This window comes from Akebia trifoliata, chromosome 15, assembly GCF_017979445.1.
Source record: "Akebia trifoliata isolate Shusen 1 chromosome 15, ASM1797944v1, whole genome shotgun sequence".
In the NCBI taxonomy this organism is placed as follows: Eukaryota; Viridiplantae; Streptophyta; class Magnoliopsida; order Ranunculales; family Lardizabalaceae; genus Akebia; species Akebia trifoliata.
Genome location: NC_141389.1, coordinates 8,438,961 through 8,498,911, shown reverse-complemented (window position 1 = coordinate 8,498,911; position 59,951 = coordinate 8,438,961). Strand labels below are relative to the sequence as shown.

General features: G+C 35.0%; 3 protein-coding genes, 1 long non-coding RNA gene and 1 pseudogene across 16 annotated transcripts; 4 read left to right on the top strand and 1 right to left on the bottom strand.

Moving 5' to 3' along the window:
- Window positions 1–9,290: 9,290 nt before the first annotated feature.
- Window positions 9,291–11,356, bottom strand: LOC147384220 (uncharacterized). Of its 2 annotated transcripts, none has more exons than XR_015173000.1 (4): window positions 11,183–11,356; window positions 10,975–11,059; window positions 9,984–10,083; window positions 9,291–9,800 (listed from the first exon to the last, which is right to left on the bottom strand). It is a non-coding gene; the product is annotated as an uncharacterized LOC147384220 (long non-coding RNA). The 2 variants fall into 2 exon arrangements; XR_015173001.1 differs by having other exon boundaries at window positions 9,292–9,795.
- Window positions 11,357–14,151: 2,795 nt separating this feature from the next.
- LOC147384219 (putative receptor-like protein kinase At3g47110 pseudogene) lies at window positions 14,152–15,263 on the top strand (annotated as a pseudogene).
- Window positions 15,264–20,522: 5,259 nt separating this feature from the next.
- On the top strand, window positions 20,523–24,451 carry LOC147384218 (putative copper-transporting ATPase HMA5). Of its 8 annotated transcripts, XM_086426684.1 has the most exons (6): window positions 21,037–22,327; window positions 22,419–22,459; window positions 22,630–22,923; window positions 23,016–23,270; window positions 23,611–23,865; window positions 23,976–24,119. In XM_086426684.1, the coding sequence occupies exons 3-6, from the start codon at window positions 22,864–22,866 to the stop codon at window positions 24,024–24,026; spliced, it is 621 nt and encodes a 206-aa protein (XP_086282810.1). In that variant the 5' UTR covers window positions 21,037–22,327; window positions 22,419–22,459; window positions 22,630–22,863; the 3' UTR covers window positions 24,027–24,119. The 8 variants fall into 8 exon arrangements, with proteins under 8 accessions (XP_086282805.1, XP_086282807.1, XP_086282813.1 ...); XM_086426679.1 differs by lacking the exons at window positions 21,037–22,327; window positions 22,419–22,459 and adding an exon at window positions 20,523–21,030 and having other exon boundaries at window positions 22,718–22,923; window positions 23,976–24,121; XM_086426681.1 differs by lacking the exons at window positions 21,037–22,327; window positions 22,419–22,459; window positions 23,976–24,119 and adding exons at window positions 20,524–21,030; window positions 24,156–24,451 and having other exon boundaries at window positions 22,718–22,923.
- Window positions 24,452–43,267: 18,816 nt separating this feature from the next.
- Window positions 43,268–50,592, top strand: LOC147384217 (uncharacterized). The gene is given in 4 exon segments (XM_086424891.1): window positions 43,268–44,753; window positions 47,500–49,830; window positions 49,833–50,105; window positions 50,231–50,592. Coding segments are annotated over 4 exon segments (4,452 nt in total).
- Window positions 50,593–55,383: 4,791 nt separating this feature from the next.
- On the top strand, window positions 55,384–59,074 carry LOC147384216 (putative copper-transporting ATPase HMA5). 5 transcript variants are annotated; one of them, XM_086426839.1, is made up of 6 exons: window positions 55,391–56,034; window positions 57,193–57,462; window positions 57,634–57,927; window positions 58,019–58,273; window positions 58,614–58,868; window positions 58,977–59,072. In XM_086426839.1, the coding sequence occupies exons 3-6, from the start codon at window positions 57,868–57,870 to the stop codon at window positions 59,025–59,027; spliced, it is 621 nt and encodes a 206-aa protein (XP_086282965.1). In that variant the 5' UTR covers window positions 55,391–56,034; window positions 57,193–57,462; window positions 57,634–57,867; the 3' UTR covers window positions 59,028–59,072. The 5 variants fall into 5 exon arrangements, with proteins under 5 accessions (XP_086282964.1, XP_086282965.1, XP_086282967.1 ...); XM_086426838.1 differs by lacking the exon at window positions 57,193–57,462 and having other exon boundaries at window positions 55,384–56,034; window positions 57,722–57,927; window positions 58,977–59,074; XM_086426841.1 differs by lacking the exon at window positions 57,193–57,462 and having other exon boundaries at window positions 57,711–57,927.
- Window positions 59,075–59,951: the final 877 nt, after the last annotated feature.

Here is a 59,951-nt window from a genome sequence, read left to right as displayed (position 1 = left end):
TGTCAATTTGAATCTTTCATTATTTAGGGTCATCCCCAAAATGACCCTAGATTGAACCAAAAAGAAAATTGTATACCAAATCCGAAATATCCAAAATTGTACCAAAGGGTATTAATAAAGGATAATACAAACAAAAAATAATCCAAATAAAAATGAATCAACTCCCCTATTTTAGACCATTACCTTCTAGAAATCCTGCATGATTTTAAGGTCATTCCGAATGACCCTTGATGATCCATAAAAAAATGCCAAAACAACATATTCAACATCCAAACCAGTGCTCAATAATTGATCCAAAAAGAATGATAAAAAATAAATAAATAAAATAAAATAATCAAATGAATAAATAACTAAAAATAAAATAAAATAATTAAAAAAACTAGGTCCTACTGGCAATGCTTCCCATACTTAGGGCTTTTCAAGTCTGATCCTCAAATGTCCCCAGTGGAGTCGCCACTGAAAGCGCCCTCGATCCGCGGGGTGCTTGGATTTGCTTTTGACCCTTGAGGTTTGGGAGTCGCTACCTAGTTATTACGGTCTAGGAACCATATACTGACTCTCAACAGATAAAAAACTAATCTACTAAAAAAAAATTGAATTCGGGGATCATATTACGGGGTTGGAAGGTGTCAGGCACCAACCCCGCCAGGCCAAAGCCAGTCTCTACTAATTTTTCAAATAAGTTACATTGCTAATAAAAACCTAGATAATGAAAAAAAAAGTAAGAAGTTATACCTTTCCGATAGCAAAGACCTTGTTCCCTCAGATCTGACAAAAATTGTTCCTTGTACCGTACTCCTTGCTTCGTTCTATCTTCGAATTTGATTTTTGATCTCCGAGGCAAGGTATCTATTTTTTTATCTGGATTCTTCGAGTTTGCTATGGATTTTGGGATGTTTTTGAAGGACTTTTAGATGTTTTTCAAGTTAAAATTGAAGTATGGGTGTTTGGTAAGGAGTTGGGACTTCAAAATTAGGGTTTGTGGGAGGCTAGGGGGGCTTTTAGACATATTTCTCTTAGGGTTTATGATTTGATACGAAAATAGGGTGTGGGGACCTCTATTTATAGATTTTTTTAGGGGTTGATTTAGATAGAGTTAGTGTTTGATTATAATTTTTTTAGTTAGAGTTGTATTTCAGTTAGAATTATTTTAGGTGGAATTGTATTTTAATTAGAACTGTTTTAGGTAGAGTTGTGTTTTAATTAGAACTCTCTTAGATAGAATTATTATTTAATTAGAACTCTATTATGATTTTGACTTTTGGTCTTATTTGATTGACTTTTAATATTTTGACTTTAGTTTTAATTGATTGACTTTTAATATCTTGACTTCAGTCTTACTTAATTGACTTTAATTTTGACTTCAGTCTTGCTTGATTGACTTTAATACCTTGACTTTAGTCTTGCTTGGTTGACTTTAAATTTTTGGAGAACCCCCCTCTATTATATCTTTAATTTTTTGGACCCCCAAATGGAGGGGTCCTTAAAGAAATATCTCACGAACCCTCAACAATTTTGCCTGAGAACCCGATTGATCGATTTCTTTGGTTCAAAATTTTAAATTAATTTCATTAATGTTTCACTTTAATTATTTAATATTTTATTTAATAATTTCAAAAAATTTAATTATGAAAATTGTGAAATTATCGTTTTACCCCCGAAGAGCACTTTTCACGTTTTAAGTCGGTTTTAATGTTTTAGGATGTTTTAGAATCAATTTTTCGTAAGGAATTCAATGGAAATATTAGTTTGTGTCATTTATGAAATTTTTTGTGTGAAATGGTCATAAACTTTATGAAGGGCATTTTCGTAATTTTGTCAAATTCTATGAAAATTGGCGAAATGATTTATTTGATTTTGATTTGTTGTTTTATGTGTTTGGGAGAGTTTTCCTAAGCATAACGTAGGCTCTAGGGTTGTTTTGAGGTTAGGGTATTTTGGTAATTTTTTAGTGATTTTTATCGTGAAACTTCTTTTTGGGTCTGCAAGATGATGATTTCTATGTTTCTGGAGTCGTATTTTCCTAGCGTAGCGTGGTTTCTAAGGTTTTGTCAGTTCGAGATACCTCATTCAGATTTCTGAAACACATTTGGTAACAAAATAAAGTAATGGAATACACATTCATCATTGGGAATTATTGCGATCGAGTTGATGAGTTGATTAATCAGGCGGATGTAAAAATGGGGTGTCTACATAAACAAATTCGAAGAATCCAGATCTAAGGAAGGGATACCTCATCTCGAAGATCAGAAATCAGATCCGGAGACAGACCGAAGCAAGGAATTCTATACAAGGAGTTACTCTGTCAAATCTGAGGGAAAGAGAACATTGTTTTCGGAAAGGTATAGATTTCTTAATTTTTTATTATTATTAATTAGGTCTTTTAGCGATGTAGGATATTTGGGAATTAGTAGAGACCGACGTTTGCCGGGAGGGGTTGGTGCCTGACACCGTCCAACCTCGTAACGTGATCCCCGGACCTTTTTTTTTTTCTTTCGTAGATTAGTAATGTTTACCTTTTTTATAGTCAGTTTGGTTCCTAGACCTCAATAACTAGGTGGCGACTCCCAAATCTTAAGGGTCAAAAGTGGATCCGCGCACCCCGTGGATCGAGGGCGTTTTCAATGGCGACTCCGCTGGGGACTATTGAAGATCAGACTTGCAAAATCCCAAGTATGGGAGCATTGCCAGGATGACCTAGTTTTTTTTATTTAATTCGATTTATTTTATTTATTTATTTGTTTATTTATTTATTTATTTTTGTGGCTTGATTGTGGATGATTTTGGGTATTGTATTTTTATCCAATTAAGGGTCACTTTTTGATGACCCCTAAATAATGAGAGATTCAAATTGACATATGAAAATGATGAAATGATGAAGGTTGAGATAACAATGTTAAAATATTTTTACAGAATATTCTAGTGAGAATTACGTTTAGGCACCTGTTAATAAAACGTAGATCCCATCGAGTAGATTAATTTAGAGCCTGAGTTCACTCGATTTCGTTATCGGGAGCCTTGGATATCATCGATGCAAGTTCAATATGTAAATCTGGAATTGTTGCTGAATGAAGATTGGGACAGCAATGTTAGAACATTTTTATAGAATATTATAATAAGAATTAAGTCTGGGCACCTTTAATAAAACGTAGATCTCATCGAGTAGACTAATTTAGAACTTGAATTCACTCAATTTCGTTATCGAGAGCCTTAGATATCATCAACGCAAGTTTAATCTGTAAATCTGAAATTTTTGCTAAATGAAAATTGGGACAGTAATGTTAAAACATTTTTACAGAATATTCTAGTAAGAATTAAGTCTAGGAACCTTTAATAAAACGTAGATCTCATCGAGTAGATTAATTTAGAATCTGAATTCACTCGATTTCGTTACCAGGAGCCTTGGATATCATCCATGCAAGTTCAATATGTAAATCTGAAATTGTTGCTGAATGTAGGCTGGGAAAGCAATGTTAAAACGTTTTTATAGAACATTTTAGTCAGAATTAGGTTTGATCACCTTTAATAAAACGTAGATCTCATCGAGTAGATTAATTTAGAACTTGAATTCACTCAATTTCGTTATCGAGAGCCTTAGATATCATCGACGCAAGTTCAATCTTTAAATCTGGAATTTTTGCTGAATGAAAATTGGGACAGTAATGTTAAAATATTTTTACAGAACATTCTAGTAAGAATTAAGTCTGGGAACCAATTAATAAAACGTAGATCTCATCGAGTAGATTAATTTAGAATCTGAATTCACTCTATTTCATTATCAGGAGCCTTGGATATCATCGATGCAAGTTCGATATGTAAATCTGAAATTGTTGCTGAATGAAGGTTGGGAAAGGAATGTTAAAACGTTTTTACGGAACATTCTAATCAGAATTAGGTCTGATCACCTTTAATAAAACGTAGATCTCATCGAGTAGATTAATTTAGAACTGGAATTCACTCAATTTCGTTATCGAGAGCCTTAGATATCATCGACGCAAGTTCAATCTGTAAATCTGAAATTTTTGCTGAATGAAAATTGGGACAGTAATGTTAAACCATTTTTATAGAACATTCTAGTAAGAATTAAGTCTGGGAACCTCTTAATAAAACGTAGATCTCATCGAGTAGATTAATTTAGAATTTTAATTCACTCGATTTCATTATCAGGAGCCTTGGATATCATCCATGCAAGTTCAATATGTAAATCTGAAATTGTTGCTGGATAAAGGTTGGGAAAACAATGTTAAAACGTTTTTACAGAATATTCTAGTCAGAATTAGGTCTGATCACCTTTAATAAAACATAGATCCCATCAAGTAGATTAATTTAGAATCTAAATTCACTCAATTTCGTTATCGAAAACCTTAGATATCATCGATGCAAGTTCAGATTGTATTTTCCTAATTTACAGAAAATCCAAATTTATCTAATGTTAGCATAGTTAATGTTCCTGAGAGCAAGCTCATCTCAACAATTATCATCTTATCATCAGTGTAACATCTATTGGAATCTCGATTTATTTTGGATCACCCAAAAGTGATCATTGGTTGGACCTTAAAAATTATAAAAATCATGCCTATTGCAATGTTTGTTTGATCAATTATTATATGCCATGCTCATTAATTGTTTCGCTATTAATCTTGATCAGATATATAGTTGATGTGCTTATTGGTGATCTTAATGATTTTATTGGACTGATATTTATTTTGGCTAATATTTATATGGTATCAATGTGTGATGGTATGATCAGGCCCATGGGCCCATTTGTTTGGAAAAGGCCCCGGGCACACCCCACCCTATTTTGCACACACCACTAGCACATTTATGTTATTGCTTTGCGCACTTACACGTCCCATATAGCCAACGTGGCACTAGTGCGTGGTTCGGTCTCTTCGGAGATGCGACGTCATTCATGAAAACCACAACTCCAGTCACGTACCTTAGGGTATATCAAATTGGGGCATCAATACCGTCTGATCAGGTGATTCTAAGAAGTATATTGATGCACCCAGGCTGGAGTGACCTGAGCCTTTGACCTATTGTGAGCCACACAGTCACATCTCCCGATTGCCAACGTAGTACTAGTACGTGGTCGGTCCCCTCGTGAGATGCCAAACCATTTATGAAAGCTACAACTCTTGACTCGTACCCATAGGTATGTAAAAGATAATCTAAGGATATCAATTGCATTTCTTGGTCAAAACTGGTGCCTAAGCAACATCTTGCCCTAGTGTACCTTACTATACGAGGGGGATAGACTACGTCTATTCTAGACGAGAGGTATTTAAGTAGGCCCCTTGCTCAGCATCGTGCGCCACCTCTCAACTGGAGATCAAACTGGCTGTTTTTGGTTTTAGAGAAGTGAGTTGAGGTTTTAGATTATCACCTATACGGTATATCAAACCAAGTCACTACGTATCGAAAGGTATATAGGTGTATTTAGGCAAAGGTGGCCAGATAAAATGTATAGCACGTAGTAAGCTTAGAGTTTAGAAACCTTCCTTGTAGGTCACGACTCGAACTTATTGTGGGTGTTCCCGGGTTGTTTATTGAATGAAACCTTGTGAATTATGAATGTATGTGAATGATGATATCAGAATGCATGTGAATGATGAGATGAATGTATGTGAATGATAAGATCAGAATGCATGTGAATGATGAGATGAATATATATGAATGATGAGATCAGGAATATGCGGGTTTGTCCTCAAGGATAAATTTTTTGTTATTTAACCTGATTTGAAATTATAGTATCACTGGGTACACCAACCTAATAAAAAATCCATTTTAAACTTGACCCAGCCCATCTCGATCCAACGATCATTATGGGTCGGGCCATTTAAATCGAAATAGAAATCAAATTTTCAAAGAGGAAAAATGATTTATGAAGGGAAAGTATTTTCTAGAAAAAGTGTTTTCCAAAAGAAGTGTTCTTTAAAAAAAATGTTTTCCAGAAAAAATATTTTCTAAGAAAAAATGTTTTCTAGAAAATGTTTTCAATAAGAACAAGATTTTCGAAGATAAAATGCTTTCTAAATAAAAAACTATTTTTTAGAGAAAAAATATTTTCCAGAAGAAAATGTTTTCCAAAAGAAAAGAAAATGAAGGAAAAATGATTTACAAAATATCTATTTTTGCATAGAAAATTTTTGAAATATGTTTTTTACCAAAAATCTATTTTTTGCATGAACCTTGTAAAATTATCAAAATATGTTTTTCTAAAAAGAAAATGATTGTAAAAAATAATCAGAATTGTGAAAATTGTTATTTAATAAAAACATTATTTTCAAGAATGCAATAAAATTATTTTCTTCTGAATAATCATTGAATGGATGAATAGTTTAATGGATTGGTGAACAAAATTCAATAAAATCTCAGGGTTCATTTAAAATGTTATCAAGGGGGTGACACTGAAATTGGTTAAATTCACCTTTAAAGAGGTTTAAAGGTTATCATTATATCTAAGCTCAATCGTCCATCGTCTAGCTAGGGTTGTAAATCCGGTCAGTTAGAGTAAACGTCAATATCAAGTCAATAGTCAGAAATGACCTCAAAATTTCTCAACATTGTCCAGTTGTTCTTTAAAGATCATAGTGCTTCAATCCTACCGGTTGTAAGCAATATCTCAGTCCTCAGTCCTAATCAAACTCGTGTGAGTATTTGTCTTGAGTTTTCATGAGTCATTTGGGTTAGTTCGAGTCCCTTTTTTTTTCAACAATGTCATGTTTTCTTTAGATCGAGTCTACTCTTTTCCTATTGAGTCGAGTTAGTTTATCGAGTTTATAGAGGTGTCTGTCACCCCATTTGAAATTGATCAGACAAAGGAAATTTTTGAATACCTCGAGCGCATTAACGAATTAACTAATAATCTAGCTTCAAGGATAAGAAGATAAAAGTCGGGCTCGAAACAGAAAATAATTCCTAAAGAGATTCAAATAAACCATCCTATTCCTAGAGGAACACAAGGGGATAATAAATTTTCTCAGAAATTTCAAAAGACTTGTTCGTGTGGGCCTATGAGGATATGTTAAGTGCAAGCTTGGGTGTTGTCTGACACAAGATAGATACTGGCTTGAGAAAATGAGATCAAGGAAGATCTTACAAAATGTATAAGTGCTAGACTTCTCAACATGGTAGAGCTCCCAAAATAAATTACCATTCTCAGATTAATGAAATAGTTGAAGCGGTATTGATCTCTAATAATGGGTCGTACATCAAAGCTTAGGTTATCACTTTGTGTTCAAAGTTCGAGATTCAACATCACATTATCTCTCTACCGTCCTCAGATTAATGAAAAGGTTGAAACAGCCAATAAAATATCTCAAAACAATCATTAAGAAAATGTGTCAATCACACCAGGATTAGTTAGAGAAGTTACCATTCACACTAGGGGCACATCATACTTCAATACAATCTTCCACTGGAGCTATTCCCTACTTTCTAGTGTATGATATGGAAGCAATCTTATCAGTTGAAATGTAAATCTCGTATCTCAAGGCCTTCAAGGAAAGTTAATCGTCAGAAGCAGATTGAGTTCGTCAATGGTATGAAGAATTAAGTTTGATCGAAGAAAAATGACTAAGAGCTTTGTATCACATGCAAGCTTATCAAATAAGAGTTGCCTGTGCGTTTGACAAAAAAATCAAAACCCCTCACTTACAAGTCAGGGATTTAGTACTCAAAGAGAATCGAGCACCTATCTTTGACTCTAGAGGGAAGTTCAAACCAAATTGGGGGGATCTGTTCATCGTCAATGAAATATTACCCGAAAAAAACTGTCAAACTTCAAGATCATGATGAAATCGAATTACCAGAACCAACCAACCTTGACCAAATCAAACGGTACTACATTTAAGGAGGCCATCTTTGACCGAATCAATTTTCCTGCTACCCAGTTCAATATCTCCGTTCTCAGCCCCTTGCAGCCTTTTTAGAAAAAAATGATGTCTTTTTCTTTCTCAGCCCGTTCACCTAACTTAGGGGAGGGAAAATTTTGAACTACATTTTGGTCTGATCTCAAAATTTTGGGGTATGTAGACAACCTGAGAAGTTACTTCAGGCCCGACCACATCAAAATAAAAGAATAGATTCCCCGACAAAGAAAAAAAATGTAAAAAGAAAAAAAAAACTCAAAAGAAAAAGAACTATTATCCAAAATGGGGAAGAAAATTCAAAAAAATAAAATTTTAAATGAAATGCCACACAAGGAGCATTTGGGTTTTGAGCCTCAAAATTCCTTTCTTTTTATATCCAGTCCTAAGCTTACCTATAGAAGTCCTCATAAGTACCGTACAAAAAGTCAAGGAAGATAACAAAGCATGATCAGACAGCAACTCTAGAAGTTCAGAAGAGAAGAAAAAAAAATGATGAAGCCTGCTAAGTTGAAAATCCGAAAAAGGCGACTTAGGCAAAAATTAAGGTAAGCTCGTAAGGTTGAAAATCTGAAAGGACAACTTTGGCAACAATCAAAGCCAAGAAAAAAAAAAGAAAAAGCTCGCTAGATCGAAAACCTGAAAAGGCGATCTAGGCAAAAGCTAGAGCAACTTCGATAGATTGAAAACCTGAAAAGACGATCTAAGCAAAAGTTAGAGCAACAAAGAAAAATAGAAGAAAATCCCAAGCTGAGAGCGGTCCGAGCTGAAACATCAGAAGTCTGAATAATCAAGTTCAATACTTAACTTAAACCAGGTATAGACTCAGAAGCCACAAGTATCTTGTCTACGATCGATCTGAAAATTCTTTTTTCCCCAAGTGAACCAAGGGAGAGAAGGATGAATTCTATGATGAGTCTCAAAAGAAAATATTTTGTTCTCTTGAGCTTGACTTTTCAATAAAATTAATCAAAATTAAAAGTTGGATCTTTATTGCGCTTGTGGTAATCAAATATTTCAAAATGTCACCCAGATAAAGCAAAGATACAAGACCTAACAAATTATATTTGCAGTTACACTTAAGATAGGAGTACCCAATATGGATACATTAACCATTTTGAAGCATCTGCTTGATATAACTCGACACACATTTCAGTTGTTGGAAACACCAGCCTCAACAAACGTGCTGCACAGACAAGTCATCCAATAATTCCCTGCATCCAACTACAAGGCCAGTTTCCAACAGTTCCTAATGATCAATCTAGATCACCTTGCAAGCTTTGAGCAGAAACACAAGCACATATCGAATCTGTGTGAAGCATTAAAGTAATGTAATTCGTTTGATTGAAAATGTTTCATCTGATACAGAGAACTCTTAAATCGCATGATGGTCAAGAACAATGGAACAACACCACTCCATTTTCCACAACTGTGTTTTGCAGGACAGTGTCTTTGTATACACTTGGCACACTTTCTCAATTAAATTATTTTGTTTACAACTATTATTTATATATTGTTAACATGATTTAGTGTATAACAATTTCTTTAAAGAGACAGTTTCAATGCTATATGCTTAACATGAACTATTGTATGTGAAATATATATTTCCCCATTTATGGGGCTTATCAAATGTGAAACTTGTTGGTGGTTTCAGACAGTAATACAGTTGTTTGTGTCTTTTGTTCATTGGTCATGAGTCTATATAGTGCCAAATGGTATAAAAATAAAACTTGAAAGTCATAATATCACACAAAACAGATATCAATCGAACCATCTCAATTATATCGAAAACATATCTTAGTTCTCTTATACATGCAAGAAACATTGGAAAAGTTTTAGTTGTAACCTTTTGTTCTTTTGCCAATGTTTGAAAATGGAGCTGGACCGTTCGACCATTTCAAATCCAAGTGAAAATGTACCCCACCTATCCTGTGAATCCATAAGTTAGTTACTTTGTACATATTACAGCTTGGAACAAGAGACATACTAATTCACGTTAAAGAATAACTATGAGTGCATCAACTCCAACTAATCAGAACAATTCCAGGAATGTAAGTGATTGGAATTTGGGACACAGTGCTCCATAAAAGTCTAAAACCAGGACCAAAATACCTCTAGAATAGTGTCAGCACCAAAATCCTTCCTCCACTGAATCATTTCAGCCCACATGTGTTTTGCTTTATCAATTTCGAAATTTCTTGCTTTCAAAAATCTGCAATTAACAAATATATAATATTTCATAACCATGGCCAACAAAACTCAGACGAATATATATATTCTTGAGGCATACCTATAATGCTTTAAAGAAGAAATTAAAATCTAGACAACAAGCATCATTTGGATTTAGTAGGTAATTGTTGCTTAAGGTTTTGGTGAATTAGTGTTCACCATTGAAAAGTGAGTAATTTGAGGGGGAGTTTGGTTCCAATTGTTAGATTTTGATTTAGGTTCTGACTTATTTGTTTATTGTTAATTAGAATTAGGTTATGGAAACTGATTTTAGAATCTCATGTTGACTATATTATTTTTAACAATTGATTTTAGAATCTAGACTAAGAATATCATTTTGCGAACTTTTTATTTATTTATAGTAATTGATTTAAGATTGTCAGAATTAGATCATGGTAACTGATTTTCAGAATCTGGTTTGGCTGCATTATTCTAATTAGTAATTGATTTTATAAACGACATAAATCCCATTGAATTTGAGCAGAGCCAATGTTAATGAGTGGAATTGAAGAAAATAAAATTTGCAAACAAAATTGAAAAAAGTAATGGATCTTCTAAAATTTTCACAAAAAGAGGCATATTCAAATCTCAAATTAATGAATATGAAAGATAATCAGATCTAAAATTGAGCTTAAAGAAGGGTAAGAAAGGTAAGAACTCATGTTCAAAACTGAAATTAAAGAGATGTAAGAGCTAGATCATTATATAAAACTCCACAACCAAACTCCATCTTATTGTTAAGAACAAGGGATCTAATTGCAGTTTGCAACAGAACCAAACAAAACCCTAAAACATGCTTTAACATTGAAGAAAATGTTTGAAACCCTAAATTAATGAAGGAAAATCAAAGATTCAATAAAAAACTTTAACATACCTGAAGATTCGATCACAAACCAAGCAAAGGGAGGGAGATCAAACAAATCACTAAAACCTTCGATCAAACTCCGATCGATTCTGCCCTAAAATTTGCAAATCGAAACTTAGAGAAAGTCGATATGAGAGAAAGAGATTCAACAGAGAGAGAGTTGATCTATCTCTCTAAATTGAAACTTAGAGAGTTGATCTTCTAGATCGAAACTTACAGAGAGATAGATTCGACAGAGAGAGATTCGAGAGAGAGCGAGAAGAGCGACTAGAGAGCGACGAAGTTGAGACAGAGATAGAGTTTACTTAGTGAGAGTGAGAGACAGATCAGTGAGAAGGAGAGACAGAGATAGAGTTTATCAATGAGAGTGAGACAGAGAAGAATGAGACGAGCTTCTGTAAACGAAGGTAAGACAAAAAAAATTTAGAGTGGCTATTGGCACTCCAACTTTTACTACTTATCATTGAAACGACGGTTAAACGACAGCCTTTAGCAGTCGTTTTTAGCACGTTTCTAGCGTCGCTAAAACCTCAATATGACATAGTGACCCCTATAGAAATTTGAAATAAAAAAAATAAAATTGTTTTCCAAGAGAATATTATGTCAAATATCTACGAAATTTGGCTTCCCTGCATTTTTATAAAAATTGAACAGTGGTAATTTTGATATGGATAGCAAATGAGTTAAAACCTTGTTGGACTGAGTTGATTAAACGAGTAATTTGTGAGTCACCTTGTGAGGTATTTACACTCTTCATCTCACCTAACTCTAGGTTTTGGGCTGCAGGTCGAACAGTAGACTTTTTTATTTTATTTTAATTGTTTGGCCAATTTCATAATCCAAACGTATTTGTCCTTGTAAAAATATATTTATTTTATTAATGTGTGGGTATAGCTTGTTAGCTAAAGACAGTCGCAGATGACATTAGCTTTTGCGTGAACCAAGGCTTGAGACTAAAGAAGCCCATGTTTGAGGGTCCACATGTAAATCAAATTGGAATTTATAACATAAAATTAGCCGTCCATTGGCCGTCCACTAAAGTCTAGTCTTTTAATTACTTAATTCCAGTGTACAACTGTTTCAACGGCTCTTTGTTTATAAATTTCACTCAAGAAAATCCTTTTAAGAGAAGAGCTTAATTTTCACCATATGATGAGTACATTAATTGGTTTCTTTCTTTTTCAATATTCCCTGACTTTCTTGTTTATTTGCTTGCCAACAGGCTTGGCCACATCCAGCATCCAAGGGAATGAAACTGATCGACTTGCCTTACTTGCCTTCAAGGATCTCATTCATGACCCTCTACAAGTTATGAAATCTTGGAATAGTTCTCTTCATTTTTGTGAATGGGAGGGCATTACATGCAGTCGTCGACATCAGAGGGTGATAACGTTGAGCCTGCAGTCCCAAGGGTTGGTTGGTTCCCTATCTCCCTATATTGGGAACCTCTCTTTCCTAAGGAGTATTAATCTCCTAAATAACAGCTTCCAAGGTAAAATCCCTCAAGAAGTCGGCCGTTTGTTCAGGTTACAAGAATTCAACATGAGCAATAATTCTTTTGTGGGAGAAATTCCAGTCAATTTGTCCCGCTGCTCCCACCTCAAAATCCTCCGTTTAGCTTACAACAATCTCGTAGGAAATATTCCCAGAGAAATTGGCTCTTTGTCCAAGCTCACTATCATGTATCTAGGTAACAATAATCTAACAGGAGGTATCCCTACTTCCCTTGGGAATCTTTCATCTCTCAACATTCTTTCGCTAGAAGATAATAGATTGGAAGGAAGTATTCCAGATTCCCTAGGCCAATTGAAAAATCTGACAATTTTTTCATTTGGAATAAATATTTTGTCTGGCATGATTCCTCCCTCTATTTACAATCTCACGTATTTAGAAGTGTTTTCCATAACACTAAATCAAATAACTGGAAGTCTTCCACTTGAGATAGGTCTCGATCTTTGTAATCTCCGCTTATTTTTCATTGCAGGTAATAATTTTTTTGGATCAATTCCTGTATCATTTTCAAATGCTACAAGACTTGAGATGTTTAATATCGTTCAAAACAATTTTATTGGGCAAGTCCCTATTGAGTTGGGAAACCTAAAGGGCATTAAAGATATACGTTTGGGTGACAATAATCTTGGAAGTGGGAAATCGAATGACTTGGATTTCCTCAATTATTTAACCAACTCTACCTATCTACACTTTTTGGGTATCACTTCCAATCATTTTGGAGGTAAGCTACCCAACTCTATTGCCAATCTCTCCAACCAACTAAATATGTTACACCTAGGAGTGAATCAGATATTCGGAAACATTCCATCTGAAATTGGGAAGCTTACTAACTTAATTGCATTGAGAATGGATTATAACTTTCTCTCCGGTAGTATTCCCCAGGGCGTCGGGAGGCTTCAAAATCTACAGGTCGTGGACTTAAGTGGAAATATGTTCTCTGGACATATACCTAGCTTCCAAGGTAGTCTCTCCCGGTTATTCTATCTCAATTTATCATACAATTTCTTTGAAGGAAACATCATTTCAATTATTGGGAATTCTCAATATTTGCAAATTTTGGATCTTTCTAGAAACAACCTTAATGGAACCATACCCAAATGGGTAATTGACTCATCGTCGCAGTTAATTTCTCTTAGCTTAGCAAACAATTCTTTGACTGGGCCCCTACCTTCAGATGTGGGTAACATGAAAAATCTTGAAGCACTTGATGTTTCCGAGAATAATATGTCAGGAGAAATACCTGGAACCATTGGTAGTTGTCTGAGCTTGAAAATTCTTTATTTGCAAGGCAATTTCTTTCAAGGACCTATTCCCTCAATTTTTATTTCTTTGAAAAGTATTGAAGATATAGATCTTTCGCATAATAACTTATCTGGACATATTCCGAAAGATTTAGAGGACCATAAGTTCTTACAAAATCTGAATATTTCTTTCAATGACCTTGAGGGTGAGGTACCTAAAAAGGGAGTCTTTCAAAATGCAAGTACATTTACACTTTCTGGAAATACTAAGCTCTGTGGGGGCGTCCCAAAACTTCAATTACCTGCATGCCCCATCAAGAAATCTAAACAAAGAGGAACATCTCTTGCTTTCAAGGTAATAATCGTTGGGGCTATTCTATTTGCAATTGTGGTGACATCTGTTGTTGCTTTTTATTGGAAGAGAAATCCATGAATGAAATCCGTTTCCCCATTTTTCCTGGGTGATTGGTATAAAAGGCTTTCTTACAATGATCTCCATAAAGCAACAGAAGGTTTTTCCTCAGCCAACTTGATTGGTATAGGAAATTTTGGATCTGTTTATAAAGGAACGATTCGTCCAGATGAGAAGCATGTTGCGGTGAAGGTACTCAACCTTAACGTACGAGGAGCTTCCAAGAGTTTTATAACCGAGTGTAACGCTTTAAGAAAAGTCCGACACCGAAATCTACTCAAGATTATAACTACATGCTCAAGTGTGGATTTTAGAGGTAATGATTTCAAAGCTCTAGTTTTTGAGTTCATGTCTAATGGGAGTCTAGAAAATTGGTTGCATCCAAGTTCAGACGAGAGACCCTTATCGAAAAATTTGAACCTTGGCCAAAGACTAAGCATAGCGATCGACATTGCTTCTGCATTGGATTATCTTCATAATCATTGCCATACACCAACTATTCAGATCTAAAGCCAAGCAATGTTCTTCTCGATGACTACATGACCGCCCACGTGGGTGACTTTGGCTTGGCAAAGATATTTTCTAGCAGCACAAACAATTCCAGTGAAATTGAAACCAGTTCAATACTTATAAAAGGATCTATTGGGTATATTCCTCCAGGTAAGAATTTAATCTATATTCATTCTTTTACATATATCTTAAAAATTTTTTGTAATTTAAATTAGATCTATAACATGACTTAAATACTTACCCAACAATGCATGATTGCAGAGTATGGCATGGGTCTTGATGTCTCTATAGAAGGCGATGTATACAGTTACGGGATACTTTTGTTGGAGATGTTAACGGGAAAGAGGCCAACTGATGAAATGTTTACGGACGATTTAAGCCTTTATCAGTTTTCCAAAATTGGTTTGACTGAGCGAGTGATGGAAATTGTGGATCCTCGTCTACGCTTAGAACAAGAACATAATGAAGCTATCAATGATGAGATGCAAGAATACCTGATTCGCATGTTTAAAATTGGAGTTTTATGTTCTGCAGAATCATTAGGTGATAGAATGGAAATTAAAGATGTTTTTGTGGAGTTGCAAGTGATCAAGAAAATGTTTCTTGAAGAGAGAACCCTTTAACAGGAAGATGAAACACTCCCTATTTTGTTTAAGATATAGGTTTGGCATAATGCTAATTAGTTTCTCAAATGTTTCTTTTCTTTTTGTAGTTTTGTCTAAGATTATCAATGTATACTTGTGTGTGTAATCGCTTGGTACATCTCTTGTACTTGTTGAAATAGAAAATTATTTAGTCAAGACATGTCTTTTTTTTTTTCTCCAGAGTCTCAAGTTTCTTTTCACTAGTAATTTACTGAAATGGAATGTTTTTTTTTTTTTTTAAAGTTCATCTATCAAGAAATGAGTAAAGATGACTTTCAAAGGTTTTGGTAATAATAAGCTCATCAGAAGTAAAATTTAACAAGATCTCATTTTAAAGTACAAAAGATGACGATCCACTAATATATATCTATATATATAGGTAGTGTTTGGCCACCAAAATTGAGAATCAAATCCTCCCAAAAAGTCAGCCCATTAACTATGGTAACTTGTTTTTTTGGAGAAATATTTCTTCATTTGCAATTTCTTTAGTAAATCCTTAGAACACATTTTTCTAAATTCTAACTTCTTCCCAAACTTTTTGTACTATCAAAGAAGGGTAAGATCTCTCCATTCTCTCTAACTAAAACTACCAAACAACCATCGAAGTTCACCAACATAGCTCTAGTTTTGAGGCACAATCGTGAACCTTGTAGATCTGTTCATTCTCGTGTTTGACCCACGATATATTGGAGCTTTTCACCAATGGTTATCATTCTCCTCTTTTTTTTTTTTTTTCATTTGTTTTAAAATTATTTATGTATTCTTATCAACCTTGATACATTTCTCCAACAAAGTTATATAAATGGAAAAATATAATATAGTAAAAACCTCATTGATTTTGCGAAACTTTAAATCATTATTTTGAAATGCTTATACCAAAAGATGGTCTGTAAGGGTATATATAAGCACTTGGGGACATTTCTAGACACTTAGGTGGTGTTTGATTGAGCTTCAAAACGCATATTTTCCAGCATTTGCGGTCAAAAGTTGCGTTTTGAAGCTCAATTAAACATGACATCAGCTTCGTAAAGCTGCGTTTCATAATTTTCGATTTTTTTAACCACAGTTTGGAGATGCAGATGAAAGGAGCTTCTCACAACTGCGTTTAAAAGCACTGAAGTAAAATGACGTAAAATCCCTTCAGCAAATAACCAATTTTCGACGAATGTCAGACTATATAGCAGAACCCAATCTTTCATTTTTTTGTCTTCATTCAACCTAAACCCACTACAACAGCTCTAGATCTCTCGCTCATGACGGCCGGCATCTCTGATTGACGCCATTGACAAAACCCACACATGACGGTAGGCATTTCCGATCGGCAGGCATCTCTCTTTCTCACGCCATCGATTCGTCGTTCAACCTAAACCCCACAGACACCACAAGATCTCCATTGATGATGGTAGGCATCTTTGATCGATGCCATCGACAAAACCCACACACGACAGTAGGCATCTCTGGTCAACGCCATCGACAAAACCCACACACGAGATAGAGAGAAAAGATTTGGTTGATTAGAATCAGAGGGTAACAGGGCTTCGACTCTACTATTGGTAGTAGTCTTCATCCTTGATCTCAATTTCGTTCTTGCTGTTGTAGCATAGCAGAGGAGAAGTACACTAAGTCTCACTCTCTATGTTGTTATGATTTGGCACATTTTAATAGAATTTAATAGAGAAATTTGCTAATTCTTGATACCCAATTAGGCAAGCAATACGGAAAAGTGTGTCTTTGGTGTCAACTAATCATTAATCTTTCTTCTTCTTAGTTTTTTTTTTTTTTTTTTTTTTTTTTTTTTTTTTTTTTTTTTTTTTTTTGCAATTAATCCTTTTAGCCAATACTAATTTATTGGTAGAAGGTAAATTGGTTCGACTCGAGCACTATGGATCTCATGATCAAGTGAGGGAGTAGAGAAGGTTGGGTTTATCCATTCTCATAGTTATCAAATAAGGCTGTTATTGTGGAGATAGTGAATATTGTGATGTTTCAAGAGACTAGAAATATATAATTTTGGTAATAATGCACCCTATTTAGGATTCTAATGTCACCAGTTCAATGCATTTCTTTTTTATTCCTTCCTCATGGATCTTAATCCAACTTACATGGAATGTTGCTAACGAGTTGGGCTCTTTATTGTCCCAGGAGTGAGCATATGTTGTTGATTTGGGTATGGAGTCTTCTTGAGTTCTTTATATCAGTGGATTAGTTTTTACCTTTGCTTCATGTATGCAATCAACTCGCAAGTAAGATTTTCTACAAGTGCCTTAGACTATTGGTATCACCTTTTTAGTGTCATCCGATACTTCATGATATATTACTCTATGTAAGGACAATGGTTATGGCATCATGGAACAAGATTTGGTCAAGTTGACTAAAAATTTGTGATTCCTAAACACGAATCTTGATCAGACATTTCATTGTGTTTATGCTAGGACATTGGAGGAGAATATTGGACAGCCAACAACTATCATAATAAATTGAGCATAGTATGGATGGGGATGCCGAGATGAATTGAAAGGAAGGCTTGAATTCTTTTTCATAGAAAATAATGCATTCGAAATTTTTTAGTAGTTTAATAGCTGGATTAAGTTAGCAAAAGACTCGGATGGTCTTGGCATGTTCTATGAAGATTGATTACGTCACTAGTTAGAAGAGATGTTTAAGTTCCTTAAAAAACAAAGTAAGAGAAAGACCCAAAAGAACTTGGATGGGGATGGAGACTAAGAGGAATCATTAGAGACGTTTTCGTAAATATCTCAATAATTTAATCACAAGTAAATTCATTTTAAAGAAAGAAAAGAATCACACTTCTTATAAATATATTAAAAGTCATTTATGTCCATAAAAATAGTATTTATATATTTTCACGCTTCTTATAATTTTATTATATTTATATATATTTAGAGTAATTAAATATTTAGAAGGGTATTCTGATAATTTTTTATGCATTTTGGGTGCATTATGTTGGATTACGTATTATGAAGGTATTTATTAGAAATTTTCATATGTCCATTTTAAAGAGGAAATGTTGTCGAAATTTCTAAAGAATTCTATAATTTTTTTAGAATTATAAATATTTTAAAATTAAAATAATTATTTTTTTAATTGTTTACATAATTTTATTATATTTATATATATTTAGTATAATTATATATTTATAGGGGTATTTAGTAATTTTTGATGTGTTCTAGGTGCATTATGTTGGATTGTGCATTATACAGATATTTTGTTTATCAAGAAAATTTCATATGTCCATTTTTAAGAGGAGATGCTATCGAAATTTCTATAGAATTCTATAATTTTTTTTAGAATTATAAATATTTTAAAATTAAAATAACTATTTTTTTTATTTTTTTATATAATTTTATTATATTTATATATATTTAGTATAATTATATATTTATAGGGGTATTCTAGTAATTTTTTACGTCTGGGTGCATTATGTTGGATTGTTTATTATGCAGATACTTTGTTTATCAAGAAAATTTTATATGTCTATTTTTAAGAGGAGATGCTATCGAAATTTCTATAGAATTCTATAATTTTTTTTTAGAATAATAAATATTTTTAAATTAAAATAATTATTTTTTAATTTTTTATATAATTTTATTATATTTATATATATTTAGTGTAATTATATATTTTTAAGGGTATTCTGATAATTTTTTATGTATTATGGGTGCACTATCAACCTTAAGGGCATTCTGGACATTTTACCCTAGTACAACAGATTTTAGAAGTTGTATCAAACAATAATTACTAGATTCTAGTAAACAACACAACATTTTCACAAAACTCTATCAAACAAACTTTTCAGTGTTTCAGATTTTAACAACAGATTTTGACAACAGAAGTTGACAGTAGATTTAGGTAGCTGAATCAATCAAGGCCTTATCTTTCTCATTTATGGGTTTTTAACCTTCTCAACTATTCTTCGAAGATTCTACATGAATTTGACTATTTTAACGTTTCTAACTTCTTGAATTTACTTTTCCCCCTAAATACCATAAGTACCCTTATTGACCTTTTACTAAAACTACTCTTGAATCTTTATATATTTACAAATTAGGTTTAACTTACAACATTTTTCAAAGTATTGCAAAAGATATTAATAGTAGGTTTGATGGTGCTGATCCAATCAATGATGGATCATGGGTTGCCTTGGAACGTTAAAATTGTCATGAAGTTAGGTCCAAAGATTTTTCTAATAGTAATAGGTATTGAGCATCCCTAGAAGAGGGAATCATTGAGATTAACATGCAAGTTCACTATCAAATTAATATTGGAGGAGGAATTAGGTTCTTTAGGTGGGATCACAACGGGCTGGGAAATTTCATTTTGTGTGGATGGACAACACAACATATTGGCTCTCATAGAGCTTCAGGCATAGTCGAGGCATTACAATTTGCCTTGAAGAGATGTTTTAGTCGAATAGATATTAATACTTGTGGAGATTCTTCTTATGTTATCAAGAGCATTAATGCCATTAATGGTGCATGAAATTGAGCACTCGCATGTGGCAGAATTCCCAACGAATAGTCATCGTCTCTCTCTTCATCAATCTCTCTTCGATCTTTTTCTTCTTCTTCTTTTTTCTCCCTCTTTCTTTTTCACCCGGCATGCCTCCCTCGTCAACGCCTCACTCTCCTTTCATTTCCTTTTCTCCCTTGAATAGGCTCTTAGAAGTTAGAACCCATTTTTCAAAGTAATAAACATGATGACATACTCTTGATTGTGATCCAGCGAGGGAGGCTAACATAGAGTGACTTTAAAGCCCTCATCTCTAACTTCTTTCTTTAAAATAAATTAAAAAAAAAAAAAAAAAAAAAAAAAAGTCTTTTATAGTGGTGGGGCCCACGATTACACAACCCAACCAACCAAGCTCTTATTTCACTTGAGACTTTCTCAATTTATTTGTATTCTAGTCAACCCTCCTTTACTTCTTTCTCACTACGTCACAAATAAGAAAAATCGACTAAATATGGCGAAAAAAACGATGGACTAAAGCAGTTATTTATTTACGACGACTTTTGTTAGTTGTTTTACCCTTAATGACGTTTATAGAGTGACTTTCTCAATTACACAACCCAACCACTCATGTCCTTATTTCACTTGAGACTTTCTCAATTTATTTGTATTCTAGTCAACCCTCCTTTACTTCTTTCCTCTCTCTCTCTCTCTCTCTCTCTCTCTCCATTGAGTTTGAGAAACCCTAGATTTTCTTCTCTCTCTGGGTTTTTTTTTTTTGTTGATTTGATTCATACCTCTATACGTTTTTGTGAAGATTGGTATTAAAATCTGCAATTCTATTTGTTAATTTTTTGTCTGATTTTGGAGTGTTTCCTACAACCGTCTTTCCTCCAAACTAATGTGCACTAACCGTTTGTGAAAATTCGTAAGAGACTACTTAGCTTTTTTCCAATTCAATTTAGCTGTCACCAAGTCAATTTCAGTATATTTTTCTTGTGACGCACCTCTTGACCTCACTCCTCTTATTTGATTTAATACTACATTCTCAAATTTGTGACGCACCTCTTAACCTGACTCCTCTTATAAAATAATAATAAATGACCTAAAAATCCTTGATTTTTTCTCAAAACTAGTTATCTTATTAATGATGATGATGACGATGTCGACGATGAAGATGAGATGAATAAGAAAAAGATGGCGCTGGTGGTTACGAGTATGATGATGAGGAGGAGGGCATCAAGTCTTCTACTATTAATCAATAAGGGATATGTCATCGGTATGAATTTAAAATAGGACTAAAAATAGGTTGAATATGAGAATATTCATGTCTATATCTGAATTTTTTTTAATTTGGATACGGATCCGTATATGTACCTGACTTAAAGCTTATTAGTTAAAATCATATCCGAATCATTTTTCTTTCACACTCGTATCTTGATCCGACCCAACCAAATTACTTGATCCAGGTTGGTTGGGTCAAATAATTTTAGGCTTATCAACATTTTTTTGGCAATATTTCTTTTTTAATTATTGTACTATTCTATTTTACCATTAATTTTATTTTATACGAATTCGTGTTATATTAAAATAGTCGAAGAAAGATATTTCGAAAAAATATAATTTTCAAAGTAATATATCATTCGAATGTAGGTGGATACAGGGGTGGATCTGTATCTGACTCGGATTGCATATTCGACTCATTTTTATTCGAATATAGTCTAAGGAATCAAACTTGCTAAATTTAGATTCCGATCACTTAGATTTCAAATAAAATCTAAATCATTGTACACGTGATACTCAATTATGTATGTGTACACGTGATTTCAACCCTATCAGGTTGAGTTACAAAATCATTACACATTCCTACCACGTCATTGTACACGTGACCATCGAAATCAACTATATTAGACAGCTTGGTTGATGTTGGCCATCCATCGAAATGAGGGGGCAACAATGGCGTGGAACCTACTGCCTACATTTTGCATCTGCTATCTATGATAACACCCCACTCCCACCAATATCAGACCACTGCCCAACAACCCCACCTTTGCATATTCTTCTTATATGTTATTTTGTTTTCTTTCCCCTTATATGTTTGTTTCTTCTTGTCTGCTCTTCTCTGTTTGGAAAATGTTGTTGGTTGTTTTTTGTTGATTTGTTGCATCTAGTAACCATTATTGTGGTTTAAGGTGGAAGAGGTTTTTTAAAAGGGATCTTAGTTTAGGGATGGGTAGAATTGACTTTTTATAAATTGGAGGATGAGGCTTCTTGTAGATAGGTAGCTTTTTAAATATTGGGATTAGTGGTAGGAGTGGCTTTTTGTGCATTGGCAAAGAAGGAAACACTAACGGATGAGCAAAAATAAAAGAAATTAGTGTTAGGAGTGGCTGATTGAGTGATACTAATGGTGGCAACTCTTTTTGGAAAAAGAGTAGGTGCTGGAAAAAGGCTTTGAGAAAGTATTCAGTGCTGCTGACACGAAACAATAACGAAGAGCTGTTTCACTCTCAACCATTGGATTGGAAGAGTCAATCTGGGTGGTTGTGCAGCTATTTGTCAGCATTGAATCGACAGTAAAGTTCGATCCACGAATCTTCTTTCTATCCAACGAATTGCAAGTCATCACCATCAAAAAGTTAATGTGGTTTTGTTTTCTTTCTTTAGTGCACCATTATTGGAGAAGCAGCCATGGTCAAAGGTCTTAGGTTAGAGATTATTGAATATGTGAATTTTTCGTTTTTTCTGTTTTCTTAGGTGCAAATCTCTAAGCTTTGTGATGTGATGCCTTGAGATTTGCATTGAAATAAATCACAGATCCAAGCTACATTGTTCATGGGTGTACATTTAATTTCTTTGGATTTTTCATGATTTGTAGAATTGTTTTGCCTTCTAAATAAGGCTTACACTTAGTACTGCCTTCAGCCTTGAGGCTTACACCTCTCCTCACACCAGTGGGATAACAGGAGAAGCCCGACCAGTGGCAAAAAGGAAAGGAGATACGGTGATAGGAGGGACTTTGAATGAGAACGGGGTGTTACATGTTCAGGTTACAAGAGTTGGCTCTGAGAGTGCTCTGTCACAGATTGTTCGACTTGTCGAATCTGCACAGATGGCCAAAGCTCCTGTGCAGAAGTTTGCTGATCGTATCTCGAAGTATTTTGTGCCTCTGGTAAGAATATAACTTTTTCCTCTCTTTCTTGTTTGGTCGATGTATAATTTTGTTTCAAGTCTTGAACAATAATTAATATTTCATATTTTCAGGTTATTATCCTTTCATTCTTCACTTGGCTTGCCTGGTTTTTAGCGGGAAAATTGAATGGCTACCCAAAATCTTGGATACCATCTTCAATGGATAGCTTTCAACTTGCTCTTCAATTTGGCATCTCTGTCATGGTCATAGTATGCCCATGTGCTCTTGGCCTGGCAACTCCTACCGCAGTTATGGTTGGTACTGGAGTTGGTGCTTCTCAAGGTGTACTGATTAAAGGGGGCCAAGCATTGGAGAGTGCACATAAGGTCAATGAATTATTTCATATTACTTTCATGTTTTTTATAGCTATATTTCAAAAGTCTTAAGTTTTTAAAGTCCAATGAAAGTTGATGAAATCAGCATTGAGTGGAGAAAGAATATTGGAGCTGGTGATTCCTGAGATTCATTCTGGTTTTAGCAAGCCGTGTTTTAAGTATCTAGATTAGATGGAAAATTTGGATATATAATGTTTTTTTGTCTTCTTTATTATACTAATGCAGGCCATTATGACTACAATTCTCACTCTAGTTATGTTCTATTTTACAATCTCAACTCAAATTTTTTAATTAATAATTGAAGTTATAAGGATTAATTTTATCTTTGCAGGTGAATTGCATTGTGTTTGACAAGACAGGGACTCTCACCACTGGAAAGCCTGTAGTTGTCAACACAAGGCTCTTGCAAAACATGGTACTTTGTGTTGCTGGTGTCCTTTTCCCTTCTACTGGATTCCGTCTACCTCCATGGATTGCTGGGGCTGCAATGGCAGCCTCTTCAGTTAGTGTTGTTTGCTGTTCTCTCTTGTTGAAGAATTACAGAAGACCCACGAGCTTGGACAACCTAGAGATTAGTGGGATCCAGGTTGAGTAACCCATCATGATATAGTTGCTTTAGCTTTGTATATATATATATATTCATGTGTAATAGTTAAGTTTGCTGAAGACTAATATCTTGTCATGTTGTTTTACTAGGTATTGAAGTTTGATGTAAGGTTTTTATGCTATGTACATAACTTGCAGTAGTGATGCTCATCTGTTTATAAGAAAATGGATTTGGATTGAAGTTACTCTTGAGTGTTTATTAAACGTTGTTTGAAGGCAATATATTGAAGTCATTCATAGTATTAATTATGATTTATTAACTTTCATAAGCCTACAACAACGATGAAAAGAAATTGAAGAATACAAAGAGGAAATTGGTAACAATCATCACATTTGCTTTTGTCATGGAGGTAACGTACAACCCCAAGAGTTTACCTATGATATTTATATTATGGTTCGCCCCCCATTAACAGCTATGTACTGTATTGAGCAACGATCATTTCAAAATGAATATCATATGCTTATAAAAAAGTTTGACACAAAAACGACGGCTTTAAGCCGTCATTTATATCAATTAATTAAATTTAAATTCGACAAAAAAATGACGGGTTTGGGCCGTCGTTTTATGTTGACTGACCATAACCATCGTTTTCTACAACAGTTTTTTGACCCGTCCTAACCGTCGTTCACTAAAAACAACATCGATATTTACAACTGCTCTTGCGACGGCGGGGGCCGTTATAGTTCTTAAAAACGACGGCTTTGGCCCGTCGTTTTTTGTGAAATATGACGTAGATCTATAGATTCTTAAACCTCGAGTTTTTATCAATTTCATTTGACCCCTTTTTTTTTAAGAGAGCTACTATTGCCACACCACATTGACTAATGCCACACCAATTCCTATATAAATCACCAAAGAATTGCACATATTGGGTATGGTGTTAGTAAAAATTGGTGTGGCAAATAAATTTTTTTTTTTTTTTTTTTTTTAAATTCTTCTTTGATTTCTTAAGTCCTCAATCCATATAAATTCACGATAGATCAACCTACTAAAATTTTTGAAGTAATTTCCAAAAATTATTTTAAACTCACAATTAAAATAATGCAATCACCAATTTCTAATTTCTAAATTATTTTCTTGTTAATACAATATTATTTAAACTTTGACAAAATGTCTTATTTGTTAAAATCTAGAACTCGGTTATTACACGACGACTGAAGGAGTCTGCTCCCAAGGGAGGTTGAATCACCATATTGTGGGTGAAAAGTCCAAGGGAGGTCGAACGTCCTATTTAGTTGGATGGGTGAAGGGGTCGGCTCCTAAGGAGGCTGAACCTCCTTGAGGCTTGGTAATGATGAAGGGGTCGGCTTCCCTAGGGTAGCCAAACCTCCTTGAGGCCTGGTAATGGTGAAGGGGGTTCGGCTTGGTAATGATGAAGGGGTTGGCTCCCTTAGGGAGGCTGAACCTCCTGGAGGCTTGGTAAAAGGTGAAGGGGTCGACCCCCATAGGGAGGCCAGATGGGGTATGGGTTGGACCCATGGTACCCGATCAATCGGGTTTGGATCGGTTTGAAATGTTATCTTTTCTAATCACTAGGATCAAATAATTTTAGTTCATACAATCCCCCTCTTAGGATCTTGAATATTTCTAAAATCTAAGATTATGATAATTTCAATTTTGGGATGAGAGAAGATTGTATTATTTATATGGGATATTTAGTAAATATCTTGCTTACTAATTTTGGCAAGTTTTTGGAAACCTCTTTCTTATAAAAAGCCTTTGTCTCTTCTCATTTTCTTCACTCTATTCTATTTTTTAGTGGAGAGCTCTAGGCTTTTAGGGGGATTTCAACTTTGGGGATTTCTTTGCTTTTCAACTTCGATCACCGCTTGGAGATTAACTTGGTGTGTTCGATTCTCCTTTCTCTTTTATTTTTCTTATTCGTTTCTTCGATTTTACTATCTTCAATCATGTCTCTTATCTTCTATTGAAGAAATTCACAACCATTTTTATTTTCTTAAAATGTAATGTTTAGGCGAATTGAAAGCATAGATCACCCTTCCGTTGGTCCCGATGACTGTTCTTTTTACCTTTGACAACTATATGCCGGACTTAAGTTTCCACTTCCTAAACTTGTTAGGGAATCTCTTATTCTCTTCAACCTTCATCCCACTAAAGTTAATAGGAACTTTTTTAGGATTGTCTATGGAATTTCGGCTTTGAGTAGTATTCATAATCTTGGCATTAGAATGGAAGAGCTTTTATTTAAGGCTAGCAATGATCTGAAATATAATTGATCTCCGAATCGGTCCAAACCGATCCTGTCCGAAAAAACATGAAAATATGGATTTTTGGATCAGTTCAGATTGGAATCTTAGATCCAAAACAAGTTTAGATCAGATTTATCCCAATCCGCTTTGAAAAAAAATCCGATCCGAACAATATTTTATTATTCTTAATACCATATAAATACATATGGATAAACATATTAGTCTTTTACGTTTCCCTCCATATTTGTAGATAGAAAGTGGATTTTCTTTTAAAATTTTACATGATTTAACATTTTTTGAACATGGATCATTTGAAAATAAGGAATGTCTTCGGATCGGAACGGATCAATTTGTAATTAACGATGACATGAAATGGATCGGATTCGGTTCACATATTCATTAATCCGTTCGAATCGGATTGGATTGAGTACATGTTTCAAAAATTTAGGGTCGATACAAGAGTGGTACTAATTTGGTACCAAACCGATCCGTTGCCAACCCTACTTCTATTCCTCTACAGCTTGATGTCATCCCCTTTAGGTCGTTGCAACTACTTTCTTGCTCCTAGGCGTAGTCCTTTGATTACTAACTTACCTAATTTTGATAAACATTGGTTTTACGATCCTATTGCTATATCGAGAAATTGGGAGTTTGATGAGTTATCTAAGGAGAGTAATCCCTTACTTGTCCCAAGACCTATTAAGTTTAAATGTTGTTTTTCCTCTAATTTCTATTTAACTCTATATCTTCTTCTTCACTTATATAACTTATCTTTTTTCTTCTTTGCAGGGAAGCTCTCTTTGAATTCGCTAGATTTAACTATTGATTGATGTCTTCTGGTTGAGCAATCTCTTAGTCTTTCCACATCTCAGAGGGACTTCTGACTATTCTTCTCTCCACCTTCATTTCTTAGACATCATCGTCCTTGACTTTCAGCCACTTCGTTTATTTATTGTTCTACTTAGACCATTCTGATACAGGATTCTTCTTCAGATAACGATCAAGCTTCTCAGATTGAAGTCATCATGTCAAACGGCTTGCCTATTTTTCGCATCATTGGTTCTTCTTCTCGTCCTTCTCTCAAAAGGAAGATGAATCTTTCTACTTAGATAAAGGAGAAGCAACCTAAGGAGTGTTCTAAGCAATCTCTTGATGGTCATATTGATCCATCCCCCATTATACTTCAGAATATTGCTGTTGTTATCCTATCTCCTCAAGTTAGCCCAATCGTTGATGCTTCTCTTGGCCTTTCTCAAGTTACTCATTCTCATCCATTTTGGAGAAGGAATGGCTACTTTGCTATTGGATCTATTAAAAAAGACCAGTCTACTCTCGAGGATCCTTATGATGCTAAATGCATCCTGGAGTCTTCTTCTTTGGAAAAGGATGAGGAAACTATTATTGAGCTGGACTTGACTTCGTTTATGAATGTTTCCCTCTCCCATTTACTTGAGGTAAATATTTCTTTCTTTAGTCATTTTGATATATCAAACTTCCTTCTTTAACTTCTTCCTTTTGATCTTTGCCAGACTTCTTATCACCATCACTGATCTCTTAGCGGCTACTGAGGGAAAAGTTACTACTTTACAACTTCAGAAGAGTCATTCACAGGTGGCTTGAAATTCTTTGGAGAAAAAATATTAGGTTAGTGATCATGAGTTGAGGGAGATGAAGAGTTATTGAAAATCGCTTGAGAGGCAGTTGGCTGACCTCAAGAGAGAAAAAAAAAGAGGTCAAGAAAAGCTATGAAAGTATGTGCAAGCAACTGAAAGATCAAGTGACTAGAGGTCGTGATGAGGAGAGAGCTCGGGTTTTGGTTGAGTTTGGCTTAGATGATGACGGGAACACTTTAGTGCTGTCCAGGGTGCTGATGAGGATGGTGAGGAAGTAGAAAAACTATAGAAGCTTCTTCTTTAAACCATTATTGATCCCTTAGATGCTAACATTGAGCTAGTATTCCAGATTATAGTTGTTGTACCTCCAGTAGCTTTAGACATTGAAGATTCTTTTTTATCTCCTTACTTTTATGGCCTCTTTGCCATATTGATTCTTAGTATGATTTAAAATTTGGTGTAAGTCCCAAAATACTTCGGCCATGACATTGTGGTTTTGACCTAGACCAGAACGAAACATTGAATATTTCAATTTACCTCAAAATGTTTGGCGTTGGGAAAATTGATTAATTTGGGAAAATCTCTAGTTGTCTCATTATATTGAAAAATCACTTATTATCCCAATCGGATAATCGCAGATTGTTTCTGTTATCGTATACAATTTTAAGAGTTTATATAATTTAGGACTCTAATATTAGCTGTACAGATTATCTTGCCATGTATATATGCTGAATATTAGGAATCAGTTACATGCTGAATATTAGTTGTACATATTATCTTGCCATGTATATATGCTGAATATTAGAAATCAGTTAGATTCTATGTATAACATATACTTCCATGTATAGATGGAATTGAATAAAGAAAATGGAGGTTGCTGAAGTTAGAGAGCAACACTTCCAAAAAGTTCTAGTTTCTCTAGTATTCTGACATGGTATCAGAGCTGGTTCAAATACTTGTCTGTTTTAATTTTCTTTCTTCTTTCGGGGTGTTTCTGTGGTGATTTTGGTGCTGTCTGTGGCTTTTTTTGGTTCAATTCTTGCTGTCAGCAACCTCTGTTGCATTTTCCAGCTCTGTTCTAGAAGTCTGGGTTGGCTTTGATTTTTTTTTATTTGTTGCCGATGCTCATTGTCGTGTTTCCTGGTCTGGGATATTATTTTCGGAGCCTTTATTGATTAATTTCTGGTTGGTTGTGACTTTCGAAGATCTCTGTTGCATGTTTTTGGTTTCGGGTCAACAGGTTCTTCTCAGTACGTTGGTGCCCTCTATTACGTTCTTGGTTTGTGCTTATTTTTGGTGCAATATTTTTTTTCACGGTACAAGTTACAATTTTCTAGTGGCATATTCTCTTCGTCTCTTAGTTGCATCGGATAAGTTGGAATCGTTCCACATTAAGTTTACTGGCAAAAATTATTCTGCTTGGGAGTTTCAATTTAAATTATTTATCTGTAGACACCCCATTTTTGCACTCGCCTGATTAATAAACTCGTCAACCCGATCGCAACGGTTCCCAATGATGGATGTTTATTCCAATGCTTTATTTTGTTACCAGATATGTTTCGAAAATCCGGATGAGGTATCTCGAACTGACAAAACCTTAGAAAGCATGCTACGCTAGGAAAATACAACCCCAGAAACGTAGAAATCATCATATTGCAGACCAAAAAGAAGCTTCACAATAAAAATCATTAAAAATGACTAAATTACCAAAATATCCCTAACATCAAAACAATCCTAGAGCCTACATTACGCTTAGGAAAACTCATTCAAACACATAAAACAACAAATTGAAATCAAATAAATCATTTCACCAATTTTCACAGAATTCGACAAAATTACGAAAATGCCTCTCATCAAGTTCACGACCATTTCATAAAAAAAACTTCATAAATGACAAAAACCAACACTCCCATTAAATTCCTTACGAAAAACTGATTCCAAAACATCCTCGAACATTGAAAAACGACTTAAAACGTAAAAAATCCTCTCCAAGGGAAAAATGGTAATTTCATAATTTCAATAATTAAAAATTTCAAAATTAATAAATAAATCATTAAATAATGTAAAGTGAAACATTAATAAAATTAATTTTAAAATTTGAACTAAAAAATCGATCAATCAGGTTTTCAGGCAAAATTATTGATGGTTCGCAAGATATTTCTTTAATGACCCCTCCATTTGGGGGTCGAAAGAATTAAAGATATAATAGAGGGGGGTTCTCCAAAAATTTAAAGTCAATGAAGCAAGACTAAAGTCAATCAAATAAGACTAAAGTCAAGATATTAAAAGTCAACCAAGAAAGACTAAAGTCAAAGTATTAAAATCAATCTTATAAGACTAAAGTCAAAACCCTAAATCAAAACCTTAATATAAACTAATCAAGTCAATCTCATAAGACTAAAGTCAAAACCCTAAATCAAAACCCTAATTTAAACTAATCAAGTCAATCTCATAAGACTAAAGTCAAAATCCTAAATTAAAACCCTAAAGACTAAGCCCATCTCATAAGACTAAAGTCAAAACCCTAATTAAAACTCTAAAAGAAACCCTAATCAAACCCTAATGCTTTTAAAAACTTTATAAATAGGAGCCTCCACACCCTAATTCGATTTCAGCGTGAGAAACACCTAGGAACCTCTCAAAAATACTTCAAAAATCCACAACAAATTCAAAGCACCCAGATCCAAGAAGGAGATACCTTACCTCGGAGATCAGAAATCAGATCCGGAGATAGAACGAAGTTAGGAGTACGGTACAAGGAGTCGTTTTCACCAGATCTGAGGGAATAACACTTTTGCATATCGAAGGTAAGATTTTTCGTTATTTTTTTTAATCTAGGTTTGTCATTAGCGATGTAGTTTTATTTGGGATAAGTAGAGACCAGCATTGGCCGAGCGGGGTTGGTGCCTAACACCTTCCAACCCCGTAACATGATCCCCGGATTCAGATTTTTTGTAGTAAATTAGTTTATTATCTGTTTTAGAGTCAGTTTGTTTCCTAGACCATAATAACTAGGTGGCGACTCCCAAATCTCAAGGGTCAAAAGTGGATCCGCGCACCCCGCGGATCGAGGGCGCTTTCAGTGGCGACTCCACTGGGGGTCATTGAGGATCAGACTTGAAAAACCCCAAGTATGGGAGCATTGCCAAGATTACCTAGTTTTTTTTAAGTTTTTTATTTAGCTCGATATATTTTATTTATTTATTTGTTTATTTATTTATTTATTTTTGTGGCTTGATTTGGATGATTTTGGGTATTGTATTTTTGTCCAATTAAGGGTCACTTTTTGAGGACCCCTAAATAATGAGAGATTCAAATTGACATATGAAAAGGATGGAAAGATGAAGGTTGGGATAGCAATGTTAAAATATTTTTATAGAATATTTTAATAAGAATTAAGTCTAGAAATCTCTTAATAAAATGTAGATCTCATCGAGTAGATTAATTTAGAATCTGAATTCACTCCATTTCGTTATCGGGAGCCTTGGATATCATCGACGCAAGTTCAATATGTGAATCTGGAATTCTTGTTGAATGAAAATTGGGACAGCAATGTTAAAATGTTTTTACAGAATATTCTAGTCAGAATTAAATTTGAGAACCTTTAATAAAATGTAGATATCATCGAGTAGATTAATTTAGAATCTGAATTCACTCGATTTCGTTATCAGGAGCCTTGGATATCATCGATGCAAGTTTAATATGTAAATCTGGAATTTCTGCTGAATGAAGATTGGGACAGTAATGTTAAAACGTTTTTACAGAATATTCTATTCAGAATTATGTCTGGGCACCTATTAATAAAATGTAGATCCCATCGAGTAGATGGATTTAGAATCTGAATTTACTCGATTTCGTTATCGGGAGCTTTAGATATCATCGATGCAAGTTCAGATTGTATTTTTCTAATTCACAGAAAATCTAAATTTATCTAGTGTTAACACAGTTAATGTTCCTGAGAGCAAGCTCATTTAACACTAGGATCTTTCTCTTTGATTTTCTTTTGAGTTGTGTTTCTAATTTATTTTTATAATTTAAAAAAAAAAGGGTTCATCGCTCCTCATCTCAACAATTATCATTTTGTCATCAATGTAACATCTATTGGAATCTCGATTTATTTGGATCACCCAAAAGTGATCATTGATTGGACCTTAAAAATTATAAAAATGCCATGATCATTAATTGATTTGCCATGATTTTGATTCATATATATTTTGATGTGCATGCTTCAATCTTGATTTTAATGCTTTGGATATTTATGTTGTATGATCACATTTTCTAATATCTATATTTTAATGCTTTGATCTGACTTATGGGCCCACTTGTTTGAAAAAGCCCCGGGCACATCCCATCCTGTTTTGCACACACCACATGCACGTTTACTGTTTTTCACACTTATCGTCCGATATAGCCAACGTGGCACTACTACGTGGTCCGATCTCTTCGAAGATGTGACGTCATTCATGAAAATCACAACTCCAGTCACGTAGCTTAGGGTATATCAAACTAGGGCATCAATACCGTCTGATCAAGTGATTCTGAGAGGTATATTGATGCACCCAGGCTTGAGCGACCTGAGCCTTTGACCTATTGTGAGCCACACAGTCACATATCCCGATTGCCAACGTAGTATTAGTACGTGATCGGTCCTCTCGTGGGATGCCAAACCATTTATGAAAGCTACAACTCTTGACTCGTACCCATATGTATGTAAAAGATAATCTAAGTATATCAATTGCACTTCTTGATCAAAATCAGTGCCTAAGCAAGATCTTGCCCCACTGTACCCTACTGTACGAGGGGGATAGACTACGTCTATTCTAGACGAGAGGTATTTAAGTGGGCCCTTGCTCAACATTGTGCGCCACCTCTCAACTGGAGATCAAACTAGCTATTTTTGGGTTCAGAGAAGTGAGTTGAGGTTTTATATTATCACCTATACGGTATATCAAACTAAGTCACTACGTATCAGAAGGTATATAGGTGTACTTGGGCAAAGGTGGTCAGATAAAAATGCATTGCACGTGGTAAGCTTAGTGTCTAGAAACATTCCTTGTAGGTCACGACTCGAACTTATCGTGGGTGTTCCCGGGTTATTTATTGAATGGAACCTTATGAATGATGAATGTATGTGAATGATGAGATCAAAACATATGTGAATGATGAGATGAATGTATGTGAATGATTAGATCAGAATGCATGTGAATGATGAGATGAATGTATATGAATGATGAGATCAGGAATGTGTGTGTTTGTCCTCAAGGATAAATTTTTTATTGTTTAACTTGATTTGAAATTATAGTATCACTGGGTACACCAACCCAATAAAAAAATTCATTTTAAACTCAACCCAGTCCATTTAGATCCAATGATCATTATGAGCCGGGTCATTTAAATCGAAATAGAAATCAAATTTTCAAAAAGGAAAAATGGTTTACAAAGGGAAAGTATTTTCCAGAAAAAGTGTTTTTCCAAAAGAAGTGTTCTTTTAAAAAAATGTTTTCCACAAAAAGTGTTCTCTAAAAAAAAATATTTTCTAAGAAAAAGTGTTTTCTAGAAAATATTTTCCATAAGAACAAGATTTTCCAAGAGAAAATGTTTTCCAAATAAAAAACTATTTTTTAGAGAACAAATATTTTTCAGAAGAAAAAATTTTCCAAAAGAAAAAAAAATGAAGGAAAAATGATTTACAAAAGATCTATTTTTGCATGAAAAATTTTTGAAATATGTTTTTTACCAAAAATCTATTTTTTGTATGGACCTTATAAAATTATCAAAATATGTTGATTGCAAAAAATAATCAGAATTGTGAAAATTGTTATTCAATAAAAACATTATTTTCAAGAGTGCAATAAAATTATTTTCCTTCTAAATAATCATTGAATGGATGAATTGTTTAATGGATTGGTGCACAAAATTCAATAAAATCTCAGGGTTCATTTAAAATGTTATCAAGGGGGTGACACTGAAATTGGTTAAATTTATCTTCAAAGAGGTTTAAGGGTTATCATTATACTTAAGCTCAATCGTCCATCATTTAACTAGGGTTGTAAATTCGATCAGTTAGAACAAACGTCAGTACCAAGTCAACAGTTAGAAATAACCTCAGAATTTTTCAATATCGCACAGTTGTTCCTTTAAGATCACCGTGCCTCAATCCTGTTGGTTGTAAGCAATGTCTCAGTCCTCAGTCCTAATCACGCCCGTTGTGGGTAGTTGTCTTGAGTTTTCATGAGTTATTTGGGTTAGCTCGAGTCTTTTTTTTTCAGCAAGGTCATGTCTTCTTTAAATTGAGTCTACTATTTTCCTATTGAATCGAGTTAGTTTATCGAGTTTATAGAGGTGTCTGTCGCCCCTTCTGAATTTGATTGGATAAAGAAAATTTTTGAATACCTCGAGCGCATTAAAAAATTAACTAATAATCTAGCTTCAAGGATATATTTTTCTCCTGAACAAGAAGATAAGAGTCGGGCTAAAGAAAGCAAAGGTCATTGACCTCGGAACAGAAATAAATTCCTAAAGAGATTCAAATAGAAACCATCCTATCTTTAGAGGAACACAAGGGGATAATGAATTTTCTCAGAAATTTCAAAAGACTTGTTTGCGTGGGCCTATGAGGATATGTTAAGTGCAAGCTTGGGTGTTGTCTAACACATGATAGATACTGGCTTGAGAAAATGAGATCAAGGAAGATGTTACAAAATGTATTATTGCTACATTTCTCAAAATGGTAAAGCTCCCAAAATAGATTACCATTCTCAAACTAATGAAACAGTTGAAGCAGTATTGATCTCTGATAATAGGTCGTACATCAAAGCTTAAGGTATCACTCTGTGTTCAAAGTTCAAGATTCGACATCACATTATCTCTTTACTGTTCTCAGATTAATGGAAAGGTTGAAGCAGCCAATAAAATATCTCAAAACAATCATCAGGAAAATGTGTCAATCACATCGAGATTAATCTGAAAAATTTTCATTTGCACTATGGGCATATCGAACTTCAATTCGATCCTCTACTAGAGCTACTCCTTACTCCTTAGTGTATGGCATGGAGGCGGTCTTGCCAATTGAAATTGAAATTCCATCTCTCAGAGTTTTGTTGGAAAGTCAGTTGTTAGAAACAGATTGGGTTCGCCAACGGTATGAAGAATTGAATTTGATCGAAGAAAAATAACTGAGAATTTTGTATCACGTGCAAGGTTATCAAAGAAGAGTCGCCCGTGCATTTGACAAAAAGATCAAGGCCCGTCACTTTCAAGTCGGGGATTTAGTATTCAAAGATAATCGGGCACCTATCTTTGACCATAGAGGGAAGTTCAAACCAAATTGAGAAGGTCCGTACATCATTAAGAAATATTACCAGGAAAAGCTGTCAGGCTTCAAGATTATGATGGATCGAATTACCAGAACCAATCAACCTTGACCAAATCAAACAGTACTACATTTAAGGAGGCCATTTTTGGCCGAATCAATTTTCCTACTACCTAGTTCATTATCTCCTTTCTCAACCCCTTTGCAGCCTGTTCAAAAAGAGAAAAAATATGCCTTTTACTTTTTAGCCTGATTACCTAACCTAGGGGAGGAAAAAATTTGAAATACGTTTTGGTCTGATCCTAAAAAATCTGGGGTACGTAAGCAACCTAAGAAGTTACTTCAGGCCTGACCACATCAAAATAAAAGAATAGATTCCCTGCCAAAGAAAAAATCTAAAAAAAAAAATTAAAAAGTAAAAGAAATATCATCCAAAATGGGGAAGAAAATTCAACAAACAATTTTTAAATGAAATGCCACACAAGGGGCATTTAGGTTTTTGAGCCTCAAAATTCCTTTCTTTTTATACCCAGTCGTAAGTCCACCTATAAAAGTCCTCCTAAGTACCGTACGAAAAGTCAAGGAAGATAGCAAAGCATGATCAGACAGTAACTTTAGAAGTTCAGAGGAGAAGAAAAAGATAAAAAAATGATGAAGCCTGCTAAGTTGAAAATCTGAAAAAGGCGACTTAGGCAAAAATTAATACAAGCTCGCAAGGTTGAAAATCTAAAAGGACAACTTTGACAACAATTAGAGCAAAAAAAAATGCTCGTTAGATCGAAAATCTGAAAAGACGATCTAGGCAAAAGCTAGAGCAAGCTTAATAGATTGAAAACCTGAAAAGACGATCTGGCCAAAAGTTACAGTACAAAGAAAAATAGAAGAAAATCCCAAGATGAGGGTAGTCTGAGCTGAAACATCAGAAGTCTGAATAGTCAAGCTCAATACTTAGCTTAAACCAGGCATAGACTCAGAAGCCACAAGTATTTTGTCTACGATCGAGCTGAAAATTATTACTTTCCCAAGTGAACCAAGGGAGATAAGGGTGAATTCTATGATGTGTCTCGAAAAGAAATAATTTTGTTCTCTTGAGCCTGACTCAAAACCTTCAATAAAATTAATCAAAATTAAAAGTTAAGTCTTTATTGCGCTTGTGGTAATCAAATATTTCAAACCTTCATACAAGGGGCATTTTCTTCCTTCTTTAATATAACTTTTCCCCTTATACTAGGGGCATTTTTTTAATTTTTGCATGATGTGTTCAATTATCTTCAATGCCATGTTCATTGTCAAACTAGGGGCATTTTGTTTTGAGCAATGTTAATCCTAAAAGATAATAAGAACCCCAAACTTAAGGTTACTCACTTGATAACAGTTTTTCGAAAAACCCTTGAGGTTCAAAAGAAATAAAAACTCAGGTTTTAACTTCATAAAAATTTTGGATAAAACCTTGAGGTTCAAACAAAAGTATTTTGGATCTAACATTTGGAATAGGAGATAGGACATTCATTTTTTCCCAGATCAATTCCTTCATTCTCAGTTTTACTCAACCATATGCCGCCAAGGGTTTTCTTGGAATTATGCTCAGATGCCGCCGAGGGTTTTCTCGGAACTATACTCAGATGCCGCCAAGGGTTTTCTTGGAATTATGCTCAGATGCCACCGAGGGTTTTCTCGGAACTATGATCAGATGCCACCGAGGGCTTTCTCGGAACTATGCTCAATTACCGCCGAGGGTTTTCTCGGAATTATGCTCAGGTGCCGCCAAGAGTTTTCTTGGAATTATGCTTAGATGCCGCCGAGGGTTTTCTCGGAACTATGCTCAGATGCCGCCGAGGGTTTTCTTGGAATTATGCTCAGATGCCGCCGAGGGTATTCTCGGAACTATGCTCAGTTACCGCCGAGGGTTTTCTCGGAATTATGCTCAGATGCCGCCAAGGGTTTTCTTGGAATTATGCTCAGATGCCGCCGAGGATTTTCTCGGAACTATGCTCAGATGCCGCCAAGGGTTTTCTTCGAATTATGCTCAGATGCCGTCGAGGGCTTTCTTGGAACTATGCTCAGTTACCGCCGAGGATTATCTCAAAATTATGCTTAGATGCCGCCAAGGGTTTTCTTGGAATTATGCTCAGATGCCACCGAGGGTTTTCTCGGAACTATGCTCAGATACCGCCAAGGGTTTTCTTGGAATTATGCTCAGATGCCGCCGAGGGATTTCTCGAAACTATGCTCAGTTACCGCCGAGGGTTATCTCGGAATTATGTTCAGATGCCGCCAAGGGTTTTCTTGGAATTATGCTCAGATGCCGCCTAGGGTTTTCTCGAAATTATGCTCAGATGCCGCCAGCCGAGGGTTTTCTTGGAATTATGCTCAGATACCGCCAAGGGTTTTCTTGGAATTATGCTCAGATGCCGCCGGGGATTTTCTCGGAACTATGCTCAGATGTCGCCAAGGGTTTTTGTGGAATTATGCTCAGATGCCGCCGAGGGTATTCTCGGAACTATGCTTAGTTACCGCTGAGGGTTTTCTCAGAATTATGCTCAGATGCTGCCAAAGGGTTTTCTTGGAATTATGCTCAAATGCCGTCGAGGGTTTTCTCCGAATTATGCTTAGATGCCGCCAAGGGTTTTCTTGGAATTATGCTCAGATGCCGCCGAGGGTTTTCTCGGAACTATGCTCAGATGCCGCCGAGGGCTTTCTTGGAACTATGCTCAGTTACCGCCGAGGATTATCTCAAAATTATGCTTAGATGCCGCCAAGGGTTTTCTTGGAATTATGCTCAGATGCCACCGAGGGTTTTCTCGGAACTATGCTCAGATGTCGCCAAGGGTTTTCTTGGAATTATGCTCAGATGCCGCCGAGGGATTTCTCGAAACTATGCTCAGTTACCGCCGAGGGTTATCTAGGAATTATGCTCAGATGCCGCCAAGGGTTTTCTTGGAATTATGCTCAGATGCCGCCTAGGGTTTTCTCGGAATTATGCTCAGATGCCGCCAACCGAGGGTTTTCTTGGAATATGCTCAGATGCCGCCAAGGGTTTTCTTGGAATTATGCTCAGATACCGCCAAGGGTTTTCTTGGAATTATGCTCAGATGCCGCCGGGGGTTTTCTCGGAACTATGCTCAGATGTCGCCAAGGGTTTTTGTGGAATTATGCTCAGATGCCGCCGAGGGTATTCTCGGAACTATGCTTAGTTACCGCTGAGGGTTTTCTCAGAATTATGCTTAGATGCTGCCAAAGGGTTTTCTTGGAATTATGCTCAAATGCCGCCGAGGGTTTTCTCCGAATTATGCTCAGATGCCGCCAAGGGTTTTCTTGGAATTATGCTCAGATATCGTCAAGGGTTTTCTTGGAATTATACTCAGATGCCGCCGAGGGTTTTCTCGAAATTATGCTCAGATGCCGCAAGGGTTTTCTTGGAATTATGCTCAGTTGCCGCCGAGGGCTTTCTCGGAATTATGCTCAGATGCTGCCGAGGGTTTTCTCGGAACTATGCTCAGTTACCGCCGAGGATTTTCTCAGAATTATGCTCAGATGCCGCCAAGGGTTTTCTTGGAATTATGCTCAAATGCCGCCAAGGATTTTCTTGGAATTATGCTCAGTTGCCGCCGAGACTTTTCTCGGATTATGCTCAGTTTATGCTCAATCTATGCTCAGATTATGCTCAGTTTACGCTCGAATTATGCTCAGTTTATGCTTAATTCATTTTTATTCTATACTCAGATGTTACTCAAACTCTTTGAAATCTATCCCAGATTTTGAGCCCATACACTTGCACAGTTATTACATCAGTCAAGGAGAATTTTCTAAAATTCAAGGATCTAACGCCGTCAGTGAGAGTTCTCAAGGATCTGACAACCTTTTAGTTCGAGGAGAGTTTAACCCTCAAAGATCCGAACGCCTTGATGAATTGCTAAATCAGGCTGCAAAATGAACTATCACTAGCTTTGACATTTGGATATCGCACTATCTACCAAAAAAGATTTGCTATCTAGTTTGATTCAACCCTCTGCCAAAGAGGGACATCTGTAGACACCCCATTTTTGCACTTGCCTGATTAATCAACTCGTCAACCCGATCACAACGGTTTCCAATGATGGATGTTTATTCCAATGCTTTATTTTGTTACCATATATGTTTCAGAAATCCGGATGAGGTATCTTGAACTGAAAAAACCTTAGAAACCATGCTACGCTAGGAAAATACAACCCCAGAAACGTAGAAATCATCATATTGCAGACCAAAAAGAAGCGTCACGATAAAAATCATTAAAAATGACCAAATTACCAAAATACCCCTAACATCAAAAAAATCCTAGAGCCTACATTACGCTTAGGAAAACCCATTCAAACACATAAAATAACAAATTGAAATCAAATAAATCATTTCACCAATTTTCACAGAATTTGACAAAATTACGAAAATGCCCCTCATCAAGTTCACACCATTTCATAAAAAAACTTCATAAATGACAACAACCAACACTCCCATTGAATTCCTTACGAAAAATTGATTCCAAAACATTTTGAAACATTGAAAAATGACTTAAAACGTAAAAAATCCTCTCCGAGGGCAAAATGGTAATTTCACAATTTTAATAATTAAAAATTTCAAAATTAATAAATAAATCATTAAATAATGTAAAGTGAAACATTAATAAAATTAATTTTAAAATTTGAACTAAAAAATCGATCAATTAGGCTTTCAGGCAAAATTGTTGATGGTTCGCATGATATTTCTTTAAGGACCCCTCCATTTGGGGGTCCAAAGAATTAAAGATATAATAGAGGGGGGTTCTCCAAAAATTTAAAGTCAATGAAACAAGACTAAAGTCAAGATATTAAAGTCAATCAAATAAGACTAAAGTCAAGATATTAAAAGCCAACCAAGAAAGACTAAAGTCAAAGTATTAAAGTCAATCTCATAAGACTAAAGTCAAAACCCTAAATCAAAACCCTAATCTAAACTAATCAAGTCAATCTCATAAGACTAAAGTCAAAATCCTAAATCAAAACCCTAATTTGAACTAATCAAGTCAATCTCATAAGACTAAGTCAAAATCCTAAATTAAAATCCTAAAGACTAAGCCCATCTCATAAGACCAAAGTTAAAACCCTAATTAAAACTCTAAAAGAAACCCTAATAAAACCCTAATACTTCTAAAAATTTTATAAATGGGAGCCTCCACACCTTATTTTCGTATCAAAGAAAAAACCCTAGGAAAAGTAGGTGAAGAAGCCTCCACAACCTCTCCAAAACCCTAATTTTGGAGTCCCAACTCCTTACCTAACACCCCTACTTCGATTTCAGCCTGAGAAACACCTAGGAACCTCTCAAAAATACTTCAAAAATCCACAACAAATTCAAAGCACCCAGATCCAAGAAGGAGATACCTTACCTCGGAGATCAGAAATTAGATCCGAAGATAGAACGAAGTTAGGAGTACGGTACAAGGAGCCATTTTCACCAGATCTGAGGGAATAGCACTTTTGCAGATCGAAAGTAAGATTTTTCGTTATTTTTTTTAATCTAGGTTTGTCATTAACTGTGTAGTTTTATTTAGGATAAATAGAGACCGGCATTGGCCGGACGGGGTTGGTGCCTAACACCTTCCAACCTCGTAACATGATCCCCGGATTCAGATTTTCTGTAGTAAATTAGTTTATTATTTGTTTTAGAGTCAGTTTGGTTCCTAGACCATAATAAATAGGTGGCGACTCCCAAACCTCAAGGGTCAAAAGTGGATCTGCGCACCCCGCGGATCGAGGGCGCTTTCATTATTAAAGGAAAATAATTGTGGGGTCATATTGATTGGAGTGCTCTCGCACCTCAAGGTGTTGAGGCTTTGTCTAAATGGAAAATTAGGGATGCTTGGGTTATGACTTGGATCCTTAGCTCGGTTGAGCCTCATCTTGTTCTCAATTTGAGGCCTTATAAAACTGCTGCTACTATGTGGAATTATCTCAACATGGTCTACAATCAAGACAACTCCGCTAGGCGATTTCAATTGGAGTATGAGATGGCTAATTTCACACAAGGAAGTCTCTCAATTGAGGAATATTTTTTTGATTTTCAAACTCTTTGGGCTGATTATTCCGACATTGTTTATGCTAATGTTCCCGCTGCAGCTCTTTCTGCCGTCCAAGTAGTGCATGCAACCAGCAAGCATGATCAGTTCTTGATGAAGCTACGATTTGACTTTGACATTGCACGGTCTAATCTGATGAATCGTCATCCTATACCATCTATGGATGCTTGTTTGAGTAAACTTCTTCGTGAGGAGCAGCGTATCATAACTCAAGCTACCATGGAACATCGGGCTAATGTTAGTGCACCTGTTTCTATGGCTTATGCAGTACAGGGGAGGAATAAGGGTAGAGACATGAGTGCTGTCCAGTGCTTTAGTTGTAAAGCTTTTGGTCATATTGCTCGGGATTGTCCTAAGAAGTTCTATAACTACTACAAGAAATAGGGTCATATTATCTCTACTTATCCCATTCGACCTGAAAGGAAGCAGGGTATTGCTTATCATGCCTCCATTGTTGTCTCTAGTTCAGCTGCATTGCCTGCTGCCACACCGATTGTTCCTATTCATTCTCCTACAACCTTAGCAAACCCGAATACACTCACTCCTGAAATGGTACAACAAATGATCATTTCTGCTTTTTCTACTTTTGGGCTCTCAGATAATCAGAAAATTTTTTCTAAGCCATGGTATTTTGACTCTGGAGCCTCTAACCATATGACCAATACTGTTGTTCCTCTTTCCAATATCAGAAGTTATGATGAAAAATTAAAAATTAACACTGCTGATGGCAGTTCTCTGCCCATTAGTGCTATTGGTGATCTTTCCTCTTCCTTAACTAATGTTTTTGTATCTCCTGACCTCTCCACAAATCTTATTTCTATTAGTCAATTGGTTGATAATAATTGTAATGTCCATTTCTCCCATTCTGGTTGTGTTGTGTAGGATCAAGTGTCAAGGAAGATGATCGTGAAGGGTTTAAAGTAGGATGACTCTTTCCTCTTTATGTCTCTCTTTCCACTATTATTCCTAGTTTTCGTTTACTTTCCTTTGCATGTAATGTTGTTGGTTCTGGAAATAAGATGTGGCATAGACGTCTAGGCCACCCAAACTCTGATGTAATTCGTACTTTGTTTAATTCTGGATTATTGGGAAATAAAGCATGTCCTTCTCTTGATCTTTCTTTTGATTGTATATCATGCAAACTTGGCAAAAGTAAAGTTTTACCTTTTCCTCATCATGCATCTCGCGCTTCACAATGTTTTGATATTATTCATAGTGATGTTTGGGGGATTACACCTGTTATTTCTCATGCGCATTACAAGTACTTTGTTACTTCCTCCGGGCTAAGAGCAAAGTTTTTTTAGTCTTTAAGCGCTTTCTTGCACTTATTGAGACTCAATTCTCTGCCAGCATCAAAGTCCTGCGCTTTGATTCTGGCGGTGAATACATGTCTAATGAGTTTCAGGACTTTCTTCAAAACAAAGGGATCATCTCTCAGCGCTCTTGTCCTTCGACACCACAGCAAAACAATGTTGTTGAGAGGAAAAATTGCCACCTTGATGTGGTATGAACTCTTTTACTTGAATCCTTTGTTCCTCTTCATTTTTGGTGTGAAGCACTTTTCACTGCAGTTCATTTGATCAATCACTTACCTTCTCCTACATTAAATCATGTTTCTCCTTTCTTTAAGTTGTTTGGTCATTCTCCTTTATATTCTGATCTTCGTACATTTGGTTGTGTTTGTTTTGTGCATCTTCCTACTCATGAACGACATAAACTTACTGCTCAATCTGTTACGTGTGTTTTTCTTGGTTATGCTATCCCTCAAAAGGATTATGTTTGTTATGATCCTAATGCACGTCGTATACGGGTTTCTCGGAATGTGATTTTCTTTGAAAATCAATATTTCTTTCCATCTCATGTTGGGCTACCATCTGCATCTTTATCTCTTCTGCCTAGTTTTTCTGATTCATCAACAATTGTGAAAAGATTCAAACCTGGTTTTGTGTATGAAAGACGTAGTCAACATGAGTCCGGTCCCACTTCCTCTGTGTCCCCTTCCGATATTGACTCGGCGCCTGTTGCTACTCCCACTTCCACCACTCTTCGTTGGTCTACTTGTCCTTTTCAACCCCTTAACTGGTAGGGTTTCTTCTTTCATGTCTCTCTTGTCGCTACTTTATCCACTATTTTCATTCCTTCTTGCTACAAACATGCCATGGAACATGAGTGTTGGAAAAATGCAATGCAAGTAGAACTTCAAGCACTTGAGGAGAATCACATTTGGGATATTGTTCCTTGTCCTCCTACAGTCAAACCTATTGGGAGTAAATGGGTTTTCTCTGTAAAACTTCGTTCTGATGGCTCTTTGGATTGGTACAAAGTTCGCCTAGTAGCTTTGGGTAATAAGCAGGAATATGGGGTTGATTATGAGGAAACATTTGCTCATGTTGCCAAAATGACCACGGTTCAATCCATCTTAGCTATTGCCGCTTCACAGTCATGGCAATTACATCAGATGGATGTGAAGAATGCCTTTCTTCATGGTGATCTCCAGGAAGAGATTTACATGAAGCTTCCCTCTGGTATGACTAGTTATTCTCCTCATGATGTCTGTAAGCTAAGGCGTTCTTTGTATAGGCTCAAGCAGGCACCTCGGGCTTGGTTTGAGAAGTTTCTTAGTACACTTCTTTCATTCAGTTTTACACAAAGTCAGTATGATTCTTCTCTCTTCTTCTACACGTCTGAGTTTGGTATAGTCCTTCTCTTGGTCTATGGGGATGATATTATCATTACTGGCACTGACTGTGGTTTGATTACTAAGCTTCGGCAGTTGTTACATGCAACTTTCCACATGAAAGATCTTGGCCAACTCAAATACTTCTTAGGATTGGAAGTTCATCATCGAGCCCATGGTATTTTCGTGAACCAGCATAAGTATATTCAAGATCTTATCACTTTGGTTGGTTTGGAGGACACTTCTTCTGTTGATACTCCTATGGAGGTAAATGTCAAATATAGGAAAGATGAAGGGGACCTTCTGGATGATCCTACTCTCTATCGGTGCCTGGTTGGGAGTCTTATCTACTTGACCACTACTCGACCTGATATCTCCTATGCTGTTCATCAGGTCAGTCAGTTTATGTCTTCTCCTCGGCATTTCCATTATGCTGCAGTTCGCCGCATCATCTGCTATCTTCGAGGTTCACCTACTCGTGGGTTGTTCTTTCTTACTGGCTCCTCTCTTCAACTTTTTGCCTATAGTGGTGTTGATTGGGCTGGATGTCCAGATACACGTCGATCTACTACAGGTTGGTGTATGTTTTTAAGTGATGCCTTAATTTCTTGGAGCTGTAAGAAACAAGATCGTGTTTCTAAATCCTCTACTGAGGTCGAGTATCGTGCCATATCTACTGCTTGTTCTGAAATTGTATGGCTACACGGTCTTCTTGAGAAGCTCGGGTTTCCTCAGTCTACTTCTACCCCTCTTCATGCCGATAACACTAATGCTATTCAGATTGCCACCAATCCTGTTTTTCATGAACGCACTAAGCACATTGAAGTTGATTGTCATTCTATTCGAGACACCTTGGAAAGTCGGGTGATATTTCTTCCTCAGATATCTTTTGATCTTCAAGTGGCTGATGTCTTCACCAAAGCTATGACTCGACAGCGAGATCAATTTCTTTGGCAAATTTTTGTTGGTTAACTTACCAGCATCAATTTGAGGGGGGATGTTACTGTATACAATTTTAGAAGTTTATACAATTTAGGACTCTAATATTAGCTGTACAGATTATCTTGCCATGTATATATGCTGAATATTAGGAATCAGGTACATGCTGAATATTAGCTGTACATATTATCTTGCCATGTATATATGTTGAATATTAGGAATCAGTTAGATTCTATGTATAACATATACTTCCATGTATAGATGGAATTGAATAAAGAAAATGGAGGTTGCTGAAGTTAGAGAGCAACACTTCCAAAAAGTTCTGGTTTCTCTAGTATTCTGACAGTTTTGACAACCCCCTTTTTCGGCCTTTTTGGTGATCATCTTTGTAATCAACAATTTTATAGTTTTTTTTTTTAATTTACTTAAGGAAATTTTGGTCATTTTTCTAGAATTCACCAACTAAAAAGTTGTGAAACAAACAAGATTTTCAGGCTTTTGTGTGAAGCCTAGTACTTTTGTAATTTCTATAACAAACAAGATTCTCCCAGATGCAACTTCCTAGACTTTGGACTTCTGCTTCTCCTAGGCACAAAAGTCTGAAGTAGAAGATAGAATATGAAACATATAGACTCTAAGTAAAAAATTAACCATATAAATTTGAATTTTATGACGTGCATCTCCAATCCAGAGTTTGCTCAGTAATAAACTTGATAAAGTGAGGTTTGGTGGGTAATAAACATCATAAAGTAAGGTTTCCTTGAAGTTGTCAAAACTCCAAGGGAGTTTTTGTAATAAAAATGCAATAGTTGGGTTTGTTGGGTAAATCTCTCTTTCAAAAATTTCATAAATAGAAGTGTCCTAAGAAATCTAAAATTTTATTAAGAATTCTTGGATGATGATTACATTTAGCTATTGGGTTAAAAATAATTTAAAACATCCGGTAATATGGAAAGACAATCAATCATTCCAATATTCTAATATACCTAATTGATACTAATTGAACCTAATTAATGCAAATCTAATATCTTCAAGATATATATGTGATGACATACACCATAGCAATGATATAGTGTATCTCATGCACATTATTATATTGCATACACCTTATCTCTATTATCCTCCCGCAATTGTATGGTCTTTTGGAGAAAGACTATGGAATTGATTACATAAAATATTAACCCTTGATCTCATTAAGAATATGAAGATGGACAGCCAGAAACATTTGATCATGCTTGATGGTGGTCATCGCTTATTTGTGAAGTCCATCATTGTCATATCGTGCTCATTTTTGAATTTGTTGGAGCTGGTGGCCCATTAGATCAAGTCTGTCATGATCTCTTCCAATAGCATACAAACAAGGATGTGCAGTTTAAATAGAATTCTCATTGAAGAGATTTTAAATAAAAATAAAATTGAAATCTTGAGGTATTAATTGTGATATAGGGAGGTTTGTAGAAATACAGAGAAATGTAGGATTTTTATTGGAAAAAAATCACCAAAAACTAATAAAAGGAACAAAATGATATAGGTTCGATGATGGTGGTGGCAACACACCAAGATCGATGTGCTCAGAGGAGCTTGACTTTTGATTCCATGTAGAAATCTTAATTTTATTGAGAAATCTTGGGTGAATATTACATGAACCCTGATAGGAAATTTATAGGGATTACATCAGCCAAGATAATGAAAATAGCCTAATATAAACATTTTAATTTAGTAGAACTTCCTAATGTAGAATATCCTAATTGATATTGCTACATATATTATTCTCCAACACTACCTTCATTTGGAGATGGGATACATTTATATGATACAATGTATCTCCTGTATCGTAATATGTTGCATTCAGTTCTTTGACATCCTCCCGCAATTGCATGGTCCTTTTAAAAAGGAATAAGCAATTGACTTCTCTAAATAATATCTCCTGAACTCATTAAATGACACATTGTTAGATTGTCAAAAATCCAATTCTACTTCTTGGTGTTCATCGTCTGTCTGTGAAGTCCATCACCGTGGTATGCCACTCTTTTTTTGAGTCTATTGGAACCGATGGCCTACGAGACTAGGTTTGTCATGATCTCTCCCAAGAGCAAAGAAATTAAGATTGTGTTGAACTAAACTTTGGTAACTCTTTACCCATATAGAAATACAAAATAAAAAGAAGAAAATTATTTTCCAAGAGAATATTATGTCTAATATCTACGAAATTTGGCCTCTCAGCATTTTTATAAAAAGTGAACAGTGTGGAAATTTCTATCTGGATAAGGGTCAGATGGAAGTATTAATAGCAAATGAGTTAAAATCTTGTTGGCAATAGCTTTTGCGTCAACCATGGATTGTGATTAAATGAGTTAAAGTCTACATTTTAGGGTCCACACGTAGATCAAAATTAGCCACAAAATTAGCCGTCCAAGTGGTGCCCACACCACTAAAGTCTAGTCCTATTCCAAGTAAAAATATATTTATTTTATTATTTAAATAATTATTAATGTGTGGGCATAGCTTGGTAGCTAAAGACAGCCGCAGATGACATTGGCTTTTGCGTGAATCATGGTTTGAGACTAATCCTATTCCAACGACTTTTCTAATCCTATTCCAACGACTTTTCTAAGTGCAATGTACAATTGTTTCAACGGCTGTTTGCCTATAAATTTCACTCAAGAAGATCCTTTTCAGTGAAGAGCTTAATTTTCACCATATGATGAGTACATTAATTGGTTTCTTTCTTTTTCAATATTCCCTAATTTTCTTGTTTATTTGCTTGCCAACAGGCTTGGCAACACCCAGCATCCAAGGGAATGAAACTGATCGACTTGCCTTACTTGCCTTCAAGGATCTCATTCATGACCCTCTACAAGTTATGAAATCTTGGAATAGTTCTTTTCATTTTTGTGAATGGGAAGGCATTACATGCAGTCGTCCACATCAAAGGGTGATAACGTTGAACCTGCAGTCCCAAGGGTTGGTGGGTTCCCTATCTCCCTATATTGGGAACCTCTCTTTCCTAAGGAGTATTAATCTCCAAAATAACAGCTTCCAAGGTAAAATCCCTCAAGAAGTCGGTCGTTTGTTCAGGTTACAAGAATTCAACCTGAGCAATAATTCTTTTGTGGGAGAAATTCCAGTCAATTTGTCCCACTGCTCCCACCTCAAAATTCTCCGTTTATCTTGGAACAATCTCGTAGGAAACATTCCCATCGAGATTGGCTTTTTGTCCAAGCTCACTGCCATGTATCTAGGTACCAATAATCTAACAGGAGGTATCCCTACTTCCCTTGGGAATCTTTCATCTCTCAACATTCTATCGCTAGAAGATAATAGATTGGAAGGAAGTATTCCAGATTCCCTCGGCCAATTGAAAAATTTGACAATTTTTTCAATTGGAATAAATATTTTGTCTGGCATGATTCCTCCCTCTATTTACAATCTCACGTATTTAGAAATGTTTTCCATAACACTAAATCAAATAACTGGGAGTCTTCCACTTGAGATAGGTCTCAATCTTCGTAATCTCCACTTATTTTTAATTGGAAGTAATAAATTTTTTGGATCAATTCCTGTATCATTTTCAAATGCTACAAGACTTGAGTGGTTTTACATCGTTCAAAACAATTTTATTGGGCAAGTCCCTAGTGAGCTGGGAAACCTAAAGGGCATTAAAGAGATAGGTTTGGATGAAAATAATCTTGGAAGTGGGAAATCGAATGACTTGGATTTCCTCAATTATTTAACCAACTCTACCTATCTACAATATTTGAGTATCAGTTACAATCATTTTGGAGGTAAGCTACCCAACTCTATAGCCAATCTCTCCAACCATCTAAATATGTTAAACCTAGGAGTGAATCAGATAATCGGAAGCATTCCATCTGAAATTGGGAAGCTTACTAACTTAATTGCATTGAGTGTGGATAATAACTTTCTCTCTGGTAGTATTCCCCAAGGCATCGGGATGCTTCAAAATCTACAGCTCTTGGACTTAAGTGGAAATATGTTCTCTGGACATATACCTAGCTTCCAAGGTAATCTCCCCCGGTTATTCTATCTCAATTTATCGTACAATTCCTTAGAAGGAAACATCATTTCAAATATTGGGAATTCTCAATATTTGCAAATTTTGGATCTTTCTAGAAACAACCTTAATGGAACCATACCCAAATGGGTAATTGGCTTATCGTCGCAGTTAATTTCTCTTAGCTTAGCAAACAATTCTTTGACTGGGTCCCTACCTTCGGACGTGGGTAACATGAAAAATCTTGAAGCACTTGATGTTTCCGAGAATAATATGTCAGGAGAAATACCTGGAACCCTTGGTAGTTGTCTGAGCTTGAAAATTCTTTATTTGCAAGGCAATTTCTTTCAAGGACCTATTCCCTCAATTTTTATTTCTTTGAAAAGTATTGAAGATATAGATCTTTCGCGTAATAACTTATCTGGACATATTCCGAAAGATTTAGAGGACCTTAAGTTCTTACAAAATCTGAATATTTCTTTCAATGACCTTGAGGGTGAGGTACCTAAAAAGGGAGTCTTTCAAAATGCAAGTACATTTACACTTTCTGGAAATACTAAGCTCTGTGGGGGCGTCCCAAAACTTCAATTACCTGCATGCCCCATCAAGAAATCTAAACAAAGAGGAACATCTCTTGCTTTCAAGGTAATAATCGTTGGGGCTATTCTATTTGCAATTGGGGTGACATCTGTTGTTGCTCTTTATTGGAAGAGAAATCCACGAATGAAATCCGTTTCCTCATTTTTCCTGGGTGATTGGTATAAAAGGCTTTCTTACAATGATCTCCATAAAGCAACAGAAGGTTTTTCCTCAGCCAACTTGATTGGTATAGGAAATTTTGGATCTGTTTATAAAGGAACGATTCGTCCAGATGAGAAGCATGTTGCGGTGAAGGTACTCAACCTTAACGTACGAGGAGCTTCCAAGAGTTTTATAACCGAGTGTAACGCTTTAAGAAAAGTCCGACACCGAAATCTACTCAAGATTATAACTACATGCTCAAGTGTGGATTTTAGAGGTAATGATTTCAAAGCTCTAGTTTTTGAGTTCATGTCTAATGGGAGTCTAGAAAATTGGTTGCACCCAAGTTCAGACGAGAGACCCTTACGAGAAATTTGAACCTTGGCCAAAGACTAAGCATAGCGATCGACATTGCTTCTGCATTGGATTATCTTCATAATCATTGCCATACACCAACTATTCATTGTGATCTAAAGCCAAGCAATGTTCTTCTCGATGACGACATGACCGCCCACGTGGGTGACTTTGGCTTGGCAAAGATACTTTCTAGCAGCACAAACAATTCCAGTGAAATTGAAACCAGTTCAATACTTATAAAAGGATCTATTGGGTATATTCCTCCAGGTAAGAATTTAATCTATATTCATTCTTTTGTTTTCAAATTTTTTACATATATCTTAAAATTATTTGTAATTTAAATTAGATCTATAACATGACTTAAATACTTACCCAACAATGCATGATTGCAGAGTATGGCATGGGTCTTGATGTCTCTATAGAAGGCGATGTATACAGTTACGGGATACTTTTGTTGGAGATGTTAACGGGAAAGAGGCCAACTGATGAAATGTTTACGGACGGTTTAAGCCTTTATCAGTTTTCCAAAATTGGTTTGACTGAGCGAGTGATGGAAATTGTGGATCCTCGTCTACGCTTAGAACAAGAACATAATGAAGCTATCAATGATGAGATGCAAGAATACCTGATTCGCATGTTTAAAATTGGAGTTTTATGTTCTGCAGAATCATTAGGTGATAGAATGGAAATCAAAGATGTTTTTGTGGAGTTGCAAGTGATCAAGAAAATGTTTCTTGAAGAGAGAACCCTTTAACAGGAAGATGAAACACTCCTATTTTGTTTAATATAGGTTTGGCATAATGCTAATTAGTTTCTCAAATGTTTTCTTTTCTTTTTGTAGTTTTGTCTAAGATTATCAATGTATACTTGTGTGTGTAATCGCTTGGTACATCTCTTGTACTTGTTGAAATAGAAAATTATTTAGTCAAGACATGTCTTTTTTTTTTTTCTCCAGAGTCTCAAGTTTCTCCAGAATTCTTTTCACTAGTAATTTACTGAAATGGAATGTTTTTTTTTTTTTTTAAGTTCATCTATCAAGAAATGAGTAAAGATGACTTTCAAAGGTTTTGGTAATAATAAGCTCACCAGAAGTAAAATTTAACAAGATCTCATTTTAAAGTACAAAGATGACGATCCACTAATATATATCTATATATAAGGTAGTGTTTGGCCACCAAATTGAGAATCAAATCCTCCCAAAAGTTCAGCCCATTTCCTATGGTAACTTGTTTTTTGAGATATATTTCTTCATTTGCAATTTCTTTAGTAAACCCTTAGTCACATTTTTCTAAATTATAACTTCTTCCCAACCTTTTGTACTATCAAAGAAGGGTAAGACTCTCCATTCTCTCTAACTAAAAGTACCAAACAACCATTGAAGTTTCACCAACATAGCTCTAGTTTTGAGGCACAAATCGTGAACCTGTAGATCTGTTCATTCTCGTGTTTGACCCACGATATATTGGAGCTTTTCACCAATGGTTATCATTCTCCTCTTTTTTTTTTTTTTTTCTTTCTTTTAAATTATTTATGCATTCTTATCAACCTTGATACATTTCTCCAACAAAGTTATATAAATGGAAAAATATAATATAGTAAAAACCTCATTGATTTTGCAAAACTTTAAATCATTATTTTGAAATGCTTATACCAAAAGATGGTCCGTAAGGGTATATATAAGCACTTGGAGACATTTCTAGACACTTAGGTGGTGTTTGATTGAGCTTCAAAACGCATAATTTCCAGCATTTGTGGTTAAAAGTTGCGTTTTGAAGCTCAATTAAACACGACATCAGCTTCGTAAAGCTGCGTTTCGTAATTTTCGATTTTTTTAACCACAGTTTGGAGATGCAGATGAAAGGAGCTTCTCACAACTGCGTTTAAAGGCACTGAAGTAAAATGACGTAAAATCCCTTCAACAAATAACCAATTTCCGACGAATGTCAGACTATATAACAGAACCCAATCTTTCATTTTTTGTCTTCATTCAACCTAAACCCACGACAACAGCTCTAGATCTCTTGCTCATGACGGTCGACATCTCTGATTGACGCCATTAACAAAACCCACACATGACGGTAGGCATTTCCGATCGGCAGGCATCTCTCTTTCTCATGCGATCGATTCATCGTTCAACCTAAACCCCACAGACACCACAAGATCCCCATTGATGATGGTAGGCATCTTTGATCGATGCCATTGACAAAACCCACACACGACAGCAGGCATCTCTGGTCAACGCCATCGACAAAACCCACACACGAGATAGAGAAAAAAGATTTGGTTGATTAGAATCAGAGGGTAACAGGGCTTTGACTCTACTATTGGTAGTAGTCTTCATCCTTGATCTCAATGCTTTCGTTCTTGCTGTTGTAGCATAGCAGAGGAGAAGTACACTAAGTCTTACTCTCTATGTTATGATTTGGCACATTTTAATAGAATTTAATAGAGAAATTTGCTAATTCTTGATACCCAATTATGCAAGCAATACGGAAAAGTGTGTCTTTGGTGTCAACTAATCATTAATCTTTCTTCTTCTTAGTTTTTTTTTTTTTTTTTTATTTTTAGCAATTAATCCTTTTGGCCAATACTAATTTATTGGTAGAAGGTAAATTGGTTCGACTCGAGCACTATGGATCTCAGATCAAGTGAGGGAGTAGAGAAGGTTGGGTTTATCCATTCTCATAGTTATCAAATAAGGCTGATACTGTGGAGATAGTGAATATTGTGATGTTTCAAGAGACTAGAAATATATAATTTTGGTAATAATGCACCCTATTTAGGATTCTAATGTCACCAGTTCAATGCATTTCTTTTTTATTCCTTCCTCATGGATCTTAATCCAACTTACACGGAATGTTGCTAACGAGTTGGGCTCTTTATTGTCCCAGGAGTGAGCATATGTTGTTGATTTGGGTATGGAGTCTTCTTGAGTTCTTTATATCAGTGGATTAGTTTTTACCTTTGCTTCATGTATGCAATCAACTCGCAAGTAAGATTTTCTACAAGTGTCTTAGACTATTGGTATCACTTTTTTAGTGTCATCCGATTCTTCATGATATATTACTCTATGTAAGGACAATGGTTATGGCATCATGGAACAAGATTGGGTCTAGTTGACTAAAAATTTGTGATTCCTAAACACGAATCTTGATCAGACATTTCATTGTGTTCATGCTAGGACATTGGAGAAGAATATTGGACAGCCAACAACTATCATAATAAATTGAGCATAGTATGGATGGGGATGCCGAGATGAATTGAAAGGAACGCTTGAATTCTTTTTCATAGAAAATAATGCATTCGAAATTTTTTAGTAGTTTAATAGCTGGATTAAGTTAGCAAAAGACTCGGATGGCCTTGGCATGTTCTATGAAGATTAATTATGGCACTAGTTAGAAGAGATGTTTAAGTTCCTTAAAAAACAAAGTAAGAGAAAGACCCAAAAGAACTTGGATGGGGATGGAGACTAAGAGGAATCATTAGAGATGTTTTCATAAATATCTCAATAATTTAATCACAAGTAAATTCATTTTAAAGAAAGAAAAGAATCACACTTCTTATAAATATATAAAAACACATTTATGTCCATAAAAATAGTATTTATATATTTTCATGCTTCTTATAATTTTATTATATTTATATATATTTAAAGTAATTATATATTTAGAAAGGTATTCTGATAATTTTTTATGCATTTTGGGTGCATTATGTTGGATTACGTATTATGAAGGTATTTGGTTTATTAGAAAATTTTCATATGTCCATTTTTAAGAGGAGATGTTGTCGAAATTTCTATAGAATTCTATAATTTTTTTTAGAATTATATATATTTTAAAATTAAAATAATTATTTTTTTAATTTTTTATATAATTTTATTATATTATATATATTTAGTATAATTATATATTTATAGGGGTATTTAAGTAATTTTTTATGTGTTCTGGGGTGCATTATGTTGGATTGTGTATTATACAGATATTTTGTTTATCAAGAAAATTTCATACGTCCATTTTAAGAGGAGATGCTATCGAAATTTCTATAGAATTCTATAATTCTTTTTAGAATTATAAATATTTTAAAAATTAAATAAATTTTTTTTAATTTTTTTATATAATTTTTATATTATATTATTTATATATAATTATTATTTACATAGCTTCTTCTAGTAATTTTTTATACGTTCTAGGTAGTGCATTATGTTGGTTTGTTTTTATGCAGATATATTTAGATATTATTAAATTATAAAATTTCATATGTCTATTTTATACAGAGAGATGCTATCGAAATTTTCTATAGAATTCTATAATTTTTTTTAGAATAATAAATATTTTTAAATTAAAATAATTATTTTTTTTAATTTTTTATATAATTTTATTATATTTATATATTATGTGTAATTATATATTTTAAGGGTATTCTGATAATTTTTTATGTATTATGGGTGCACTATCAACCTTAAGGGCATTCTGATCATTTTACCACAGACAACAATTTTAGAAGTTGTATCAAACAATAATTACTAGATTCTAGTAACAACACAACATTTTTCACAAACTCTATCAAACAAACTTTTCAGTGTTTCAGATTCTAACAACAGATTTTGACAGCAGAAGTTGACAGTAGATTTAGGTAGCTGAATCAATCAAGGCCTATCTTTCTCATTTATGAGTTTTTTAACCTTCTCAACTATTCTTAGAAGATTCTACATGAATTTGACTATTTTAACGTTTCTAACTTCTTGAATTTACTTTTCCCCCAATACCATAAGTACCCTTATTGACCTTTTATAAACTACTCTTGAATCTTTATATATTTACAAATTAGGTTAACTTACAACATTTTTCAAAGTATTATAGAAGATATTAATAGTAGGTTTGATGGTGCTGATCCAATCAATGATGGATCATGGGTTGCCTTGGAACGTTAAAATTGTCATGAAGTTAGTCCAAAGATTTTCTAATAGTAATAGGTATTGAGCATCCCTAGAAGAGGGAATCATTGAGATTAACATGCAAGTTCACTATCAAATTAATATTTGAGGAGGAATTAGGTTCTTTAGGTGGGATCACAACGGGCTGGGAAATTTCATTTTGTGTGGATGGACAACACAACATATTGGCTCTCATAGAGCTTCAGGCATAATCGAGGCATTACAATTTGCCTTGAAGAGATGTTTTAGTCGAATAGATATTAATATTTGTGGAGATTTTTCTTATGTTATCAGGAGCATTAATGCCATTAATGGTGCATGAAATTGAGCACTCGCATGTGGCAACGAATAGTCATCGTCTCTCTCTCCATCAATCTCTCTTCGATCTTTTTCTTCTTCTTCTTTTTCCTCCTTTCATTTCCTTTTCTCCCTTGAATAGGCTCTTAGAAGTTAGAACCCATTTTTCAAAGTAATAAACATGATGACATACTCTTGATTGTGATCCAGCGAGGGAGGCTAACATAGAGTGACTTTAAGCCCTCATCTCTTACTTCTTTCTTACAAAAAAAAAAAAAAAATCTTTTATAGTGGTGGGGCCCACGATTACACAACCCAACCACCCATGTCCTTATTTCACTTGAGACTTTCTCAATTTATTTGTATTCTAGTCAACCCTCCTTTACTTCTCTCTCTCTCTCTCTCTCTCTCTCTCCATTGAGCTTGAGAAACCCTAGATTTTCTTCTCTCTCTGGTTTTTTTTTTTTTTGATTTGATTCATACCTCTATACGTTTTTGTGAAGATTGGTATTAAAATCTGCATTTCTATTTGTTAATTTTTTGTCTGATTTTGGAGTGTTTCCTACAAACGTCTTTCCTCCAAACTAATGTGCACTAACCGTTTGTGAAAATTCGTAAGAGACTACTTAGCTTTTTTCCAATTCAATTTAGCTGTCACCAAGTCAATTTCAGTATATTATTCTTGTGACGCACCTCTTGACCTCACTCCTCTTATTTGATTTAATACTACATTTTCAAATTTGTGACGCACCTCTTAACCTCACTCCTCTTATAAAATAATAATAAATGACCTAAAAATCCTTGATTTTTTTCTCAAGACTAGTTATCTTATTAATGATGATGATGACGATGTCGACGATGAAGATGAGATGAATAAGAAAAAGATGGTGGTGGTGGTTACGAGTATGATGATGAGGAGGAGGGCATCAAGTCTTCTACTATTAATCAATAAGGGATATGTCATCGGTATGAATTTAAAATAGGACTAAAAATAGGTTGAATATGAGAATATTCATGTCTATATCTGAATTTTTTTAATTTGGATACGGATCCGTATATGTACCTGACTTAAAGCTTATTAGTTAAAATCATATCCGAATCATTTTTCTTTCACACTCGTATCTTGATCCGACCCAACCAAATTACTTGATCCAGGTTGGTTGGTTGGGTCTAAATTTTAGGCTTATCAACATTTTTTGGCAATATTTCTTTTTTAATTATTGTACTATTCTATTTTACCTTATTTTATTTTATATACGAATTCGTGTTATATTAAAATAGTCGAAGAAAGATATTTCGAAAAAATATAATTTTCAAAGTAATATATCATTCGAATGTAGGTGGATACAGGGGTGGATCTGTATCTGACTCGGATTGCATATTCGACTCATTTTTATTCGAATATAGTCTAAGGAATCAAACTTGCTAAATTTAGATTCCGATCACTTAGATTTCAAATAAAATCTAAATCATTGTACACGTGATACTCAATTATGTATGTGTACACGTGATTTCAACCCTATCAGGTTGAGTTACAAAATCATTACACATTCCTACCACGTCATTGTACACGTGACCATCGAAATCAACTATATTAGACAGCTTGGTTGATGTTGGCCATCCATCGAAATGAGGGGGCAACAATGGCTTGGAACCTACCGCCTACATTTTGCATCTGCTATCTATGATAACACCCCACTCCCACCAATATCAGACCACTGCCCAACAACCCCACCTTTGCATATTCTTCTTATATGTTATTTTGTTTTCTTTCCCCTTATATGTTTGTTTCTTCTTGTCTGCTCTTTTCTGTTTGGAAAATGTTGTTGGTTGTTTTTGTTGATTTGTTGCATCTAGTAACCATTATTGTGGTTTAAGGTGGAAGAGGTTTTTTAAAAGGGATCTTAGTTTAGGGATGGGTAGAATTGACTTTTTATAAATTGGAGGATGAGGCTTCTTGTAGATAGGTAGCTTTTTAAATATTGGGATTAGTGGTAGGAGTGGCTTTTTGTGCATTGGCAAAGAAGGAAACACTAACGGATGAGCAAAAATAAAAGAAATTAGTGTTAGGAGTGGCTGATTGAGTGATACTAATGGTGGCAACTCTTTTTGGAAAAAGAGTAGGTGCTGGAAAAAGGCTTTGAGAAAGTATTCAGTGCTGCTGACACGAAACAATAACGAAGAGCTGTTTCACTCTCAACCATTGGATTGGAAGAGTCAATCTGGGTGGTTGTGCAGCTATTTGTCAACATTGAATCGACAGTAAAGTTCGATCCACGAATCTTCTTTCTATCCAACGAATTGCAAGTCATCACCATCAAAAAGTTAATGTGGTTTTGTTTTCTTTCTTTAGTGCACCATTATTGGAGAAGCAGCCATGGTCAAAGGTCTTAGGTTAGAGATTATTGAATATGTGAATTTTTTCGTTTTTTCTGTTTTCTTTAGGTGCAAATCTCTAAGCTTTGTGATGTGATGCCTTGAGATTTGCATTGAAATAAATCACAGATCCAAGCTACATTGTTCATGGGTGTACATTTAATTCTTTGGATTTTTCATGATTTGTAGAATTGTTTTGCCTTCTAAATAAGGCTTACACTTAGTACTGCCTTCAGCCTTGAGGCTTACACCTCTCCTCACACCAGTGGGATAACAGGAGAAGCCCGACCAGTGGCAAAAAGGAAAGGAGATACGGTGATAGGAGGGACTTTGAATGAGAACGGAGCGTTACATGTTCAGGTTACAAGAGTTGGCTCTGAGAGTGCTCTGTCACAGATTGTTCGACTTGTCGAATCTGCACAGATGGCCAAAGCTCCTGTGCAGAAGTTTGCTGATCGTATCTCGAAGTATTTTGTGCCTCTGGTAAGATATAACTTTTTCCTCTCTTTCTTGTTTGGTCGATGTATAATTTTGTTTCAAGTCTTGAACAATAATTAATATTTCATATTTTCAGGTTATTATCCTTTCATTCTTCACTTGGCTTGCCTGGTTTTTAGCAGGAAAATTGAATGGCTACCCAAAATCTTGGATACCATCTTCAATGGATAGCTTTCAACTTGCTCTTCAATTTGGCATCTCTGTCATGGTCATAGTATGCCCATGTGCTCTTGGCCTGGCAACTCCTACCGCAGTTATGGTTGGTACTGGAGTTTGTGCTTCTCAAGGTGTACTGATTAAAGGGGGCCAAGCATTGGAGAGTGCACATAAGGTCAATGAATTATTCCATATTACTTTCATGTTTTTTATAGCTATATTTCAAAAGTCTTAAGTTTTTAAAGTCCAATGAAAGTTGATGAAATCAGCATTGAGTGGAGAAAGAATATTGGAGCTGGTGATTCCTGAGATTCATTCTGGTTTTAGCAAATCGTGTTTTAAGTATCTAGATTAGATGGAAAATTTGGATATATAATGTTTTTTTATCCTCTTTATTATACTAATGCAGGCCATTATGACTACAATTCTCGCTCTAGTTATGTTCTATTTTACAATCTCAACTCAAATTTTTTAATTAATAATAGAAGTTATAAGGATTAATTTTATCTTTGCAGGTGAATTGCATTGTGTTTGACAAGACAGGGACTCTCACCACTGGAAAGCCTGTAGTTGTCAACACAAGGCTCTTGCAAAACATGGTACTTTGTGTTGCTGGTGTCCTTTTCCCATCTACTGGATTCCGTCTACCTCCATGGATTGCTGGGGCTGCAATGGCAGCCTCATCAGTTAGTGTTGTTTGCTGTTCTCTCTTGTTGAAGAATTACAGAAGACCCACGAGCTTGGACAACCTAGAGATTAGTGGGATCCAGGTTGAGTAACCCATCATGATATGGTTGCTTTAGCTTTGTATATATATATATTCATGTGTAATAGGTAAGTTTGCTGAAGACTAATATCTTGTCATATTATTTTACTAGGTATTGAAGTTTGATGTAAGGTTTTTATGCTATGTACATAACTTGCAGTAGTGATCCTCAGCTGTTTATAAGAAAATGGATTTGGATTGAAGTTACTCTTTGAGTGTTTATTAAACGTTGTTTGAAGGCAATATATTGAAGTCATTCATAGTATTATTATGATTTATTAACTTTCATAAGCCTACAACAACGATGAAAAGAAATTGAAGAATACAAAAAGGAAATTGGTAACAATCATCACATTTGCTTTTGTCATGGAGGTAACGTACAACCTCAAGAGTTATCATATGCTTATAAAAAAGTTTGACACAAAAACGACGGCTTTAAGCCGTCATTTATATCAATTAATTAAATTTAAATTCGACAAAAAAATGACGGGTTTGGGCCGTCGTTTTATGTTGACTGACCATAACCGTCGTTTTCAACCACAGTTTTTTGACCCGTTCCAACCGTCGTTCACTAAAAACGACATCGATATTTACAACTGCTCTTGTGACGGCGGGGGCCGTCATAGTTATTAAAAACGACGGCTTTGGCCCGTCGTTTTTTGTGAAATATGACGTAGTGTCTATAGATTCTTAAACCTCGAGTTTTTATCAATTTCATTTGACCACTTTTTTTTTAAGAGAGCAACTATTGCCACACCACATTGACTAATGCCACACCAATTCTTATATAAATCACCAAAGAATTGCACATATTTGGTATGGTGTTAGTAAAAATTGGTGTGGCAAATAAATTTTATTTATTTTTTTTTATTTTTAAATTCTTCTTTGAGTTCTTAAGTCCTCAATCCATATAAATTCACGATAGATCAACCTACTAAAATTTTTGAAGTAATTTCCAAAAATTATTTTAAACTCACAATTAAAATAATGCAATCACCAATTTCTAATTTCTAAATTATTTTCTTGTTAATACAATATTATTTAAACTTTGATAAAATGTCTTATTTGTTAAAATCTAGAACTCGGT

Bases quoted from the DNA above. Each gene is read 5' to 3' on its own strand.
- LOC147384218 (XM_086426679.1), top strand. From the start codon at position 20,934: ATGAATAAGAAAAAGATGGCGCTGGTGGTTACGAGTATGATGATGAGG. The intron at 23,271-23,610 runs GTCAATGAATTA...TTATCTTTGCAG, and splicing joins CATTGGAGAGTGCACATAAG to GTGAATTGCATTGTGTTTGA. The intron at 23,866-23,975 runs GTTGAGTAACCC...TTGTTTTACTAG, and splicing joins TAGAGATTAGTGGGATCCAG to GTATTGAAGTTTGATGTAAG.
- LOC147384216 (XM_086426838.1), top strand. From the start codon at position 55,938: ATGAATAAGAAAAAGATGGTGGTGGTGGTTACGAGTATGATGATGAGG. The intron at 56,035-57,721 runs GTATGAATTTAA...GTGGGATAACAG, and splicing joins CAATAAGGGATATGTCATCG to GAGAAGCCCGACCAGTGGCA. The intron at 57,928-58,018 runs GTAAGATATAAC...TCATATTTTCAG, and splicing joins CGAAGTATTTTGTGCCTCTG to GTTATTATCCTTTCATTCTT.